Consider the following 72,089-nt stretch of genomic DNA (forward strand, 5'->3'; position numbering starts at 1 on the left):
AGGTAAGGGAAGCTTTTATTTATGTAAATTAGCTGAGAGTTTTGTGGAACTACAGTTAAATTAAGGATGAGCTACAGTTAAATAAAGGATGGATGGGCTATTTGTGAAATCATTTGGAGCTTTCAAAACTCTGGTCAAGCTGGTGCTGTGGCCTTACCATCGAAGACTCTTTGTGAGTGAGATCAGGAATCAGGGGTTATGCAGCTCCCAGGTGACCATGGCATATTGGAAGACAAGATTGAGAACTGGTAGAGGCCTTGACTTTGAGAGGGGAGAAAAATTTGACACTAGCAAATAGACTAGAATACTTCAAATTGTGCGGCACATGGTATGTGCTCAAAAGAAATGGTTTATTTTTCCTTAGAGACAAATTCTGCCAAACTCTAGAGCCTCTAGCACTCCTTTCCCACTGAGGTGAAGACACTGGAATATGTTAATGTCTTACAGAGTCAGAAGCACAAACTCACTGAAGACTGACCTAATTGTAGGGTGACAAAATGCTTCCCATTTGCATATGGCTAAAAAGAATACTGCTTTTAAAGATCCTTTTACACCATTTAATGCCATTAAGGAAAGAGTTTAAAATATGTGAATCATCAAAAACACAGTTTAAGGGAAACTGTGAGAGCACCAGTTTCAGAGTCACAGAGGAGGCATGTTGATTATTGTGATATGGGTTCCAACTCTAGCCTTCTAATTATTGCTGCAAACAAAATACAAGAACAAGTGGTAATGTAAACATAGAGAAGAAGATACTTCAAAGGAACAGCAAACAAATAACACCAAAATGAATTAGACAATACAACACCATCAAAGAACACATCCGATGGAATCCTTAGACCGAGCATGGCTGGGGACAGAATCTTTGAGTTTGGAGATGGATCAACAGAAATATCCAAGCCTGAAAAGCAAACAGTAGAAAATACTGGAGTAAAATTAAGCATAAGCTGTAAAAAATTATGGGACAGCTGCATGGGTAGGGTGAGAAGAACAGAAGGGAGGAAGGAACAAGGAACATACTTGAAACAAAAGCAACTGGAAAAACTTTCCAAATGAATGCTAAGCTTCAAGCCACAGAGCTAAGAGCCCAGAGAACATCAGGCAGGATATATGTCAAAAAAAAAAAAAAAAAAAAAAAAAAAAAAAACAACCTTCAATTCCCCAGGCCCTATGCTTAAGTTCATAGTATTTGAACCGCAGGAAATCAAAGCTAAGGAGAAAATCCCCAAAGAAGATGACAAAACACTTCCACAGAGAAGCAAAAGTAAAGATTAACTTCTCTTCATTATAAAAAGAAAAAGGTGGAGTGAAATGCTTAGTGTTAAGAGATAAGCCTAATGACCCAGAATTCTGATTTCTGTGAAATTCTCCTTCAAACATAGAGGAGAAACAACACCTTTTTATACAAACAAAAATTGAGGAAGTGCTTGGCCAGAAACATGCCTTGCAATAAATTTTGAAAAATAAATCATTAAAAGAGAAGGAAATTTGTATAGGGTAGCAACTTAAAGCTACAAAAAAGGAAGTATACCAAGGAAGAAATATTTGAGTAAATAAAAATAAAGTTTTCTTGTTCTTAATTCAATTATAGGTTCAGAGTTAAAATAAAAAGACAAATTTATTCAAAATGATAACATGGATGAATCTTATTGAGTATGCTTACATTTATCCATGCTTAAGGTAAATGATGACATCAATGACTAAAAAGTGAAAGGAAAAGATAAAAGAAAATGGTTATGAAGATTTGCAATGTCCATTTAATGATATGATGCATTTAAAAATAGACTTGGATTACTTGTGAATGTGTAGAAAATATGCTATTGCAAACCCTGTAAAAGAGTTAAAGACTATAATTGGTGTACTAGCAAAAGAAAAGAAAATTGAATCATATAAATTGCTCAATCAAAATCACAAATCAAGAAAAGTGGGATAAAAGAGAAGTCCATTAACGAGAAACAATGAACACAATAGATATGAATACAAATACTTCAATAATTTAAATAATTTAAGAGCCAGTTATATCAATGTTAAAAGACAAATTTAATAGATTGTCAGGAAAGATTAGCAAACACAATACAAATGTACATTGTATGCAAGGAACCTACTTTACATATAAAGAACCATAAAGTAATTTCACAAACTACTTGTCAAAAGGAAGCTGGAATTGCTGTACTAACATCAGAGCAGACTTAAAAATAATATGAATTATCAATGTCAGTGAGGAACAATGGAGTAGATAGTCTAACAAAACAGCACTTCTTAATGTGATGCATCCTAAAACATGAAGCCAGACTGGTAGGACTTCGAGGAGACATAGATTAATCCATTTTAAGAGGAAGATACCAATATCTCATAGAAATGACCAAGTTTGGCAGACAAAACATAAGAACAGAGATTAATTCAAACCTATCTCCAAGCAATGACTATAATCAACAAATGTAGTTTGGGCTAGCAAACAGCAGGGATGTGCAGGTTTAAAAATTCACATGGAACACTTACCAAGGAGGCCACATTTGAAACCACCAATCAGATCTCTATATAACTCTATATATCCTAGAAAGGATAATAATGAGTGGTCTCAAGATATACCCACATTAGGCTAGAAATTAATAACACTGGTTGAGGTATTTGATGTCTGAGTGTTCTAAGGTCTCACTTTCTGCATAATGTCTGGGTTTGGCTCTGCATTTGTTTCCATCTGCTGCAGGAGGAAGCTTCTCTGATGATGTCTGAGAAAGGTAAACATCTCAGTAGAGCAGAATATCACTTATTGGCATTGCAATTTTTAAAAAATAACAGTATTTGGTTTTTTTACCCTAGGTTCCTGGGCCATCTTCTCTTAGGTTCTTTGTCACGCAAATAGTATCCTGTATAGGTTTCATTTTGTGGAGAGGGCCTTAAGTCAAATAGGATATTGGTTGGTTATTCACACAAGCTTTGTGTCAACATTGCTCTAGCTTATCTTGTAGTCAGGACACCATTGTAAATCAAAGGGACTATGGCTCATTTGGTGTTTACATGTCTTTTCTCTAAGAAAGAATCTAGAATGTAGGATTGAAGGCTATGTACAGGCACCAGATCAACTTTTCCTTGTTCAGTGAGTTATGTAATTGTCTTTAGCAATGGGGTCTTGTCCTCAATTTCTGGGAAGCAATGTTTAGTCTTGGCAACAGCCTGTGCCATTTAGCTGTTACCTTAAGATCCTGTTTTTGAAAAGCCATTATGGATAACCCAATTATAGTACTGGAGGATTAATTTTTTGATAAGAAATGGCTAGTTGGGTGACTTTGTCACTATTTGGTGACATTATTTAGATTGCCTTCATAAATAAATAAATAATATATATATATATATACATATATATATATATATTTACTGTATTAAGTTTCCATACAACCCCTCCAATGGTCTTAATTTTAGCTCTATCTCCCCATATTTCCTCCCTTTCTCCCCCTCACTTGATACTCCCAATTCAGCCCCTTATACATCTATCACTATGTAATATACTGCCCTTTCCTAGGGAGCACTATATGTCCGCCCAGTCTGTTGCCGTAAACCTAATCTCTGTGTTTCAATGGGTCACAGAATAGTAATAATTGACTTAAAAGCTATTATTCATATGTAAGCATATACAAACCATATTTGTCTTTCTAGGTCTGGGTTACCTCACTCAGGATGTCAGGATGATTGTTTTTCTAGTTCCACACATTTACCTAAACATTTCATGATTCTTTCTTTCTTTCTTTTTTACTTTACTTCTTTACTTTTTAAACATCTGAGTAAATATACTACATTTTCTTTATCCATTCTACTGTTGAAGGACATCTAGGTTGTTTCCAGTTTCTGACTATTATGTATAGAGTAACAATGAATGAGTCTTTGCCATCATTATCTGTCACTTGTCTTGGTGATGGTTGGTATTCTGATGAGCGTGAGATGAAATCTCAAAGTAGTTTTAATTTGCTTTAGATCTGTACCTCATTTTTAACTTAGATTATTTGTTTTTTTGAAATCTAGCTTTTAATAATCACTTTCAAAACATGAAATAGGGAGGATTGCCTACTAATAAATTCTATGAGAGCAGAATCACTTGGATATCATAGACAGATAAAGACATTACATCCACACCCGCCCACCCACCCCACACACATACAGGCACTTGCATGCATATGTGTGTGCACAAACATAAAACCAGGGTATCATCACTTATGGACATGAATATGCATGTAAAAACCTTCCTCAAATATTACTAAAATGAATTATCAAGGGATAAGAATTATACATTTGTGACTTGGTGACCTTTGTCTCAGGTGTGCAAGACTTTTCAAGATTTGAAAATCAGTTAATGTGAGACTCAATCAACAAAGTATAAGAGATCCTAACAATGCATGCAGAAAAATATTTGTGAAAATACAATGTTCAAATAACAATAAATATAACACATTCTCTATAAATAAAACTACAAAGTTCTGATGAAAAAAATCAATAAAGGCAAAGATTTTCCATGTTAATGCATAGAAGACACAATCTACAGATTCTATTTATTCAATTCAATCTTGGAATTAGATGAGGCCTCAGAGGAGTCAAGACAAGATTGTGGAAAAACACACTCAAACTTCTAAAAGTCAGTTGAAAGTGATCACTGAACTAGATCTAATGTAGTTCGGCACAATCTCTTAACTGCTACCTGTGAAAGAAATAATGTAGAAGTTGGACTATATCATAAAAATTCAAATTTCTTACTCTGTAAAAGATATTGTTAAGTACAGAAAGAAATAACCATATAATGAAATAAAATATTTGAAAAAGACATATCTCATAAAGGACTTTGGTTTGAAATATACAAAGAACTCCCCAAACTCAACAAAAGGGTCAGTAATTCAATCAGTCAGATGTCTGACTTGAAAGAAGAATCAGAAATGAGCAAAATATCTCAAACCCAGGAAGATACACAAATGGCAGAGAAGACTTTGGGAAGATGCACAGTACCATATGTAACTAGTTCATTAGGGGTTAAAATGAGGATTCACTACTTCATAGTTATCAGAAGGATGAAGCTGGAAATGATGACAACTCCAAATGCTGACATGGATTTGGAACTAAAGGAACCATCATGCATTTCAGATTGGAATACAAAATGCTACATCTGATCGAAAATACATTATGTGTTTTTTGTTGCTGTTATTGTTGCCTAAATAAAAACACTCTCACTATATTCCCAACATAATTATTTCTGAAGATACACCAAGATAATCACCATAAAGGAAGAAACCCTATTTTGATCCAGTGTCAGATGTTTGAATCTATCCTTGGTTGGTCCTGCTGCTTTGGGCATAAGGTAGAACATACAGCAGATAGGTACAAGAGTGGATAGAGAGTAGGAGAGGAAGGATCAAGTTTTCTTGTAACCTTCTATTCTTAAAAACATAACTCCCATCCATTCTTCAGTGGAGGGGCATCTAGGTTGCTTCCAGATTCTGGCTATTACAAACAATTCTGCTATGAACATAGTTGAACAGATGTCCTTGTTGTATGAATGTGCATCATTTGGGTATATGCTTAAGTGTGAAATTACTGGATCTTGAGGTAGATTGATTCCCATTTTCTTGAGGAACCATGATATAGCATGGTATTGGCACAAAAAAAGACAAGTAGGCCAATGGAATTGAATTGAAAATCCTGATATTAACCCACACACCTATGAACACCTGATTTTTGACAAAGAAACTAAAATTATACAATGGAAAAAAGAATGCATCTTTTCAACAAATGGTGCTTCATAACTGGATGCTATCTTGTAGAAGACTGCAGATAGATCCATATCTACCACCATGTACAAAACTTAAGTCCAAATGGATCAAAGACCTTAACATAAATCCAGCCATACTGAATCTCTTAGAAGAGAAAGTGGGTGGTACCCTTGAACACATTGGTACAACAGACTGCTTCTTGAGCATAACTCCATTAGCACAGACACTGAGAGCAACAGTTAATAAGTGGGACCTTCTGAAATTGAAAAGCTTCTGTAAGGCAAAGGACACAGGCAACAAGACAAAATGGCAGCCCATACAATGGGAAAAGGTATTCACCTACCCAACATCTGACAGAGGGCTGATTTCCAAAATATACAAAGAACTCAAGAAGCTAGTTACAAAAACACCAAATAATCCAACTTAAAATGTGGGGTGCAGAACTATACAGAGAATTCTCAATAGAGGAATCTAAAATGGCTGAAAGACACTTAAGAAAGTGCTCAACATCCTTAGCCATCAGGGAAATAGATGAATATCAAAACAACTCTAAGACACCATCTTACTACTGTAAGAATGGCTAAAATCAAAGCCACCAAAGACAGGTTATGCTGGTACATTTACACAATGGAGTACTACTCAGCAGAAAAAAAAAAAACAATGGAATCTTGAAAATTGCAGGCAAATGGATGGAACTAGAAGAAACCACCCACAGTGAGGTATACCACAAAAAGTCACAAAAAGACAAACACAGGAAGTACTCACTCATGTGGTTTTCAGACATTCAGCAAAGGATTACCAGCCTACAATCCACATCACCAGAAAATCTAGAAAACAGGGGGACCCTAAGAGATACATACATGGCCCCTTGGAAAAGGGGAAAGGAACAAGGTCTCCCAAGAAAATTGGGAACATGGGGGGAGGGAAGAGAGAGTTAGGGGGAAGAAGAAGTGAGAGGTGGACATGAGAGAGCAGGAAGACTGAGTCAGGGGAAGAATAGAGGAGAGCAAGAAAAAAGATAACATAATAGTAGAGCAAGCCATTATAGGTTTTAAGAGAAATATGGCAGTAGGGAAATGTCCAGAGATCTACAAGGATGACCCAATTAACAATCTAAGCAATTGTGGAGATGCTATCTGAAATGCCCTTCCCTGATAATGAGATTGATGACTACCTTATATGCCATCCTAGAGCCTTCATCTAGTACCTGATGGAATCAGAAGCAGACACCCACAGCTAAACACTGAGCCAGACTCTTGGAATCCAGTTGCAGACAGGGAGGAGTGATGAACAAAGGGGTCAAGACCAGGCTGGAGAAACCCACAGAAACTGCTGACCTGAATAAGGGGGAACTCATGGACTCCATTTTGATAGCTGGCAAACCATCATAGGACCAACCCAGATTACCTGAATGTGGTGTTAGTTGGGTGGACTGGGCAGTCTATGGGGCCTCTGATGGTGGACAGTATTTATCTCTTGTATACAAATACTTTGGGAGCCCATTCCATATAGGGATACTCTGTCAGCCTAGACACATGGGGAAAGGCCTGTGTCCTGCTCCAAATGATATGAGGGACTTTGAAGATCCCCCATGAAAGGTCTCACCTTCCCTGGGGAGCAGAAAGGGGATGGGATAGGGCGTGGTGCCAGGAACAGGGGAGGATGGGATTATGCAGAAACTGGGATTAACATATAAATCAAGCTTGTTTCAAATTAAAAAAAAAAAAAACCCTAGCAACAGGAGAGAAGTCCTAGTCCCTACTTCAGATGACTTGACAGATCTACATGTGGAATTGGGATGGGGGGATGGGAGGGGAGGGTGGTCAGGGCAGAGAGGGTAAGAGGGAGGAAGGGAGGGGGAGGGAACTGGGATCGATATGTAAAATAAAAAATAAATAAATTAATTAAAAAATGCAGCAAAAAATTATAAAATTTAAAAAATAAACATAACTCCCCTTTACTTGGTCCTACCAAATGTTTTATCACCTCCTCACTGTTGCATCAACTGTGGATAAGAGCTTTACTTAATACAGCAAACTTTGTGGGTCGTTTCCAAATCATATCAAGTAGCATTATTCATAATGACCCCAATGTGCATGCAGATTATGTACCTACAATATCCTCAAGTATATGTCAACAGATAGAGACAATTAGTACATACAGATTGAATATTTCTAAACCTGAATAAGGAAAAGCCAAAACAATGTGCATAATTCAAAGATCATCTGTGACCCTGGGATTAGGGAAAGGCAGGAGTAAAACATGAAGGACCCAGAATATTTAGGAGTGTTGTAGACTTTAATTACTCCTGTCATTCTGAGGAGCAAACTCAAGTCCTTGTGCATGAAAGATATACAGTTTATCATGAGATGCACTCCACCCTTTCTGTGGTGCTTGATGACTTAGATTCTTTTGAACATTTTTAAATAGTCATATGACTTAGACATGACAGAAAGAGCTGATGATTTTCTCATGGCAAAGTTGTGAGGGTCCAGCCTTCCACCGTCCTTCACAGCACTCTGCAGATGCTTCTTTTGTCCTAGCCAGTTTGCACTAGTAGCTGAAGCTAGGAAAGGCGTATCTCTCGCAGTTCCACAGCAGTGTATCTTGCCTCCTTGAAGTAGTTGCCATGGACATGGACAGAAGCACCATGGGGGCAGTGTGCATGTGCGCATCAGTGACACAGCAAGTGTGAATCTACATGGCCTAACTGGGTATCGAGTCACTAGATTGTCTTCCTTTGGCACATCAAGCAGGCTTGCAAGAGGGACCCATTCCTGAAGGAAAGATACTGGCTCAGGGTTTATTTGGACAGGTAGAGAACCACTGCAGTGCCTTGGGGAGTACCACCATTTAAATTACATCATATGCTTTTCACGTTGATTGATATGTTATCAAATAGACTCCTTCCATCAGGACTTTTTCTATCTAGGGATTATTACACAGATTTTAGAAAATTGCCCAAAAGAAATTCCTCATACAATCGGTTGGCCTAAATATTTGAGAACCAGAGACTATTTAGTGGTGCTTGCATAAGCATATTTTATGTATGATTAAGGATATAGGCACAGAGTTGTTACATTAGGAATGATGAACATGGACAAAAACAAAATGTTTCAGTCTACACAAATGCCCTGTGATCTCTTACCTTCTGATGACTGTGGTTGGTGTCCAGAGAACAACGTACCAGGCTGGTGGACTTTGAAGCACTGGTGTTCTATTTTGTGATGTGTGACTGAAAAATAGGGCTTCTTGTGTTTTGATTTTACTTCCACCTAGGTTTTACATTTAACAACTCAAGAGTCATTTCATTTATCTCTAAAAATGGTCTCCTTTTATCTGATAAAATTTCTTCATGGGACTCTATTCTACCTGTCAAGCTTCCCTTTACTCATATTAGGGAAATTTCTTTACTTTTCATGTGTCTGAATTAAAATGGTACAAGAACCATTTGCCACAAAGACTCTAGAAATAATAACAGTGGGTGAGGTTTCATGAGTAGTAACTTAGAATTTGTATGTGTTCAGCTCAGTGAAGCCCATATTTTATAAATAAAAGTAAAACTTATTTTATTGCTCAAAATAACTGAATTATTATACATTAATCACAATTACTCACTAAAAGGCTGTGGTACGTAGTTTTAAGAAATATAAACAATAGATCCTCTGTTCCAAGAAATATTTCATCTAAGGAAAAATGATTTTGTAATTCAAAACAGAAAATGCCCTAAGTTTTCATTGTACGTGGTCACATTTGTGTGCCATTTCATCTGGGCAACTTGCTGACATTTTCCATGTTTGTGACTTCATAGGCTGTGGTCATTTGTTACCCCGACATTACCCATCTGCACATATATTTGTCATTTCTCCTTGAATTTGCTCCAGTTGGGGTATGGGGAATTTGGAACCAAGAATAATAATGTTATGTGAAGGATACTATTAGAGGAAAAATTGTACTTCAAAGTCCAAGCACATATGGTTTTGACTTTTATAAAGACGGCAGGTGGACATCAAGAAAAGGTTGATTTCAAATTTATTTTGGGGATGGGGGGACTTCTTAAAGTCTGAGGAAGATTAATTTTCAATTTGGAATTCTTCATAATTGAAACATGATCAGGTTTTACAACTTCCTGAGGTAACTTTTGTAGATGCCGAAGCTATCCTCCTGGAGACCAGCGAAGTAGCTTAACAGAAGTGTCAGAATGATGGAATACTGACAAATGTTAGGCAAGAGAGAGAACACATTTACAATTCGGTCCATTTGAAAAAGTTTAACTAGAAAACTGATCATATCAAGGAGTAAGTAATTACCCCTGGATATGACTTACAATAGAGAGCAGATTGTTTTAAAAGTTGCCTATTTTAGAAGACCAATTTATTATATATTTGTTCTTTTCTAATGCTGGTCAGGATATATAGATGTCCTAAAATGCTAAAGGCTCTTTAGTGAAACTAGCAGTTTGGTCTTTTGGAAGTACCAGCACCCTTTTCACATTCTGTACTGGGACTGCTTCCAATCAAAGAAGGGACAAAAATTGAACAACTAGAGCTGAGAACTCAAATGTGAGCTGCTATCCTAAACACACTTGCACTCACAGCACTCAAATGTCCATTGGCAATATTTACTAACAAAATACAAGAATGTATGTCCTGTTACAAATGTATTATTTTATGTCACATTATCAGTGATATAGGCATATTCAGTGTTAAATAAAAAGCAAAATTCAGTGTAGTACACTATGAGTAATATAGTAATGCCCATATAATTGCTTATATACATTATTTATGTATACAATTTTAGAAGTAATATTTGAAAATAGATTCCACCTCTCCATTAATATTACACATAAAGTGAGAAAGTGGGAAATTTGATCTTACAAGTATCTTACACCTCCTCATCTCTTAAGAGACTTGCTGGATCTTGAGGGAGACTGATTCCCATTTTCCTGAGTAATAGCCATACTGATTTCCAAAGTGACATTATGAGTTTGTGCTCCCACCATCAGTGGAAGAGTGTTCCCTTTTCCACAATAAGACTGATTATTATCTCATATGCTATCCTAAAGTCTCCATCCAGTAACTGATGGAAGGAGAAGCAGACACCTATAGCTAAACACTGGAATCCAGTGGTAGAGAAGAGTGATGAACAAAGGGGCCAAGACCAGGCTGGGGAAACCCAAGAAACAGCTTACCTAAATAAGGGGAGCTCATGGACCCCAGACTGACAGTTGGGAAACCAGCATATGATTAAACCAGGCACCCTGAACATGGGTGTTAGTTAGGAGGCCTGGGCAGTCTATGGGGCCTCTGGTAGTGGAACAGCATTTATTTCTAATATACTGAAGGGCTTTGGGAACCCATTCCACATAGAGGGATACTCCCTCAGCCTAGACACATGAAGGAGGGCCTAGGCCCTGCTCCAAATGATATGACAGAATTTGAAGAGCCCCATAGAAGACCTCATCCTCCCTGGGGAGCAGAAGGGGGATGGGATGAGGGAGTTGGTAAGGGGTATGAAAGGATGAGATGGAGAGGGAACTGAGATTGATTTGTAAAATAAGATTGTTTCTCATTTAATTTTAAAAAGAAAAAGAAAAAATAAGATACTTGCTACAAATTCTGCTTTGCAGTCTTGTATAGACATTATTGAATAACTTGTGGGGAGTCAGAAGCATTCTATGATGATTTTTTATTTAGAATAATATATTCTCTCTGTGAGATCTGTATTTCTCTTTGTTCATTGTAAGGGTTTTGGTGAAGTACTCGAGAAGAGGTCAGAGGTCCTTGAGGTCAGAGGACCTCTTTGTAGAAAGCTGTTGTGGATGGAGGGAGACTGTATGAAGAGAAAATTTGTGGGGGTTTGGACAAAGTGAGACCCTGTGAAGAGAGGATGTGGGGGCACTTCTCTAAGGATAGAAGGAATTTAGACTTCTAATGTTTCCATTGTGTGTGTGTGCCTTGGTGCCCAGGTGTGTGTACATGCTTCTGGAGGCAAGAGGAATACTTTAAATAATGGTACTCAGGTGCCATCCACCTTTATTGTGAAAATGGGCCTCTTCATACAAGGCTGGTTTGGATGGAGAGAGACTGTGAAGAGAAGGTTATTGGGGGTTTGGACTAGAATTCACTGATTGGTCTTTGTTGGTCATTCAGTAAGCCTCAATAACCCACCTATTTCTGCCCCACTCCCCTGCCCATGCCAGGGATTACAAGTGCACACCACCACATATTGCATTTTTAAAAATGTGAGTTCTGGGTAATTGAACCCATGTCTTATGCTTATGAGATGAGCACTTTGCTAACTGAGCCCAATATTTCTTCTTTGCGACCAGCAAGAGTCATGTAGGTTATCGTTGTTTTGTGTTTGGACTGATTCTCCAGTGTACACAGTTCTGAGGTACAGTGAGTTCAGGAAAAAAATGCTTAGGACAGCTTTGGAGAGTCAGATAAAGATTGTTTCTGGGGATAAAAGAGGATAGACATCTTCTCTAAGTGAGAAGAAGGTTGGGAAAGGGGTAAAAAATATCTTTAGCAGTCATTGTCACTGTAGTGAAGAACCACAGACACAGCTCAGGTTTGTGGCCCTGGATCCAGATCAGATCTAGTATCTGTCAGCAGAAAGTGTACTGAGTAGGTAGGATCTAATATACCCAACCAGCATCTTCATCCTCTGAGATGGAGAGACATGCTGTCACTCTTCTTACACATTGTCATTCTCATTCCCCAAATTAGGGGTAGTGCCTCAATGGATGAGTAACAGTACATAGACTTGGTTTAATAAGGGTTCTCAAGATAGGCAAAAATTAATGTATGTAGGGGAATATGTTAAATTTTACTTACTGTAGTAAATTAACCCATATAATTTTGGAAGTCCATGCTACAATACTGTAACTTGCAAAGTGTGAACATGGTAAATCCCATGGTGTGAATTTGTCTAATCCTAGAGTTCTGTGAACCAGTAGAATGAATACTGTCCAAGAATAATAGAAAATGAAGTGCAATATTCCATGCCCACCAATGGGAATAGAAAAGGAAGGAATTATTCCCTGGCCTACCCAGACTTCAATGACTAAGTGACCATGAGGCACACTGATGAAGGCAGTCAATTCTATATTGAGTCCATAAACACATATGTTAACTTCTAGCATCATCTTTACAGTGATACACAGAAATCATGCTTAATCTAGCAATCTTGTGACCTACTCAATTGGAATATAAATGGAACCACCATGTAGATAAAGCTCAATATCTCTATAAACTAATTTTTTGTTGAAATCAAAGTCTGCGAAATTAGGCCAGGCACTGTGTGGAAAACCTAAACAAGTTGTTCAAATAGAAGAATTAAAAAGATCAACATCTCTTAGCCCATATCTAGATACCAGAATATAAATCAAAGTCCTATACTGAGTATCGTAGTTTGATTGTAATTGGCCTCCATAATCTCATAGGAAATGGCATTATTAGGATGTGCAACTTTGTTGGAGTGGGTATGGAGGAAGTGTGTCACTGTGGAGGCTATGAGAAATCCTATGCTCAGGATACCGCCAAATGTCTTAGTTAACTTTCTATTGGGACTCCCAGCTATTCCTCCAGCATGATGTCCGCCAGTACATTGGCATGTTATCCCCCATGATGATAATGATTGAACCTTTGAAACTGTAAGCTAGCCACCCCAAGTAAAAGTTTTTATTTATATGAGTTGTCCATTGCTCTTCACAGCAATAGAACACAAAGTAACAGTAAATTCACAGTCTGAATTAAAAAAAAAAAAAAAAAAGAGGGACCAGTGGGTACCATCAATAAGACAAATCAGATATGAAACCATTTGTGTGGTGTTTTAAAGCAGACTTTATAAATATGCTTTAATACATATCCTGTAAACAACTGAAAGGAAAACATCAACTCCCTTTTCCTATGAATTTCATTTTTCTTTACAGCTCAGTGATAAACCATTGTGCACATGTACCACATTATCATTGTCCATCAGTTGATGGACAGTTAAGATATTTTTTATTCCTGAGCTATTGTGAGTAGAACAGCGATGCACATAGATGAACAATTGTCTGTGTACTAGAATACAGAGTGCTCTGAGAGTGTGACTAGGAGTACCACAGCTGGATCTATTTCTAGCTTTTTCTTTTTTTTCGGTTTTTTGAGATAAGGTTTCTCTGTATTGCTTTGGAGCCTACCCTGGAACTAGCTCTGTAGACCAGGCGGGCCTTGAACTCACAGAAATCTGCTGGCCTCTGCTTCCCTGGTGCTGTGACTAAAGGCGTGCACCACCAATGCCCTGCCTACTTCCAGCTTTTTAAGGAAACTATTTCCATAGTGGCTGCACCAGTTCCCACTCCATAAACAGTGAATAAGTGTTTCTCTTTAGCCACATTCATGCCAACATTTGTTGCAATTTGGGTTTTTGTTTGTTTGTTTGTTTGTTTTACTTATTTATTTTGACTTAGCATTCTGATTGCAGACAAATGGAATCTCAAAGTAGTTTTAATTCATATTTCATTAATAAGTACAGATGCTGAAATAAAACAAATATTCTCAGGCATTTATTTCTTCTTTTGAGAAATTTCCTGTTAGTTACTTGCCCTAGTTTTTAACTGCATTGTTTTCCTAGTGTTTACATTTTTGAGTTCTTTGTCAGATGCACAGTTGGTAAAGACATTCCCATTCTGTTCTCTCAGTTTTGCTGTACTAAAGCCTTTAAGTTTCCTAAGATACAGTTCACCAACTGTTGGTCATAATGTCTGTGCTACTAGGGTCCTGTTCGGGAAGTCTCTTCCTGTTTCTATCATGTTGATGCCTATTCTTTACTTTCTCCTCCACTGTACTCAGGGTTTCAGATCTTATAGTAAGGTCATTAATACATTGGGAGTTGGGGAATAAAGTTCTAATTTCACTTTTCCTTAGGTTGTTTTCCCATTTAACAAGCTTGATTTGTTGAAGAATCTCTCCTTTTCTGTTTCTCTTTACAGTTCGTAACTTTGCCTTTTTGTTTTAAACAAAAGTTATTTGGCTATAAGTGGGTTTATATTTTTACTCTCAATTCTATTTCATTCTTCATTCATCATAACAGTGCCACTCTGGCTTGAATCAGGTATTGTGTTACCTTCAGTATTGAATTTATTGTTTTGTCTATCCTTTTCCTTTTTTGTGTTTCCATAAGATTGTTTTATAATTCCTGTGGAAAATTGCTTTGGAATTTTGATGAGACTTGAATCTGAGTCTTGCTTTTGGTTAAGATGGCCAGTTCCACAATATTAATTTTATCCATTCACTAGCATAGAAGACTTCCCATTTTTGGGTTTCTTCTTCAATTTCCTCCTTCAGTCTCTGAAAGTTTCCATTGTACAATCTTTCACAACCTTGGTTGAGTTTATTCCAATGTGTTCTATGATGCTTTTGTGAATGTGATTGTTTCCCTAATTTCTTGATATGTTTGTTATTTGCATGTAAGAAGGTTAGTAATTTTCATGTGTTAATTTGGGTTTCTGTTCCTTTGTTGAATGTATTTATAAGATGAATGAGTTTTCTTGAGGAGTCTTTAGTGTCTTTTATGTACAGAATCATGTAATTTTATTAACAGGCTTTTCCCCTCTCTTTGATGTACTTTGGCTAATAATTCTTAAATCTTGTTACTCTTCATTTCATTTCAATGTGTTCAGATAGTCTGCAGAATGTTATTTCAGATTTTCTCTATCTTGAGATATGATTTGTTCCCTAATATGTGACATAATTTTTTAGAAAGTTCTATTGGTTTCTGATAGGAATATGTATTCCTTAATGGTTGTGTGGAATTTTCTGTAGATGTCTGCTAGGTCAGTCTGAGTTATGATGTTATATAAGTTCAGTGTTTATGGTTAGTTTTTGTTTGGATTACCTATTAATAAGAATAGAATAGTATGGTCACCCAAAATCGTTGTGTTCGTGTAAATATATGGCTTTAGTTCTAGTACTATATCTTTTAACAAATTCTTTGAACCTGTTTTTTGGTGTGTTAGATTTGTGATTCCATCTTGGAAGATTTTCCTACTAATAGGTATCGAATATCATTCTCTATCTCTTCTATTTATTAGTTATTTCTTGATTTTTAAATTAATTTTCAATTAAATTAAAACAATCTTATTTTACATACCAATCCCAGTTCCCTCTCCCTCCAGTCCTCCTATTCCTCCCATCATCTCCTTATCCCACCCTAATCCACTCCTCAGGGAGCATGAGGCCTCCCATTGGGGATCCTCAAAGTTTGTCACATCATTTGGGGCAGGGCTTAGGGCCTCCCCATTGTACCCCAGTGAAAGAGTACCACTCCATAGGGAATGGGCTCCTGAATCCCATTTGTACACTCAGGATAAATACTGGTTCCACTGCCAGAGTCCCCACAGACTGCCCAGGCCCTCCAACTGACACCCTCATTCAGGGGGCCTGGTTCGGTCATATATAGGTTTCTCGGCTGTCAGTCTGGGGTTCATGAGCTCCCTCCTGATCAAGTCAGCTGTTTCTGTGGGTTTCTACAGCCTGGTCTTGACCCATTTGCTCATCACTCCACCCTTACTACAACTGGATCCCAGGAGTTTAGATTAGTGCTTAGTTGTTAATTTCTGCTTTTGCTTTCATCAACTACTGGATGAAGGCTCTATGATGACATTTAAAGTAGTCATCACTTTCATTATAGGGGAAGGACATTTAATATAGCCCCTCCCCCATAGTTTAGATTCTTAGTTGGGGTCATCCTTGTGGATTCCTGGACATTTCCCAAGTCCCAGATTTTCAGGTAAGCACCCTAACAGCCCCATCAATTAAGGCATCTCTTTCCTTGCTCTCCTTCTCTGTTCTTCCCCCATCTCTACCTTCCTGATTCTACATATTCTTCTCCCCCTTCCGCTTATCCTCTCCACTTTATCCTCCCTCTATCTGCCTCCCCTTGTGCCCCCAATTTACCCAGGAGATCTTGTTCCTTTTCTCTTCTTGGGGAGTACATGTATGTCTCTCTTAAGGTCCTCCTTGTTTCCTAGCTGCTCCCAGTTAACACCACACTCAGGGAATCTGGGTCTATCCTTTGCTGGTTTCCCAGCTATGAGATGAGTTCATGAGCTCCCCCCTTATTCAGGTCAGCAGTTTCTGTGGGTTTCTCCAGCCTGGTCTTGACCCCTTTGCTCATCACTTCTCCCTCTCTGCAACTGGATTCCAGGAGTTTGGCTCAGTGTTTAGCTGTGGGTGTCTGCTTCAGCTTCCATTAGTAACTAGATGAAGGCTCCAGGATAGGATATAATGTAGTCATAAATCTCATAATCAAGGCAGAGCATTTAAGATAGCCTCTCCACTATTGCTTAGATTGTTAGTTGGGGTCATCCTTGTTAATCTCTGGACATTTCCCTTGGGCCAGATTTCTCTTAAAACCCAAATGGCTCCCTCTATTACTGTATCTCTTTTGTTGCTGTCCTATATTCTTCCCCTGACTCAATCTTCCTTCTCCCTCATGTCCACCTCTCTTCTTGCTCCTAACTCTGTCTCTCCTCCCCTCCATGTTCCCAATTTGCTTAGGAGATCTTGTCCCTTTCCTGTTCTCCAGGGGACCAGGGTTCTCTTTGTTTCCTAACTTTTCTGACAGTGTTGATTGTAGGCTGGTAACTATTTGTTTTATGACTAAAAACCATATATTAGTGAGTACATACCATGTTTGTCTTTTTATGACTTGGTTACTTCACTCAGGATGGTTTCTTCTAGTTCCATCCATTTGTCTGTGATTTTCAAGATTGCATTGTTTTTATCTGCTGAGTAGTATTCCATTGTGTAAATGTACCACATGTTCTTTATCCATTTTTTCAGTAGGAGGCATCTAGGTTACTTCCAGATTCTGGCCTTTATAAATAATGTTACTATGAACATAGTTGAGCAGATGTACCTGTGGCATGAATATGCATCTTCTGGGTATATGCCTAAGAGTGGAATTACTGGATCTTCAGGTAGACTGATTCACAGTTTTCTGAGCAACTAACATACTGATTTGGAAAGTGGCTGAATGAGTTTGCATGCCCACCAGAAGTGGAGGAGTGTTCCCCTTTCCTCATGTACTCTCTAGCAGAAACTGTCTTTGGTGTTCTTGACGTTAGCCATTATGTCAGGACTAAGATGTTATCTCAGAGTTGTTTTGATTTGTATTTATTTTCCTGATGCCTAAGGATGTTGAACACTTTCTTAAGTGTCTTTCTGCCATTTTGAATGCCTCTAATGAAAATTCTTTATTTACTTATTTCTCTATTTAGTTTATTTTTAACTGGAGTTTTTTTGTGTTCTGTTAACTTGCTTTTTGAGTTATGTATATATTTTGGAAATCAGCCTTCTGTCAGATGTGGGGTTGGTGAATATCTTTTCCCATTCTGTGGCTGCCATTTTGTCTTGTTGACTGTGTTCTTTGCCTTATAGAAGCTTTTCAATTTCAGGAGTTCCCATTTATTAATTGTCCATCTCAGTGTCTGTGCTACTGGTGCTATGTTCAGGAAGTGGTCTCCTGTATCAATTTGTTCAAGGGTACCTCCCACTTTCTCTTCTAAGAGTGTGGCTGGATTTATGATAAGGTCTTTGATCCATTTGGACTTAAGTTTTGTGCATGATGAAAGATATGCATCTATCTGCAGTCTTCTACAAGATAGCATCCAAGTATGACAGCACCATTTGTTGAAGATGCTTTCTTTTTTCCATTATATAATTTTTGCTTCTTTGTCAAAAATCATGTATTCATGGGTGTGGGTTAATAGCAGGATTTGCAATTCAATTCCATTGGTCTTCCTGCCTATTTTTATGTCAATACAAAGCTGTTTTCAGGACTATAGCTCTATAGTAGAGCTTGAAGATGGGGATGGTGTTGCCTTCTGAAGTTCCTTTACTTTAAGGGTTGTTTTGGCTGTCCTGAGTCTTTTGTTTTTCCAGATAAAGTTGATTATTATCTTTTCAAGGTTAGTGAATAATAGTGCTGGGATTTTGATCCGGATTTCATTGAATCTGTAGATTGCTTTCGGCGAGATTTCCATTTTTACTATGATTTTACTTCCTATACAAGAGAATGGGAGATCTTTCCATTTTCTGGTACCTTCTTTCATTTCTTTCTTTAAAGACACAAAGTTATTGCTATATAGGTCTTTCACTTGTTTTGTAACTGTTACCCCAAGATGCTTTATGTTGTTTGTGGCTATTGTAAAGGGTGATGTTTCTCTGATTTCTTTCTCAGCCCTTTTGGTATCTGTAACTGGTAGGGCAACTGATTTTTTTTTTTTTGAGTTTATCTTGTATCCTGCTAGTTTGCTGAAGGTGTTTATCAGCTTTAGGAGTTCCATGGTACTGTTTTATTTGTTGTTGTTTTTTTGGGTCGCTTATGTAAACTATCTGCAAATAGTGAGTCTGACTTCTTCCTTTCCATTTTGTATCCCCTTGATCTCCTTTTATTTTCTTATTGGTCTACCTAGAACTTCAAATACAATATTGAATTTATATGGAGAGAGTGGGCAGCCTTACCTTGTTCCTGATTTTAGAGGAGCTCCTTAAGCTTCTCTCCATTCAGTTCAATGTTGGCTGTTGGTTACTGTGTATTGCTTTTATTATGTTTAGGTTGTTCCTATCATCCCTGATCTCTCCAAGACCTTTATCATGAAAGGGTGTTGGATTTTGTCAAAGGCTTTTACAGCATCTACTGAGATGATCATGTGGTTTTTCTTTTTCAGTTTGTTTATATGGTGGATCACATTGATAGATTTTTGTATGTTAAGCCATCCCTGCATCCCTGGAATGAAGCCTATTTGGTCATGGTGGATGATTTCTCTGATGTGTTCTTGGATTTGATTTGCCAGTATTTTATTGAGTATTTTTGCATCAATATTCATGAAGAGTATTGGTCTATAATTCTCTTTCTTAGTTGTGTCTTTGTGTGTCATGGGTACTAAGGTATTTGTACCCTTCTGCTTCTATTGTGTGGAACATTTTGAGGGGTATTGGTATTAGCTCTTCCTTGAATTTCTGGTAGAATTCGGTACTGAAACCATCTGACCATGGGCATTTTGGGGGATCAGAGACTTTTGATGATGGTATCTATTTCATTAGGGGTTATACATCTATTTAAATTGCTTATCTGTTCTTGGTTTAATTTTGGTAAGTGATATCTATCCAGAAAATTGTCCATTTCTGTTAAATTTTGGAATTTTATTGAGCACAGGTTTTGAAAGTATGACCTGAAGTTTCTCTGGATTTCCTCAGTGTCCATTGTTATGTCCCACTTTTCATTTCTGAATTTGTCAATTTGCATGTTCTTTCTCTGCCTTTTGGTTAGTTTGAATAAAGGTGTATCTATCATGTTGATTTTCTTGAAGAACCATTCCTTTGCTACATTGACTCTTTGTATTGTTTTCCTATTTTCTACTTTATTGATTTCAGCCCTAATTTGATTATTTCCTGGTGTCTAATCCTCCATGGTGAGTTTGCTTCTTTTTTGTTCTAGAGCTTTCAGTTGTGCTGTTAATTCTCTTATGTGACTATTCTCCAGTTTCTTCATGTGGGCACTTAGTGCTATAAACTTTCCTCTTAGTACTTCTTTCAAAATGTTCCATAAGTATGGGTAGTTGTGTCTTCATTCTCTTTGAATTCTAGGAAGTCTATAATTTCTTTTCTTTTTTTTTTATTTATTCCTTGACCCTAGAATGATGCAATTGCTCATTGTTCAATTTCCATGAGTTTGTGGGGTTTCTGAAATTTGTGTTGTTGAATTCTAACTTTAAATCATGGTATCTGATAACATACACAGGGTTATTCCAACTCTTTTGTACTTATCAATGTTTTTCTATATTGCCCAGTATTGGTTGATTTTAGAGAAAGTTCTATGTGACACTGAGAAGAAAGTATATTGTTTTTGTGTTTGGATGGAATATTCTGTAAGTATCTGTTAAACCAAATTGTGTCATGACTTCTGTTAGTTCCTTTGTTTCTTTGTTAAGTTTCTGTATGGTGGACCTGTCAGGTATTGAGGGTGGGATTTTGAAATCTCTCACTATATGTATGTGAGGTTTTATGTGTGATTTGAGTTTTAGTAATGTTTCTTTTATGAATGTGGGTGCCAGTGTATTTGAGCACAGATGTTCAGGACTGAGACTTCATCTTGATAAATTTCTCCTGTAATGAATAAGAAATGATCTTTTTTATCTCTTTTTATTGATTTTATTTAAAGTCTAGTTTGTTAGATACTAGGATAGTTACACTAGCTTGTTTCTTGGGTCCATTTGGTTGAAAAATCTTTTCCCAATCCTAACTCTGAGGTACTGTCTGTCTTTGATGTTGAAGTGTGCTTGTGGTATGCAGCAGAAGGATAGATTCTGTCTTCATTCTGTTAGCCTGTGTCATTTATAGGTGAATTAAGACCATTAATGTTGAGGTATATTAATGACCATTGACCATTGATTGTTAATTCTTGTTTGTTTTGGATTTGTTGTTGTTGGTGTTATGTGTGGATTTCACCCCATTTTTCTTTTGGCTATTGGTAAAGTGGGCTTATCTATTTCCTATGTTTATGTGGGTATAGTTGAACCCCTTGGGTTGGAGTTTTCCTTCCAGAACTTTCCATAGGGCTGTGTTAGTTGATTAGTATTGTTTAACTTGTCTTTGTCATGGAATATCTTGATTTCTCCATCTATAGTGATTTTACGCTTTGCTGTATATAGTAGTCTGAACTATTGTCTCTGGTCTCTTAGTGTTGGTAGAATATCTATCCAGGAACTTCTGGCCTTCAGAGTTTCCACAGAGCAGTCAGGTGTAATTCTGATAGGTTTGCCTTTATATGTCACTTGGCATATTTTCCTTTGCTGCTCTTAATATTCTTTCTTTATTATGTATGTTTAGTGTTTTGTTTATTATGTAGAGAGGGGACATTTTTTATGGTACACTCTATTTGGTGTTCTGTAAGCTTCTTGTATTTTCTTGGCAAGTCTTTCTTTAGGTTGGGAAAGTTCTTCTATGATTTTAATGAATATATTTTCTGCACCTTTGAATTGGGTTTCTTCACCTTCTTCTATACCTATTATTCTAGGTTTGGCCTTTTCACAGTGTCCCATTATTTTCTAAATATTTTGTGCTAGGGATTTCTTGAATTTAAGATTTTCTTTGGTCAATTAATCTATTTCTCCTAGTGTATCTTCAACACCTGAGATTCTCTCTTCTATCTCTTGTATTCTGTTGGTTATGCTTGCATTTGTATTTCCTGATCATTTACTCAGCTTTTCTAATTCCAGCATTTCCTCAGATTGTAAGGTTTTTTTTTTGTCTCTATTTCAGTTTTCCTTCATCTGTTTGATTGTTTTTTCTTGACTTTCCTTGCTCTTTTTCTTTTTAAAGAGATTTGTTGATTTCTTGAATTTTTTGTTATTTCTTTTCTTCTATTTCTTAAAATGATCTTTTCATTTCCTCTTTGAGGGTCTCTATCATCTTCATGAAGTTGTTTTTATGGTCATTCTCTTCTGCATCATCTGTGTTGGAATGTTCAAGTCTTGCTGGTGTGGAGTCCCTAGAGTCTGGGGGCACCTTATTGATCTTCCTGTTGTTGGCTGTGTTCTTATACAGTTGTCTACCTATCCATTCTACAGGGCTTATGGTGCGGTATCTCCCTCTCCTGGTGGGTAAGGGACCAAGGTTCTCTGATAGTGGGTAAAAGCAAGTGCAATACTCTGATGGCTTTCCTTTCCAGTAGGTGGAGGTGGGACTAGAGCACTGGTAGACTCCAGATGGGCTGGTTCGATGGAACTGGTTACTCTGTGCACAGTCCCCAGTCCTCAGGAGGCTTCCAGCAAGGCACCAGAAGGCCTTCTCCTTCCATGGGCAGAGGTGGTATCAGGACACCGGCAGACGCTGGGCATGCTGGTATGCCTGGATGGGCTCCCCTTTGTGGGCTTGTAGGGTCCAGGCCTCAGGAAGCTCTGTGCTGGGACTAGAAGGCAGGGCGGAAACTGGCCCCGCTAATCTACTGTGGTTAGAGGTGGGACCAGGATGCTGGCAGTTTCTGGAAAGGGTAGACTAGTCCTAGGGGACAGGCTCCCCTGCATGCAGTCCCTGGTTCTCAGGAGGCTATGAGCAGGGCACTGGGTGATGTTTTTCTTGTAGGCAATACAAAGATAGATGTTCTTTTCTATTACTCTTGAATTATTATTGAAATATATGTATTAATTACTATCGTTCCCTTCATATTTTGTGTTGTTTTCTTAGACCTCTTTTGATAAACTGTTCTGGATTTTTTTTTAATTCCGTGTGACCTTTTGCTGTCTTTATCCTTGTTCACAGATTGAATTATACATTCCAATGTCCTCCTTATGGTTTTAAATCCTTTAACCTGTTTTCAACATGGAGCATTTTTATTTTTATTTCAATTTTAGTAGTGTTTCTGGGTCTAATAATCTGGGAGAAAAGTGTGGTCTTAAAAAACTTAGAATATATCTTTCTAGATATTTCTAGCTTGAAAAATATTATTCAAGAATTGGCTGTTGACTGTATGAACAGACAATAATGAAGAGTCAACACATGCCTAGGTGTTTCCTGCTGGCATGGCTTTCCATGATTATTTGCTTTACCTTGAATGGGTACTTTAAACCAAGTTGTGAACAGAGGATCTTGGAAAATTAGATGTCTAGTCAGTTAGCCTATGGGATTAAGTAATATTAGTGCCTTCTAGGAAGCATTGAAAATGAGAGTTGGTTCAAGTGGACAGCTTACCAGGTAGGAAGGAATCTACTTTGAGAATGGGAGATCCATAAGGAGCCAGGCAGGCTGTCTGTGCTTAGTAGTGAGATTTTGGGGAAGTCTCCAGGAGTACTTTAGGATAAGAATGAGCATATATGCATAGTGTGTGAAAAGGGAATCCCTAGAGAAGCAGAAGCAGGCTTATAGAATGGGAAGGAGAAGGCATACCAGGTGTGAGTGTGTGTCTGTGTGTGTATGAATCCAAGAGCTCCCAAGCAGGCCTATAGGATTGAAGAGTTGTCCTTATTTTTCTACACACAGCAACAATTATTTTCTACATTTCCACATCTAATAATAATTTTCCCTAAATATCAGGCCTTTAACACATACATTTTGTTTCTCTCTCCCTTGTTATCCTTACATGGTTTACATTATTACTTAAGTATAAATAACATTCAATCTATAAAGACTGCAAACTACATTTCCCCTAATTAGTACTCAAGTTCCCCATCTACAAACTTTATGGCAGATGCAAGCAAAATGCACAAGTCTCTTTTGCTGTAAGTTAACATAGACTTCTGTGAAAATGTTGGCTAGAACCAACAATCACTAGTTGCATTTCCAATAAATAGCAATAGCGAGTGCAATTTCAAGTGACTGTAGCTCACCAGGAGGACTCATACAATAAAGAGACAAAGGAGTGGAGAAATGGGAAAGATTCTAAATTGAAGGAAGACATGTAGATCCCAACAGATGCACAAAACATACCAGAAAAAAAAAAAACCACACAAAATATTTGAAAAAAAAACTACTATAACTTCTTATTACAGAAAACCCATAAAAATGAGATAGTGTATATGCTGGGAAAGGATTTCAAAGTCCTACATTAAAAACCAATGACTAATCTGGGCAAGGTGGACACATGTCTTTAATCCCAGCACTCACGAGACAAAGGCAGGCATATCTCTTTGAGTTTGAAGCCAGCCTGGTCTACAGAGTGAGTTCCAGGATATCCAGGGTTATACAGTAATACTGTGCTTTAAAGACCAAACCCAAAAACCAGTCATAAAATCAAAATAATAATCATATAGAAAAAGTGAAATAAACACATTAAAAAATAACAAAATTTACCCATACAATAATAATAAATTTGTCAAGACCTAGGAGAGAAAATTACCCAAATTAATGAGATGGTTGGATAACTTTGAGAAGTATGGAGGTATAGCATAATAAATAAAAGACCCAGAGACTGATATTGGGATTCAAGCTTCAAGCTGGAGATAAGAAAAGGAAACCAGTGAGCCAAAAGCTCTCACCTCTACTGAAAGGCAACCCTGGCTCCCCAGACTGCAATTTCAGACTGTTATGCTCTCCTTAACATGTCTAGGTAATTCTGAAACTCAGCGTCCTTATATCCAGAATGTGGTTGGAGAATAAATGCTTCTAACCTCAATTTGGCTAGAGAATGGATGCCACATCTGAGACCTTTTTCCTGTTATATATACCTTCCTAATGCTGGGATTAAAGGCATGTGATCCCAGGTGCTGAGATCAAAGGCATGTGTTCTGTTACTCTTCACTTTTGTGTAGTCCTTGGTGACCTTGAACTAACAAAGATCCATATACCTCTTAATCCTGAGTTCCGGGATTAAAGGTATGTACCACTACATCCTGATCTCTATAGCTTGACACTAACTTTGCTTTCTGAATCCTCAAGCAAGCCTTAATAAATCATAAATAATATTTCACCACATGCATGAAAAAATAGCCAGGAACTGGGAATGAAAATGAGGCAAACAGAAATTTTGAAAGTGAAAGATCAATTAACCAAGTAAAAAATACAGTGGGAAGCATCACCAAGACATCGCTAAGCAAAAGAACGAAGGTTAAGTAGGAAGGACAATATCAAAACAGGAAGATATATATATATGGCCCAAACTCCAATAACTCTGGGTTACATTGAACAAAACATGCCTAATATCCTATAGGTTTGATAATGACTTGGGATCACATCTAAAGACAGACAATTTATTCAATTAATTCATGCAGAAAATTTCACAAGCCTATTCAAATAAATGATACGTTAAACCAAGACATGAAATCAGAGTAAGAAGAGATCAACACCTTAATCCAACCTAAAACAACTGAGGAAATTAAAAGAGTAGTAAAAAATCATTCATTTAAAACAATGTCAAGTCTCAGAAGGATTTTCAGGGGCATTTTACCATACCTTCAAAAAAGATCTATAGCCTAACCTTCTAAGACTATAAATATCTCCTATGCTCTTAAATAGTTAGGATCAACATAGTAAAAATGGCAATCCTACCAAAAGCAATCTGCAGATTCAAAGCAATCCCCATCAAAATCCCAACACAGTTCTTCACAGATCTTGAAAGAACAATACTTAAATTAATATGGAAAACCAAAAGAAAAAACTAACCACAGAATAGCTAAAACAATCCTGTATAATAAATGAACTTATTGGTATAGGAGACCACTTCCTGAACATAAACTCCAAGGGCACAGACACTGAGAGAAACAATTAATAAATGGGGCCTCTTCAAACTTAGAAGCTTCTGTAAGGCAAAGGACACACTCGACAAGACCAAAAGGCAGCCCACAGACTGGGAAAAGATTTTCATTAATCCCATACCCGACAAAGGGCTGATCTCCAAAATATACAAAGAACTCAAGAAACTAGCCAACAAAACACCAAACAACCCTATTTAAAAATGGGGTACAGAACTGAAGAAATAATTCTCAATAGAGGAAATCAAAAAGGCTGAAAGACACTTAAGAAAGTGCTCCACATCCTTAGCTATCAGGGAAATGCAAATCAAAACAACTTTGAGATACCATCTCACTCCTGCCAGAATGGCTAAAATTAGAAACACCAATAATGATTCATGTTGGAGAGGATGGGGAGAAAGGAGAATACTCCTTCACTGCTGGTGGGAGTGCAAACTCATACAGCCATTTTGGAGATCAGTATGGCAGTTCCTCAGGAAAATGGGAAACAGTTTACCACAGGACCCGGCAATCCCTCTTAGGCATATACCCAAATGATCCACATCCATGCAACAAAGACATCTGTTTAACTATGTTCATAGCAGCACTATTTGTAATAGCAAGAACCTGGAAGCAACCTAGATGCCCCTCAATTGAAGAATGGTTAATGAAGATGTGGCACATCTACACAATGGAATACTACTCTGCAGAAAAAAGTAATGGTATCTTGAAATTCACAGGCAAGTGGATGGCACTTGAAGAAACCATCCTGAATGAGGTAACCCAGTCACAAAAAGAGGAACACAGTATGTACTCACTCATATATGGATTTTAGACATAGAGCAAAGGATCACCAGCCTATAATTCACACCACCAGAGGAATGAGGATACAAGATGTGTTCTAAGAGATTCATATAAAGTCCCTCACAGAACTGGGAAGGGACAAGTCCCCCAGAGTTCAGAGGAAGTAGGGGGGCAGCGAATGGAGAGAGAAGTAGGAGAAAACGAGGAGGAAAGGAAAACACGTGGGACCAGGAAGATTGAACCCGGTTAGGATAGAAGACAGGAGAGAGAGGGGAGAGAGAGAGAGAGAGAGAGAGAGAGAGAGAGAGAGAGAGAGAGAGAGAGAGAGAGAGAGAGAGAGCGAGAACATAAAAGAGGGAGCCAATATTGGTTTGAAGATAAAATTGAACACAAAGAAATGTCTAGAGAACTACAAGACTGCTCCCAACTAACAATCTGAGCTTCTGTGGAAAGGCTACCATAAATGCCCTTCCCGGAGAGTGAGATCAGCAACTAACTTATCCATGGAGCCCTCAACTAGTGCCTGTTGGAAACAGGAGCAAGCACCCATACATAAACACTGAGTCGAAGTAGAACCCAGATGAAGATGGAGAGGACAAGACCAGGCGGCAGAAACACATAGAGACAGCTTACCTGAACAAGGAGGAGCTAATGGGCCACCAGACTGATAGCTGGGAAGCCAGCATGGGACTGACCCCCCCTGAATATGGGTCTCAGCCAGAAGGACTCAGCAGTCTAAGGAACCTCAGACAATGGAGCCAGGATGTATCCCTGGTGCACAAAAGGACTTTGTGAACACATCCCCCATGGAGGAATAACTGCTTTAATCTAGAGACAGGAGAGAAGCCCTAGCCATTACTTCACATGACCTGTCAGATCTACATGACCCCAACTGGATGGCATTCCCCTACATATGGAATTGGGTTGGGGGATGGGAGGGGAGGGTGGTTAGAGTGCATGTGAGAGGGCAGAGAGGGTAAAAGGGAGTGAAGAAGGGAGGGAGAGGGAATTAGGATTGGCATGCAAAATAATAAATTAAATTAAAAAAAATGCTTTGACTCCAAAATTTAAGTTCAAGGACAAGTTACTGGGGAAAAGGATTTCTATTTTTGTTTCCGCAGAAAATGAAAAACTGTGGATTCCTTCCAGAGTAATGTGGTTTGATCAAGCCACACTGCCTGAAGCAGAGTACCAGGTGATTCTACATTCAAAACAGCTGGACAAAGCAGTCTTACTGACTACAGCCAGGATTTCTACATCTTTTTGGAATCCCCCATGACAGCGCCCCTTACCAGCAGGAAGTAGTTTGGATCGAACGACGCCCAAATTCCCAAATATTGTCTATAAATGTTTGTTTTCATTTAAATGGACTTGGATATATGATATATATCATATTGGACAGGATGTGGAATCTGGGGAACAATCCTCCACTGTTGGTATGGACACATTTGAAATCAGTATAGCTATTTCTCAGAAAATTGGGAATCAAACTTCAATTGAGACTCAGCATTATCACTTTTGGGCATACACCCAAGAATGCCCAGTTATATCACAAGCACACTTGCTCAACTATGTTCATAGTGGCATTGTTCATAACAAGCAGAACCTGGAAGCAACCTCAATGCCCCTCAACTGAAGAATTGATAAAGTAAATGTGGTATATTTACATAATTGGATATTACTCAGCTCTAAGAAACAATGACATCATGAAATTTTTAGGCAAATGCATGGAAGTACAAACAAACAAATACATCCTGAGTAAGGCAACCCAGACTGGGGAAGACAAAAAGATACAAACAAGGTACATCCTCATTTATAAGTGGATACTAGATCTAAAACAAAAGACACAATTCACAGCTCCAGAGAAGTTAGGTAACAAGGAGGATCTTAAATTAGATGAGATTTTCTAGGTAAACTGGGGGTGAGGGGGGATCTGAAATGGAGGGGGAATGAGATGAGAACATGACGGGACAGGATAATGGAGTGTGGGGAGGGATAGAGTGGGAAAGCAATCAAAGTGATATCATGATAGAGGGAACTACTATTCTGTTCGGGAGAAACCTGGTGCTAGATAATTTGCAAACATCCACAAAGATGAACCAAACTAAGACTGCTAGCAATAATGGAGAGGGTGCCCAAACTCTCCTTGCCTTATATTCAGACTGGTGAACACCCCAACTACCATCCAGTAATTGATGGAATCAGAGGCACAGATCCACAACTCATCACAGGTCAAGCTCTGGTAATCCAGTTGAAGAGAGGGAGGAGGGAATATATTAGCAAGGGACCTGAAGATCATGATGGGGAAATCTACAGAGACAGTTGAACTAAGCTTGTAGTGAGAGGCCAGGCAGCAACAGGCAAGACTAATGCCATTTTAGGCTGGACACCATCTTGAGAAGCTGCTGACCTGACCCTGAACCCAAGTCCCCCCAAACCACAAATAGCTAGGGCCCACAACATTCTGCTAAATCAGTCTGACACAGAGGAAACAGACATCTTATCATGGTCATCATATATCCCAATAGGTCACCAGAAGCTTTAATGGAAATTTCCAAATGCTTACTTAACCCAAGAGCCAATCCACTCAGGAAGCGTCTCCCCTGAACCAATCAGAAAACGCCAAGGCTTGTACTCCCCTAGCTTGCGATTTTTGCATTTATAAGCCCTTTGCCCTGCTGGTTGGGGCTGCTCCTTTCACCTGCTACATGGGAGTCCTGGTGAACAGCCTGAACTCAAGTTCATTCTTAAACCCCTGTATGTTTACTTTGGTATTTGGCTCAGTGGTGGTCGTGTTCAGGGGCCCCCTCTCCTGGGCATAACAGTGGAAACTCAAGAACTCTAGATCGACAGCTGTGGAGCCTCCATGGGACCAAACTAAGCCCTTCATAAGAGAGAGACAGTTGTGAAGCTTAGACTATCTGAGGGGTCCCTGAGCAGTAGGACCAGGGTCTGTCCCTGGTGCATGAACTAGCTTGTTGGAACCAATTCCCTATGGTGGGATGCCATGTTCAGCCTTAATGCAGCTGGGAGGGGCTTTGTTCTGCAGCAACTTAATATGCCAGTCTTTGTTGATTCTTCATGGGAGCCCTTATCTGTTGGGAGAAGTGGACCGGGGGATGGGCTGGAGGGGCATGGGGGCAGGAGGAGAGTTTGGAGGGAGAACTGTGGTTAGAATGTAAAATTAAATTAAAATAAATAAATTAAAAATAACAGAAAAACTGGGACTGGAGAGATGGCTCAGTTATAAAGAGCACTTGCTTTATTGAAAGCAGACCCACTTTCAGTTCTTAGCATAATCATGGTAGCATAAAATATCCATAACTTCAGTTCCAGAGGATTCAATGCCCTCTTCTTACTTATAGGAGCACAACACAAACATGTTGTACATAAATACATGCAGGAAAAAATACTCATACACATAAAATAAAAACATTTAAATTTTAAAAAAATCAAACAGAAATCAATGAAATAAGAATGAAAAATCAGTACAAATAATTAATGATAATAAAAATCAGCTCTTTGAGAATACAAACAAGAATGACCAACCATCAGCCAAACCAACAAAAGGAAGGTCATAAAATTAATGAGACTGGAGATGAACAGAGAAAGTGAACACTTAGTTTTCGCTAAGTTGAAACTTGGGAAGAAGAAATCTTTACTGAGGAATTTTCTTCAATAGACTGGCCTGTAGGCATATGTGTAAGGCACTTTCTTGTTTACTGATTGCTTTTGAAGGAACCTGGCCAGGCGATTATTGGTTTACAACCAATAAGCAGCTTTTGTCCATGGCTCCTGCCTCTGCCCATTGAGTTTCTTGACTTTTCTCAGTGATGTACTATTGTCTGGACATGTAAGAGAAATAAGCCCTTCTCTCCTAAATTTGCTTTTGGTCAGTATTTTATAATGGCAATGAAGGACAAACTAGGACAGAAATTGATGCAAGAGTATCATCATGCTGTGATGGACCTAACCATGTGATTGAGAAGGTGGAATTAATAAAATTAATATGGCTAATTTATAAACTAGTTGACATGTTTAACACAATCACCACCAAAATTCCAATGATGTTCTGTACAGAACAGAAAAAAAAAATAAACAAACCTAAATTTCATAGAGACATAGTAAAGACTAGAAAGAAACTGTTAGAGGTATCACACTACTTGACCTCAAATTACTCTACAGAGCCATAATGGCAAAAAATAGAATGGCAATAGCAAGACAACAAATCGGATCTGTCAATCAATCAAACAGAATGGAGACCAATAAATAAAATACAACAAACAAACAAACAAACAAACAAACAAAAAACCCCACAGCTATAGTCACGTATGTTTTGTCAAAAATGTGACTGTCATGGTAAAGACAGTCAGTTCAAAGGCTGGTATTGACAAACTGATGTCCACATGCAAGAGAATGGAATTAGAGCCATGTGTGGTACTGTAGAAAAGCAATTTCAAAATGTAGAAAATACCTTTGCTTAAGAACCTCAAATGCTGAAAGTGTTATGGGAAAACATCATGACTTTCCGAAAAAGGACTCCAACATTGCAGGAAAGAACTCCAACTATTGCTAGTTGTTATTACATGAGATAATAATGCTGCTTCACAGCAAAGGAAACTTTATTTGAGTAAGTAGACTGCCTAAAGCACAAGAGAACATCTATACCACAGACAGAGGATAATACCTGTAATATGCACAGAACTGCAGTAATCAAACACCAGAAGAAGAAATTTTCCAGTAGGCAAACACATTAATAACAGTCAGTTAATATAAGAAGAAACACAACTGTCTATAAATACTTTAAAACTATTCAGTACCCTTAGACATCAGACATGTAAATTTAAATTGCTTTGAGACCCCCATCTAAGCCCAGTAGGAATGGCTTTCATCAAGAAAACAAATGACAATAATGCTTATGAAAATGTAGAGAAAGAGGAACCCTTAGACACTGCTGGTGGTAGTGTAAACTGGTATAGCCACTGTGGAAATCACTTTCGAGATTTCTCACAACAGTAAAAATAGAGCTACTATATGTTCCAGCTATACTGCTTCTGGGCATATATCCAAAGGACTCTTAAGTTACCATGCCAAAGAGACACTTACACATCTATGTTTATGGCTGCAATATTTACAGTAACTAGGAAATGGAGCCAAACCATATGTCCATCAAAAAATGAATGGATACAGAAAATATGGTACATATTCACTTTGGAATTTTATTCAACCATAAAGAAAAAAATAAAATTTGTAGGAAGGATGGATCTGGAAAATATTATAACAAGTGACCAAGGTTCAAAAAAAATACTTCATGATCTCTCTTATATATAGACCTAATGTTTTAATTTTTGTATGTGTCATATGTGTGATCATGGGGTATATAAGTAATGAAATTGGAAAGGAAGTTAGGAGGAGAGAATGAGGAGGGGGGTAATACTATACATGTTAAGCGAAGGTAAAAAGGGGACGACTAGGAGAAAAAAGAGGGGGTCATAAGAAGTAGAGAGAAGGGGAAGGGGAAGAGAATAGGAATAGGAGAGGAACATCAATAAAAACAAAAATTTATGTAAATGTGAAATATCTAAATACTTTGTATTAAAGTTAAAAATAATAAAATAAATTAATAACAAAATGTGAGATATTAACCTAATCATATAAAGTAATTTAAAAATTAGTAGTACAGATACAGCAATTAGAAGACAGATTATTGAAATTAATGAAAACAAAACCGGAATCTGATATTTTGAGGCACATCAGTAATCCAAGCACTCTGGATACTGACGCAGTAATATCATTAATTTGAACTCAGCCAAGCTACAGAGCAAGATTTTGCATAAACAAACAAACAAACAAAATCAAAATCCCCAATCAAAACAACACAAATTTATAGAAATCCAATTTTAATATAAAATTAAAAAAATATCATAAGAAACATTACATATAGTTAAATTAGCCCAATCTGAATTTTCAGATACAGAGATCATTACAAAAAGCCACAAATGGCTAAAATGTGGAGGACAAATGACTGTGGGTTAGCCAATCACAACTGGTACATCTACAATACATTTTCTATCCTTAAGGCTCAGGAAACACCACAAAAGAGGGAGCAGAAAGATTTTTAAGAGCTGAAGGACCAAAACAGGACACCTGCTGCATAAAGTCTTTTATATACGACAAATAAGCCACACCCAAGAAATATCAACAATATGGTAGCTTAAAAATGACAACATCAACTTCTCTTTGCAACAGAGACCCCACCAGAAAATCATAACCAACCGATATGCTGAGTTATGGAGCCCACTCCCAATGGATACGTCTATAAAACATTCAGACACTTAAGGACCAGGGAACATCACAGAAAAGAGGGTGGAAAGATTGTAAGACTCAGAGAATACAGTAGTCATATCAGAAGCTATACCTGTAAAGTCTCACCAACATGACAACCCAAACATGAACTGGACAAGGAGGATATAACACACAGAACTGGACAGTGTAACTCCTACAAGGCCACAATCCTTCACAAATAACTACAGCCAATTGAGTAAATCTGGGAGTGGGAAAGATGACCCTCCACAGGGAAGAGCACACTAATTAGTTATCAGGGTGGAACAGTCAGCCCTGAATAGATATGCACATGTAACATTATATGAACTCACAGTTATATTTTGAAATATATATATATATATATATATACACATACATACATATATATACATACATACATATATGCATGCAATAACAATTGGTGAAAAAGAGGCCATGAACTGAATAGTAGAGAGGGGAGAGGGGTGCATCATAGGACTTGGAGGGAAGAAAGGAAATGAGATAAGGTATAATTAAAGCACAATTTCAAAAATAAATAATAAAATGTTTTTTAATGATTTATTTACTTTTATTTTATGTGCATTGGTGTTTTGGCTCCAGGTATGTCTGTGTGAACATATAGATCACTAGGAGCTAGAGTTATAGACAGTTGTGAGCAGCCATATGGGTGCTGGGAACTGAACCCAGGTTCTCTGGAAAAGCAGTCAATGTTCTAAACCATAGAGCCATCTAAAAAGCCAACTGGAAATCCAACATGGATGGAGAATTCTCAAAAGTTTTTATCACTAGAAGAAGTGTGGTATGTAATTGACAGTTCCTGAGAATCAGTCTTCCCCAAGAATGAAAACCCTAAAGCAATGTTTCTTGATCTGTGGGTGGTGACCCCTTTGTGTGTCACAGATCAGATATAATATGACTCATTACAGTAGTAAGATTACAGATATGAAGTAGCAATGGAAAAATGCTATGGTTGGGGTCATCACAACATGAATAATTGTATTAAAGAATTACATCACTAGGAAGTTTGAGAACCACTGCCTTAAAGGTTAGCTTATTCCAAGAGGACAGCCATAAACACATATGAACAATCCAAAGTGATCTCAGCAGTTTGAGTTTATAATTACACACACACACACACACACACACAACCCTACAAACAATTACAATGAAAGGATAAGAAACCGCATTCAATGAGTATGAGGGACATCAGAGTTGGAGAAAGAAGAGGAAGAAGTGAGTGATGCAAATAAATTACTATATGAAATTATCAAAATTAAATAAAAAACCTTAAAAAAAGAAAAAAGCTGAAATTTTAAGACACAACAAATGTAAAAAAGAAAACTAGATTAAAGAGGGACATTGTACACTAAAATGTTTTATATCCAAAAATATACATATTTCCACACCTCTACACATAACAAAGCATGCTACACACAAAACCAAAGTTTGCAGCAAACTTCCAGAAGAAAAAAAGCCTGCCACTGATATAGTTGGAGAATTAAATACTCTTGTCATAGTCAAGGTTAGATCCTCTTCACAAAAAGCAGCAAGAATACACTATGAATATGCTATACATATCAGTGCAATTCACTTCATTGATATTGGCCAAATACCCCATAGAAAGAAAACAAATAATATATTTTGATTTTGAGTATACATGACCATTAATAAAGAAAGATCAGATTTTTAAATATGGAGATTACCTTTACAAAGAAAAGAATAAAAATATCTCAGCAAATTTTCAAACAATAGAATTGAACTAGAAGACAATAACAGGTAATCAGAAAATGAATGTCTATTTGGAAATTATGGAACACAACCCTAAACTTCTTACATGGCTTGACTTCTAAGAGTCATGAAGCCATATACATACATACATACATACATACATACATACATACATACATACATATCTATCAGTGACTTGATTACTGTGGTAAGGTTGTATGCCATTGCTGGAGCATGTGGCTAAGCAAGAGTGGTTAGTTTATGAACTATAAAAGCAAACACATTGAAAAATTGGAAGACAATGGTATACACTGTCACATTAGAGGTTTTGCAATAATGACCTATTGAGCTCCCATACGCCTAACTTTCTTAAATTTTTCCCCCCTTCCCTAGTCCAAGCCTTTAATGTCTACTGGACATTTAAAAGATGATATCACAATGTATTTTACAATGGATCAGAATAGTTGAAACTCTATCAAGTCTTAGTACATAGAAATCTTATTCTTCCAACTTTGGTCTTCACTGAGATAGTTTTGACTAAAGAGTATAGCAAAAGAGATTAGTAGAATTCCAAACAGAGCTCATTGCGGGGTTATAAGTATTCCTTTCACTTCCCTGATGCTTTAGTTTCACAGTTCTTTGTGTATGATAACATAAAAGAGTGCATACACAGGGTGTTCAGTGATACCATTTTAAAAGAGCATGGGTAATAAAAGCACATCTAACCCAGGGAACTTCCACTAGTCCCTTCTCCCTCTAGAGAAACACGAAGGGTGTTGACATCCATGATTAAACTCCCACACTTCAGTTTAGGAGCTTTGACTGAAGGTGGGTGTTTTCTATGTCTCAGTACCCTTGGCTTCCAGCAGATCCTCATGACATTGATTGTTGCTCAGGACAAAGTCCCTTCCAAGAATCATGAGCCTTTGTCTCTAAATCCAGCACAGCAGCCACAGAAAAGCCAGTCAAAAGAGATCATGTGACGTAAAACAAAATGAAACTTCACTGTAGGGAGTAATACAGGGCTGAATTTCCCAATCCCAATATCAATTGATAGCATTTCTGTTTCCACAGCTCTGACTCTTAAAATTCTTAAAATCCATTAAAAACTTTTTCCCTTAGAAGGATCTTCTGTGTTTTTAGAAATAGCTTATGGAGACCCTTCAGAGAGTACATTGAGGGTTACTTCAAAAATGAACCTGTATAATGATGAAGCATCTTGGTAGAGTCTTCTAGAGATTGACTAAGCATGAATATGAACAGCCTTTCCAGGGGAGCAACAGAGCAAAATTCTGGAGGGACATTTTTTTCTGCTAAGCACGTAAACCCAAGCTCTTATGGGATTTCCTTTTTTTGGGGGGGGGGGGGACAAAACATAACAAAGGTGGAATGGATGGATTAGGTAAAAGTTGAAACTGAACATTTAGGGCATCTCAACAAACAGCAAATCAATTATGGAACTTTTTCTGCTCTTTACTTAAAGACCATCTGGGGCTGTCATGTAGCCTTGCCCTTTCTGTAAGGACTGTTGAGAAGGAATTGTCGAGGTTGTCAGAAACACATGCTTTACACCACTTGCACAACATCTGTATGAGGAATGAAGCTTACACAAGTCTGGGTAAAGTTACGCAGTGTGCAGGAAGTCCATAAGTATGACTTGCCTCAGGATAATGTAAACGTTTACAAAGCACAGTCAACTGTGCAGATTTCACACCTTCATCCACCAAACACCTCATTTTTTTCCTTGAAAACTTTTCTTTTATATTACATTTTCAATGTCAGAATGTTTTCAGACATGGTAATATATTTGGGATTTTTCATATTTTAAAAAATTTATGTGTTTATACTCCCCCATGTTACTCTTTCCTTTTCATAGATATTTAGAAATGCAAAATTATTAAAAATTTCCATTCTTTCACCATTATATGTGGTGCATAGAGTGCTACTGGAGAATCTGTAATAACTGTAAACTATAGAAAAGATGGTTTGGGTCTTAGTATTTATAGTAAAGTATAGCTTACTTTAATTCATGTTATAGTTTTGTACCTTTAGACTTCCATTTGGCTAATTCTTCAAATGGTTAGCTAAAGCATGAACAATGTATCTCCCAATTTAATAGAACAAAGAGCTACTCCAGTGTCATGGATGAATAAATACTCATGTGAATTTAAGGGAAAAATGATGTGTGTGGGGGAGTTGATCTGGGAGAGAGGGGAGGCAGGGACTGGAAGGAATAGAAGAAGGAGAAACTATGGTCAGGATTAGTTATGAAAGAAGAAATATGTAAGGAGCAGATGAAATCCTGAGTGTGTGCTGTTGTCATGGGCACAACCATGGGAAAGACTCCAATACCTCAGCCCCATGGGAATAGCAAAGTCTCCCCAGGGTGAGACTCATTGGGATGGCAAAGCCTTTCTTTGGTCTGAGTGCAAATGTTGACAGTGTGTACAGACTCATTAACCTCTTATCCTTCTTCACCTCCTTCTTCTTCTCCTCCTCCTGCTCCTCCTCCTCCTTCTTGTATGAATATACCCTGAGCCTCCTTACCTACACAGACTTAACAAGTTTAGCTAAACCTGCCCCCTTGCTCAGTTGTTTAGCATAAGCACACCTCCTGATTCAGCTGCATTAAAAAAAAAAAAAAAAAAAAAACCTCATCTCCTTCATTCATATGTATAAAATAAATGTACTGACGTTCTGGGCTGCAGTTGGTGCTTTGAACTATAGTGAGCATCTCCCAGCTTTTCTGTGACCATGTCTGTGCCTGTGTCTGTGTACCTGTCCTCTTTACATTCCCTCTTTGCTCCACTTAGGTCAATCTCTGAAGCCATACTAAGCATGGGGGATGTCTTATTCCATACTAAAACAATCAAAGATAAATAGTCATGAATTTGAAAGAAAGTAAGGTGAGGGTAGCTGGCAGAGTTTGGAGGAAGGGAAGGAAAGGGAAGGAAGAAATAATTAATTATATAATCTTAAATAGAATAAAACCAATAACCAAACCCAGCAAAATAAGTCAGAGCATCAGATTCTTGGTTCCAAAAAATTATAAATTGTTCCAATAGTAACTCAATGGGTTGTTGTTGTGAGTAGTTTTTCCCACTGGTTTTGTCCCACTATCACGCCAGCCCCAAATAATACACAGAGACACTGTATTAGATATAAAGCTGTAAGCCAGTTACTAGTTTTTTATCAGCTAGCTCTGTCATCTCTATTAGTCTAAGAATTTCCACATGGTCTTATCTTACTGAAGAGAGGGGCTGGTGTTCTTCTCTCTCCATCCTCCATCTTGACTCTCCTCTCTACTACTTCCTCTTTTCTCCTAGTCTCCTAGTCCCACCTATCTTGCTTTTTTATTGGCCAACAGTATTTTATTCATTAACCAATACAAGAAATATATTTACAGAATGACATCTCCCAGCATCTCCTTTTTTCTGTTTAAAATAAAAAGAAGGGTTTTAACCTTAGCATAGCAAAATATATAACACAACAGTTAGTTATCAAATAAGAATCACAGTTAATAATATTTAGTCCATTAACATTTAGAAAGATTTAAAGAAAATATTCTATCACCTATTATATCTTTGTAAGTCTAAAGTCCTATATGTAACTTATCTTTAATCCTAACTAAGGAAAATTATAACCATAACTATGTGTCTTCAACTCCTTCAAAGACCACAGAAGGATAATACACAAACTCTAGAAATGACAGAGATGTCTTGCCTGGTCTGTCACCCAAAGTTTTTCTGTAATGTTCCATCATCAGCCTAAAGGAAATAGTGTGTCTGGCAGACTCCTCAGCAAAGATTCAATTTATATATTTTAAAAATGCTTTGATTCCAAAATTTAAGTCTAAGGACAGGTTACTAGGGAAAGGATTTCTAATTTTGTTTCCACAGAAAATTAAAAGCTGTGGATTCTTTTAGACTAACATGGTTTGATCAAACAAGGCCCCTGAAGCATTGTCCCTGGCACAAGGCAGCATTAAAGACCACTACAGCCAGGATTTCTGCATCTTCTTAGGATCTTCATGACAGCACCCCCTACCAGCAGAAAGCAGTTTGAAAGAACAATGCCCAAATTCCCAAATATTGTTTATAAATGTTTGTTTTCATTTAAATGGAGTTTGTTATAAATGGTTAATGACTACAACCAATCTATTTAAAGGTAAAGGAGAACACTATGGTATAGATATGAATATTTTGAATTGTAATGGATTTTCATTTGTTGTTACCATTTAAGTTCAATTTTGTGATATGTATATTTCTCCTCTTGTTTAGGTACTGTGTTTATATAGCTCATTTAGAAGTATAATGTATACTTTAGTACAGATTATAATTACCTATGGTAGTCAAAACTTAGAGTTAAATTAGTTAGGTTTTCAAGATATACAGAGAAATATTTGAGATGGATAGGCATTCTTCTAACCTTTCAAAGACCTACATAATATGGCATTTTAAATGGTTTAGGGTTTTTATTGACAGTGTGACATAATTGCTCCTGGCAATACCACCTACATCAAAAGGGAAGATGAACCTTGAAGAATCATGTTATAGAATTTGCTTCAATATTGCAAGACTAGCTATTTGGGCAAGATATGGCTCTTGACTGGACTGTTTGAATTTATGCTGTTTAAACTAGACATGCAGGACCCACAGGAAAATTACTGCTGATACAAGATGGACAGTGCTACAGGGTTCCTGCTTCATGGAAGAGTCTGCCAGACATTCTTTAGGACACAGAGAAAAGTGACTGACAAACTTCCAATACAGGTAGACAGTTTAAAGTTTCCTGCTTTGCTGAGGAGTCTGCCAGACACACTATGGTCTTTGGACTGAAGATGGAACTTTACAGGAGAACTTCAGTGACTGACCAGGTAGTGAGTATTCTTTGTCATTTCTAGAGTTTATATATTATCCTTCTGTGGTCTTTGAGGGAGTTGAAGACAAATAGTTATAGTTACAGTTTTCCTTAGTTAGTATTAAAGATAAATTACATATAAGACTTTAAACTCACAAAGAGATGACAGATGGTAGAATATTTCTTTATATCTTGCTAAATGTTAATGGACTAAATATTGTTAACTATGGTTTTTACTTGATAACTGTTTTGTTATATATTTTACTAAGTTAAGGTTAAAACCCTTCTTTTTATTTTAAACAGAAAAAAAGGAGATGATGGGAGATGTCATTCTGTAAGTATGTTTCTCTTATTGGTTAATTAATAAAGCACTGTTGGCCAATAGGAAAGCAAGCTATGTGGGACTAGGAGATTAGAAGGAGAGAGGAAGTAGTAGGGAGGAGATTCAAGATGGAGAATGGAGAGATAATGCCAGCCCCTCTCTCTAGTAAGATAAGACCACGTAGAAGTACTTAGATTAATAGAAATGGGTTAATATTTAAGACAGAGTCAGCCAATAAGCAATGATAATAACAGGCCAACAACTTTCTATTTAATGCTGCGTCTGTGTGTGCTATTTGGGGCTGGTGACGCAGTGGGACTAGACTGGCAGGGGAAAAACTACTCATTACAGGTTGTTCTTGCTCATAAGAATAACTACCACAAAAACTCACCAAAATCATTAAATATTTGTTATATTTGTACTTTATTTCCACTTGTACACTGTCATATTGTTTCTTCATGGAAATATTCTTTTTAATCTCAGTACTTTGTTCTTGCTGGCATAGCATCTCGGAGATACTTTGCCTAACTCATTCTAGACCCTTTGAGGTTGTAAACAGAGGATGTCTGTGTTTGTTCATGCCTTTGGGAATATAACCCATTGCTGAAGATGTGTGTGCTTAGGTACTAAAAATAACTTATCTTATTCACATATCCCTGCAAATCTTGACACTTCATTTGAGAGAACAATTGTGAAATCATTCATTTAAAAATCTCTTTCTTTTTTATTGAAAATAGATTCTCTCATAAATACATTAGGATCACAGTTTCATCTCTGTCTACTCCTCTCCATCTCCTATCTTCCTTCTCCCTCAGATATGATCTGTCCCCTCTTCTGTTTCCTCTTCATGAAAGTGCAGGCCTCCAAAAGACAGCAGACTAACAGGACAAAACAAGATACAGTAAGACAAGGCAGAATCCCTTATATATAGGCTGGACAAGGCAATTCAATAGGAGGAAAAGAGTCTCAACAACAGGCAAACGGATCAGAGATACATTGACTCCCATTGTTAGGAGTCTCACAACAGCTCCAAGTTCACAGTCATAACAATCACAGGATATGGTGCAGACCCATGCAGTTCCATGCTGCTTTAGTGTCTGAGCTCATGTGAAAACTTCTTAGTTAATTTGGTGGGCCATGTTCTCCCCATCCCTTCCACCTCCTACAGTCTTCCCCCTCTTCTGTGAGGTTCCCCAATCTTGGTAGGAAGGAACCTGAAGGAGACCTCCAATGTATACTCTATAATATCTGGATGTGGGCTTTTGTATCCCTTCCCATTTGCTGCAGTAGGTGGTCTCTCTGATGATGACTGGACAAAGAACTGATCCTATGTCTCTGGGCTATCCAGTCTCCCGTTCCTGGCCATCCCAGCAGTGTAGGTCATAGGCTACCTCTCCTGGGTGGGGGCCCCAACTTAAACCAAACATTGGTTGTCCATTCACACAAGTTCTGTGCCACCATTGTCCCATAGCATCTTGCAGGCAGGATAGATTGTAGATAAGGGTTTTGTGGCTGGGTTGGTGCTCAGGTTTCCCTTTCCATAGCCTGCAGAGTATCTTCTTGTGCCAAAGAAAGTAGAACATAGAAGTGGAGACTCCATGCAGGCACCAGCTCGACCTCTCAACATTCAAAGAGCTGTCTGGCTGTTTCCCTTGGTAGTTCTCAGAGAGCTACCTTCTGTCCTAGCATATACCTGGGTTGTTAAGGAATCTCTATGGGACTGCCTTGGCCAGCAACACAACCCAATGCAACCTAGTCCCACCAATGGAAGCCCTGCTTGGCTACACAGAGTCATTCTTTTCATTGTGCTTGTCCCTAGACACGGCTTATTGCTTTTGCACAGCCCTTATAATGGACATTTGATGGTAACTGACATACCCCATAGACAGAAGGCTTGGAAGGTTAAAGCAAATGACCTCCAAATGCCACTGTGGTTCTGACAAGGGCTGTGAACTCACTGCTACTGATAGTTGAGGACACTCAAGGGCATAGACCGCTTAGCTGATAAACAGAGCTATGGTGACCCAGGTCAGAGGAAAAGCAAACATAATGGGTTAATTTTTTTTGTTTTTTTACATTAGAATTCACATTCATCCCTGTCAAAATGCTATCATTCAACTAACTACTGCTTGTCTTTGCTAGAAGTATGAAGGAGATGGACGGAGATTAGGAGCCTTCTGTATCCTAAAGAGACTCACTTGTGCAAGGATTAATTTCATGCACATTAACAGACATGTAATCATGGACTTGTAAGAGTTACTGCTCTAATGGTCGGTCACTTTAATTTTTAAGCACATTGTAAATGTTTATTTGGGATTTGATTGAAATCTTTTCCTTTTTTAGCATTATTTTTTTATTTGATTAAAATGATTAGGTGCTAATATTTTTAAACATAGCCAGTTTTCTCAAATCCAGCCATTCACATAAGAGCAAAAAAAAAAAATCTGAACATTTCTCTATTGAAGTATTTAAATGTAAGTTTCACAGCTGCACATAATATATATTCAAGGGCCAAGAATAAAATATTAGCAATATCAAGCTTAATTTCAAATACCAGGCATCATTCAAAAGTCCTGCATGTTCCCTTGACTTCAAAGTCTGGGCTCTTTACGTGTTGAGAGACAAGCGGCCCTGCTGCTACAGATTGGAAAAAGAGCCTGGGGTCAGAGGTCGACACAGTGAGGGAGTTTGCTCTTTAAGAGGTTATCTGTGGATCTGCAAAGCCAAAGTGTAATTGGGTTTTGTGATGTGATTTTAGTGAGTAACTGTGTATGATCGGGGGTGGTTTCAAAGACAAGCTTGGGAGGTTTCTCTAGCTTGCTTGTGATAGCAATTTTGGGATTGTGTGCAATCCTGGATAGACAGTGCAGAGTGATCAAAATGGTGATCAGAAGTGACATAGCAAGTGTTTTATTCTCTACCATTATACTTTCAGTACATCATTTCTAATATAATGTGTTCTTTCTTTTTAAGCTGTCATACCATTCAAGAAGATCAAAATATTCGGTGTTCATAGGTAGTATCAGTACTGGCAATTAATGTCATCAGTACAGTCATTCCATGCTATTCTCCATGCTCCAGTGACTGAACTTTGTTTGAGGATTAATGAATGATTATAAAGAAAGAAAAAAAATCCAACCTCTGCAATTGGCTGTGGAGGGTTGTGGGGCTCAGTGCCATAAAACCTGTTAACTTTCAGACCTCGACTTTCCTAAACAATGAGAAATAAACATTTCCTTATTGTTTTAATTGTTTAGGGTTGCCTTGATTAAGCTGTCACTGCTGTCAGTTATGTTCTTCTAAGCCTGGTTGGATCTATTTCATGTTAGGAAAAAGCTCAGATAAATCCGGGAAAGCTTAATGTTTATCCAATGTGAAAATAATTACTCAAAAGTGTTATTCTTAATCCAGATAATTAGAGTGAGGAAGGAAAGATCAGTGTCATTGTGAATTATGCCCCGGCAATTGACTCTTGGTCCTTGTAAGTTTCAGGTGAAGATGTGAATGGATAAAGGTTAGATTAAACATAATCCAAAGTAGCTGAAGCCTTAATCTGTTATGATACAAGGATGATCACTTAAAAAGAGCTGGATTGTGGGATTGTTTCTGGTTGGATAAGATGCTGCTCGATTGGGACTAGTCTTAAAACATGCTTAGCACCATGTCACCGTGGCTGTAAGTACTTGTGCACGACTGTGAGCTGCCATACCAGCCAGGCTTCCTGGGCTCACGCTGTGCAGCCAAGCATCAGGCATGCACAGTGTCTGGGCTGTATGTTAACATGTCTTCCAGGGGCTGAATGGAAAAGAGATTTCCTGTGACACCCATGGCATCTCTTCTTGGTTGAAGTAAGCATGGATTTGGAATCTGTCAAGACAAACCAGGCATAAAGTGAGCAGTCATTTGTTTACTACTGGTACAATTAGAAAGTTTTTTTTTTCTTCTTCTTTTTTTGCAATTGAAGTTAGTTTATGTTCTGATTCAACACAGAAGATATTTTTAAGTGTGAAAACTTAGGTAATAGACAAGGGTTAAATTAACTGTCTGCCAAGTACTCTGAAATTAAAATTAGCACTTTCTAAATAATTCTGTGGAATTAGAAATAATTTGGAGGGGTATGAATAATGAGATCCAAGAATGACACAAAATCCAGCCCAGTCATTTTTTAATTAAAATGAGGAAATATTGGTATTTCTTGCATTTCTCTCAACAAACTCCAGAAATTTAATATAATTTCTGTGTGACAGAACTGGCTTGCTTTGATTATAGAAAATGAGAGCAAAAACATTTTACCAATTATTATGTGAAATTTTATTGCCTAAATTAAAATTTATTGCTATTTTATAACAAACGGATTTTAATTAGAGTTTGAATATTTAGCACTTTCCTATAGTTGTATTTTTCTTTTCTCCATTAAAATTGTATTGCTCCATGTTTACTGTTCCTAGTTTAAAAAGTAACTATTGTAATATCAAAAGCTAGTAATGCAATACTCTTTAGCACACACTCACACTGACTCAGAATAATTGGCATTCTAAAAACATAACTCACATATATCAATTTATTTTTAACCTTTATCAAAATCCAAGTTTACATTAGACAATATGTACTGTCCTTAGACAAGTACATGACATGATATACTGTAAACAAAACAGACATGCTTCTTCCACTTGTACTAACAGATTCCATATGTATTTGTTCAAAATTTGTTTTACAAAGGCCATATAGATTTGTTAAGAATTTGCCACCCTAATTCAGTCATTTGCTCTGTATTTCCCCAATTTTTTTTTAATGCATACAGCCAATGTGTTTCTAGGGGTCTATTAGAATGTACCAGACAATGGCCACAGGCCAGAACTATGGTAGTTAACAAAACAAAGTCCATAACCTCATGCATCTTGCATTCTTATGATATAAAGTATAAATCACCAAGGCAAGATGGCTCAGCAAGTAAAGGTGCTTGCTGCTTAGACTTCCCCGCTAAGACAGCCATCAGAATTCTATCCATGGAGGGAAATGACACTGCAGAAGGAAAGAACCATCTCCTTTACGTTGTTCTCTGACATCCATATGTGCACTATGGCGTATTCATTCCCCATTCCTATTTCCCCTCCACTCCCCCAACTCTCTCTGTCTCTCTCTCTCTCTCTCTCTCTCTCTCTCTCTCTCTCTCTCTCTCTCTCACACACACACACACACACGATAATTAAAATGTAAATATGCAAAATGAATGGCAATGGCAACTACAATACAGTGCAGAAAAATGTCCACCACTGGGTACCAATCAACCAAATGTACATAGAGCATAGATGGCACCTTCCAGATGTGTTGATGCCTCAATCTCTTACACTGTCCCTTGTGACAAGGTAAAAGGTTTCTTAATCTGTTAGATAGTATGAAAATCCAATAATGTAAATTTTAGTTTAAATATGATTGTATGCTCACATGAAATAATATTATATTCCCTCTCCTTCAGAAAAAGAAGAGGTGGCATTAAACATTATAATGACAGAGACATATGTCCAGAGAAGACAGGCTCAACCACAATACAGGATAATTGTCATGTTAGACATCTCAGTGCACTTCACAAAGACAAAGCTGAGGTACATAGGGGTATTTCATCACAATCAATATGGAAAACAATTGGGAAAAAAACCAAAGTGGATAAAAACTATTATTAGCTACATATAAAAATATTGTCTTACAATTCTTTATCATAAAGATTATGTGCTTAATTTCACTTAAAGAACCCTTTAAATTAAGACATGAAAGCTGATTAATAAAGGCAATGATAGGCATGCTGCTGTGGAATGTAGAAAAGCCCAGGAGCCTCAACCCTACACAAAGAACTAGAGGCAACTAAGAAATGCTGAGAACAGGAAGGATAGTCTTCCCCAGGGAAGTCCATACCAAATCATTATCCAATACCAAATAGTCCTGATAACATGTACATACAAGTGACATTATATAGACTGTACAGGTTGTTGACATAATTTTAATTTCAAAAAGACATAAATTTTAAAATGAAATGAAATCTGAAAATTCTTGACTAAAATATAAGGCAAAAGCAAAAGTAAAACTTGTAACTCTCAAGGACACAAATCCATCCTGATCATCAAATTATATTATTGTTTACCAGAACACTGAAGCTGTTATATGATTGTCAGCATATAACACGAAAAAATAATGTTAATTACTAACTGGAGCATTGTTACATGCTAAATACTGAAGGAGACTGTTCTGTATATATGTTTCTCTTATTGGTTGATGAATAAAACATTGTTGGCCAATAGGGCAGCAAGATATGTGAGTCTAGGAGATGAGAAGAATTCTGGGAAATGTAGTCAGGATCAGACACCATGTGTAACAAGTACGGTTTTTCTGCCCGCTGCCTGGTCTTGTCCTGCTGCTGCGCCAGCCCCAAATAATACACAGAGACTCTGTATTTGATACAATGCTGTTGGTCCTGTTACTTGTTTCTTCTCGGCTAGCTCTGCCATAATTATTAACCCATTTCTGCTGATCTATGTATTTCTCTTACCGGGGAGCCGGCGGCATACTGCTTTCTTCAGACTCTCCATCTTGACTCCTCCTTACTACTTCCTATTTCCTCCTTGTCTCCTAGTCCCTCCTATCTTCCTTTCCTATTGGCCAACAACCATGTGAGACCACAAAGGGGTAAGAGGTCCGGACCCTTTTCAAGTAAGATAAGACCACATGGAAATACTTAGATTAGCAGAAACAGGTTAATAATTAAGAAGAGCTAGCTGTGTGTTCATTTGGGGCTGGTGCAGCTGTGGGACCAGGCTGGTGGGAAAGAGTTCTCATTATAAAATTCTGGGTGCCAATATGTAAAAGGAGTTCTTAATTGGTCTAGATAATAAAAGGCCAGAGTCAAACATAGAGGGGAATGATGAGAGATCAGAGAGAAGGAGCAAACCACAACACACCTTACCTCCTAAGCTTCTCCACAGAGAAGAGAGCCATTTCCTGTTTGTCCTGGCTTATATCTTGATCCTGCCTAGCTATATCACTTTCTGTCTGGTCAATCGCCAATCAGTGTTTTATTCATTAACCAATGAGAGAAACATATATACAGAATATTGCCCATCGAAATACAGAAATGAAACTTCTACTGAAAAATAAAAAGATAGTTTCAACTATAGTTTTAAAAGCTTGATAAAAGGAGACACAAAATGTGGGGGAATATTAGCCATATGTGAATGAGAAGGGAGGAAGGAGATGTTTAAGTATAAGCAATATTTGAAATTTAGGAGAAATGATATCTATAAAATAATTGCAAAAATACCAGGAGATAAATCAAAGAAACAAAATGCTAACATGTGAAAAAGAGATACTCTAATTAATTAGTATTGAAAGTTAAGTAGCTGCAAGGTCTTACTGGCTACTCACTTTCTACTGTAGCCATTTATGAAAATGTAATAAATTACTCAAAACATAGTCACTAAATAGCAAACATTTATGTCCTCATAATTTCTGTGCCTGAAGCATCTAGGTGTGTCTTAGTGCTCATCTGTACTCATGGAGAAATCAACATATTTGGAGCCATTACAGAGCTGACTCGGCCGGCAAATGACATGATGTCCTTCCTCTGGATCTTACTATTGTCCAGAGATAGCAATGATTTGTTATATGGATATTTTTCATCGGGCTTCTCACAGTGACATCTTGAAGGGGGTGGGAATCTATCTACGATGCAAACCGCTGCCTTTTGGTAACCTAACTTGGAAAGTGACATCCTACCATAAGATTCTAGTCAACAGAAGCAAATCAGAAGTTGTCATGGTTTTCATCCTTTTACCCAATAACATTTGTTCTTTGACAGGATTGTGCATTCATATAATGCATTCTGAATACTCTTGATTATCCCTCTGCACCTGTCATCTTCCCCTTTCCTTAAAATTCCCTTTCTCACACGATCTTACAGCTGCTGTGATTGCCCACACTGGATCTGCAGAACACTGGGCTTTTAACAATTTGTAATGGGCAGAACAGGTCTCACGGAGATCTGCCTGTATCTGCTAAACGACTAGAAATTAATTGACTCTAGTGGTATGGAAAAATTGAAGCTACTTTCAGTCATATTTCCAATGGTGAACCCACCAGGCTCCAAGGAATCATTCAAACTCTTGCTCACACAGATGGCCGTAGTTAGACTCAGTGGTTCACAAAGCAAAAAGACAGTCATGTGGGTTTGAACAGTTGTTATTTCTAAAATTCATGCAGTAACTTAATTTCCAATATAAGCACCTTGGGATGCAATTTCTGGGGGCAGGGGTAAGCAATAATACCACAGAAAAACACTATGGAAGTGGGAGTGTTTTTCCATGGGTGAGATGCCACACAAATACCCAGGCATACAAGATGAATTTAAATGTTTTAAAATAAAACAAAACACAACATATTTAAACAAAAGAAACAAGAAGCAAATGACCTAAAATGCAAAGTTAGTTATATAAATAGAAAAAATGCAGTGCTGAAGTTATAATTAGAGATGTGTAGATTGGTGTAATTATAAGTAAAACTTGTAAAAATTGTCTTGATTTGTAGTGATGTTCTGTGTAAGAAAAGGATTCCAGAAGTTTCTTCTGCTCTTTCACTTTCTTATCCAATGCAAACTAGAGGGCAATGATTTAATGTAAGGATGTATTTAGCTGCATTGGTATCAGTGTGTTCAGCCATTCAAAATGGCTGAGAGCAACTTATATACTCTATGGCCCAGTGTTAGTCTTGGCTAAAGTAATACTTGATGATAACAAATACTGTACTTATAAGTGATTTCATCTGGCATACATTTAATAACACTGTGCCTTTTGGCCAAACGTACTGAATTTTAGCTGTATTTTAAATAAGAACCTGCTATAAATTTGTTTTATGTCAGATCTATCCATCATCATCTATTAACATTTTGCAAATCTGCACAATGTGTTTTTATTAGGAGTAATCAAGAGATATAGTGACCAATCAGGAAAATGTTCAACCTCTCACAGTCTTAACTATGTGTATGGAGGCTGACTCACTGAGCTAGCTCAGGTTGGTCCTGAATTTCTCCTGTAGCCCAAAATGACCTTGATCCTCCTGCCTTCACATCCCAAATGCTGGGCTCATGGGTATCACTACTGTATCCATTTGTGTCTATTTCTTGGGTTGGATCTCAGGACTTCATATATGCCAGGCAGAAACTCTAAAATCTCCCCTAAAAAACTACAAAAATTGTGAAGGTAAGGAAAATGTGTTGTCTATCAATCTCTTTCTCATACTTTATCCTGGTGTCTAGAGAATCCCCGAGACACACAATTTCTTTCCTAACTCAAAGGGTTAGTGAAACCCGACATCTGAGTCTGTTTATGCCAACATGCCTGTGAACTTGCATTTTTTTTCTTCCTGTTTCTGTGCTCCCTAAGACTAAATAATTGAGAATCCGTAATGACAAACTTTTAGTCTGGCAAGACTCCTATTCTCAACCACTTTCTCTCAAACACGATAAAGAGAAAGTTAGGTAACTGAAGAACTACTGTAAGAATAACTTCTTCTGATGCCATGCACTTCTTTTATTGGCCCAAGTAACATAAAATAATGTTTGTAGCTTCCCATTAAAGTGTAGATTAAGATAGTTGCTTTCAACTCATTATGCTTTTAATCACACTAATGCCCTGTGGAGTTCAATTGTGTGTGTGTGTGTGTGTGTGTGTGTGTGTGTGTGTGTGAGAGAGAGAGAGAGAGAGAGAGAGAGAGAGAGAGAGAGAGAGAGAGAGAGAGAGAGGATAATGGCTCTCTTTAATTGCAGGGATTATGAGTATGTTTCTTTACATGTCTAAAGAGACTTTGCCAATGTAATTGTGAATTTGGAGTTTAAGATTAAGAGATTCCTTTATTCCTAAGTGGATAGCTTGTCGTAGCTCTGCTTAGAGGAAGATGTGACAATGAAAGGTGGGTTGGAACCCTGTGACATTGCTAACTTGAGAAGATAGAACAAAAAACAGGAGCTGCAAGCTGGGAGGATCAAGAGAAAAGATATGCCCTGTAGCCTTCATAAAGCAGTGCGGCTCCCCTATAATTTAATTTATCACATGCATGCTGCACCTCTGAGTCACCCATTTGAAAGAGAATATGTTGTGTTTTCCTTAAGTAGTTAAGTATGCCCATTTTGCAGAAAACAAATGGACCGATGCTGTTAGTAAATTTGTGCTATCTAAATGCTAGTTATAGGAAGCTATTTTAATAAAAATATTATTCAAAAGTAATAGCACTGTGACGGCTGTTTGACAAGTAAATTTAAATACATGTTTAACCTATTGATTAAAAGAAACATGATCAGGTATGGCAGATGGAATTTTAATAGGTAGCGATCTGTTCCTTCATATTTTTGTGGGAATTTATGGGAATCATTATGTGTAGCTAAATTAGGAGGGCGTGTGGCTACAGTCATGTTTCCCTTGACTGTGGATTTGGGGATTGGCAGGTAGGCTATGGGAATGGAAGGTAAGTTTGTATTTGTGGTCAGCTTGGTAAAACATATGGTGGCATGTTGATTTTATATATAGCTCCTTAAGTGGTAACATCTTGGCAATATGGCAATACCCGTCATCTGGAATTTTCCAATATTAAACTTAATATCAGAATGAAAGTAGATATAAAACCAAAAAACTTAAAAAAGTAAATTAATATACAAGATCATGGTTAAAATATTTTTTTCATTTCTGCTTCATGTAAGTAGAAAAGTTAGTAAGAGCTTAAAACATTAAAATATACTAATTTTAGTAAAATTATTTATTTTTACAAGATTGATATATATATATATATGAGAAATTTTTGTAAAGATTTTGAGTCTTTGAAGTAATATGTTGTTTTCAAAGTGACCAACAATTTGATCTGAATTGCTATGACAAATTACCACAGATTAAGCCACTTAGTCTAATACAAGTTTATTCTCTTAATAGTTTTGGAAGTCATAAATAAATGCTAGGACTTAAAATCAATCAAGATGTCAGCAGTGTTGATTCTTTCTAGATGCACCAGACAAGAATCCGTTTACCACTTTTATAAAGTCTATTACTCAACTGAAATACAAATACAGACAACTCAGCTCTCTCTTCTCTTTCATGGCACTGCCATCCACATGGACTTGCCAGCTCCTTGGCATTTGTACAGTTGTACAAATCTGTACAGCTAGTGAGAGTGTGGTATTTCAAAGCATTAATTTTCAAATTCTATTACTCCACAAGCTGAAGGTCAGTAATGAGGACAGTCCTTCTGTGGACAACATGAGTGTACATTACAAGACATAATTTCAGTAGAGGAACCTGATCTTGTAAAAGCATCATCCATAAATCATGTTTCCTGTGAAAGTCCTTTGGTCCCTGATTTTAAAAAAATGCTTTTGTTTTAAGCATGTTATTTGTTAGATGTTGCCTATTGTTCATAATGTGTAGCTGATTCTCTGCTTTCCATGTCTTTTGGGTACAGTCTAAAAGGGACTGTTATGGTTTATACATGATGTCTCTCAAAGGGCCTATGTTGACTTGGACCATAGGAACTTCAGCCAACCAAACCTGAATCTATTCTCAGCCTAGGAATTAAAATAATTTTAAGCCAAAACATTTGAAATATGATCTCCTTAGAATATATGTATGCTAATCTATGGAGAAATGAAAGACAATTTTAGGCATGCCTAGGGCTAAGGATAACATGAGCAGAGACACACAGATCCACAATCATAGTCTCAATTTTACATGTTTTATATGCTTACAGAGACTTTGTCTTTTATGTTGATTAAGTGTGTAGCATAATAATAGAGTAATAATATATTTACATTTTGTTATTTTTTGTATAAAGGTACATTATATTGTTAACAGAGGTGGGGTAACAGTACACTCCTGTTTCTTTCTATCTCCTCTTTCAGGAAAATATTGTTATTGATTGCATTAGTGTATGTACATGGACACATATACCTACACACAAATACTGACATACACACACTTTTTAACATATCTTTCATTTACTAAGCAATACAAATATATAAGTATAAAATAATGTGTCAACAGAATATAGTTTATTTATTATATAACATATAATAACATATTAATATATAAAACATGAGGTAAACAATACTTTATATCCTAATTGTAAAAATATTACATGTAATTACATCCTTGCAATATATATTACAATATATACCCAGTCCATATTTATTTTTTTCAGCATACCCTACCACATAAAGTGTCATTGCCTGAAAGTCTTAGGAAGACATACAAGCAAAAAATTAGACTATACCCAAACAAACTTCTAGGAGCAGAAAAAGGCTTAACTTGATTTACAGAAAGTTCATCAAAAGTAATTAGGACAAAGAATTAGGAAACAGTGGTGGAAGTATAAAATTAGAAAGATGATTCAGAAACCACATATTTAGCTAATGCTGCTGTAACAAAAACAGGAGTTTGCTATGAGATTGTGTCTCCGAGTAATATTAGAAGCTACATCCATAAAGTCTCACCAACATGACTGCTCGACATAATAAGAACAAGAATGGCATTAATAGACATGGCAAATTGGAAAGGGAAAAAGTTCACAACACCACAAACCTACATACAAAGATCTACAGACAAGTGAGGAAATCTGGGAATGGGAATGGTAGCCTTCCTCAAGGATGGGCACATCAATTGGTTTTCCAGTATCATATGGTCATCCCCGAAAATACACACAAAAGTAACATGATACCGACTAAACAGGTTATGTTTTTCTTTGCATAGTATCTATGGTTATGACTTCCCATTTAGTGTACACTCGAACTTCTGCCACTGAAATAAACACTGGAGATATGGAGGCAGGAGAATTCAGTCTTACATTCTTTATCCAAAGGAATTGTAAACATACATAGAAAAGTAACATTGGAAGACTTAACATGTTCCAAATAACTTACTTCTTATACTTCCATTGAAAGCCTAAGGGGTGGTGCACGTTATCAGATGAGGATATGTGGAAAGTGTGGAACTCACAGGAACTGGGGTGGTGTTACTGAGTCAACACTTTTTCTGAGCTCATGGCATAGAAGGTACAGAGCTAAAAAGACACAAGGATGGCCTCTGATGTGTTTAACTGTAAGAGAACTTTCATGGTGCTGTGAGATAAAGGACTTCATTGTTGGGAGATGCCCAGAAAATGTAATCAAAACTAACCAAATATTTACTAATAAAGGTCAAGCTAAAAGTAAGCTATCTAATAAGAGGAAAAATAAGTCCTGTTATTATTATAAACTGATATAAATGTAGGCATATAGACTATTCTTTAGTCGATGTGTGTGTGTGTGTGTGTGTGCATGCGTGTAAAACTATAAGAGTGGTACTAGAATAAAGTAAAAGTGTACCTTAATCTATCACAATAAAAAAGTCCAATGTATGTTTTAAAAGTGGTACACACAGTTTTCTGTATACAGTTGGAATTAGGTATGCAGAGGGTTAAAATAGTTCTGCTGACTTTATGCACAAGCAACATGATTTAAATTCTTTGACTTCTTAAACTATGAATATAACATATATTTCTTTGATAAAAATTTTTAAAAGCAGGGCAATATGCAAATTGTCTGTCTAATCCACTTAGTCATAGTTTAGTGTTGACTTCTTCAAGGAGGCAGAACAAATTCTCTCTGCTCTGTGAAGTGCTTGGCATGTGAATCATCCATACATTGACAAAGAAGGTATGTTTATGCATGAATGTTCACACATATGTGTGTACAAATGCCTTGACACCACTTAGACAGACTGAGTAAATATGAATCACATTTCCAAAAAATCACTACTAGTTTAGGTTACTAGCCATATATCTAACAATGTAAGAGGAGACATTTAAAAACCCTTATTTGTATCCATGTCTTAGTTTCTAAATGTGCCTAAGTTCATGCTGTATTGCCAAGAATCAGAACTGCAAATGGTAATACAGTGAAACAAGTGTGTGGTTGACATTGAGAAAACAACACACAGTCCAAAGGACAAGGCAGAAAACACATGGAACAATGCCAGGGGAAAGTGATTAACTGCAATGGTTCACATTAACGAACAGCTAGATACTTTGTGTATTTATTTTTGTCCTTACTATTTTCCTTTGTCACAACCTTTTCTTGTGTGATTACCTGAACAACATCTGGCCTTTGCTTAGTTGGACAAGTAGGAACCTGCTGGAGTCAGAGTAGGAAGCATCCTTGAGAGAGAAGCAACATGGGCACAATCCTTCTCTCAGAAGTTCTTGTCATTCTCTGTGCAGATTGGAAAACAAAAGAAAACCCCTATTTCCTTCTGCAAGCACTTTTCATTACAAGTCTGATAGGAGCATAACTCTGCCTTCTCCACTCCCAGGGAATCTGACAGTGAACAAATCACTGTCAGAGCATCTAGCAGTTTCTCACTTGGCTTCCCTTGGCATAAGAAGGCTGAATACCTATCCCAAAGGCAGCTCAGCTTCTGGAAAAGAGCTTTCCTACTGTGCACAACATTTGTTATCCAGTGTTAACCTCAGATTCTCAAAGAAAGGGCAAGTATGAAGCAGCTATGCTTCCAGAATCATCAAGAACATTGTAAGAACCAAGACACCTAAGCTTGTTTCCTTTCACATCAGTGGAATGCTTTTGTTCAGATCTGGATGTTCTGTTTGCAGCCATGCCTATGGGATGGACCTTCAGTAGAGTATTCCAAGATTCTCATTCCTGCTCTAAATGGAATTGGTTCATCTGTATTGCTCTGTGTTGATGGCCAGACATGATGTATAGTGAAAAATAACTTAGGTAACATGAAGTTGTCTGTGAGGATATGGATTAGTCTGGTTAAGAACTGGGCTCTGTTTATGCTTTCTGTGTTTAATGCTTTTGTTCTATGGGTTTCAAATTTTTTAGTACCCTTGTGTTGTTTTTCTTTGTTTGTTTTGCTTTGGGTGGTATTTGCATGTTGTGAATATTAAAATCTCATCAGTTTCATTATTTGTAAATATTTTTTTCCTTTTTGAGTGCCTATCCTTTCAAGTTCTTTCTTTTTCTTTTTCAAGACAAGGTTTCTCTGTGTAGCCCTAGCTGTCTTGGAACTCACTCTGTAGACCAGACGTCTGACCTCTGAATCTGAGATCCACTCGCCTTTACGTCCTGAGTGCTATGATTAAAGATGTACACTACCAACACCCCTTGATCAAAGTTATTACTTTTATTTTATTTTTTATTTAAATTAGAAACAAAGTTTTCTTATATATCAATCTTAGTTCCCTCTCCCTCCCTTCCTCCCTTGCTCCCCACCTGCCCCCATCCCATCGTTTTTCTGGTCCCCAGGGAGGGTGAGGCCTTCCATGGGGGATCTTCAAAGTCTGTCATATCATTTGGAGCAGGGCCTAGGCCCTCTCCCATGTGTCTAGGCTAGAGTGTATCGCTCTATGTGGAATGAGCTCCCAAAGTCCATTCATATACTAGGGATAAATACTGATCCACTACCAGAGGCCCCATAGATTTCCCAGGACTCCTAACTGACACCCATATTCAGGGGTCTGGGTTAGTCCTATACTTGTTTCCCAGCTGTTAGTCTGGGGTCCATGAACTCCCCCTTGTTCAGGCCAGATGTTTCTGTGGGTTTCTTTAACCTGGTCTTGACTCTGTTACTCATTACTCTTCCCTCTCTGCAACTGGATTCCAAGAGTTTGGCTCAGTATTTAACTGTGGCTAACTTCTTCTGCTTCTATTAGCTACTGGATGAAGGCTCAAGGTTGTCTTTTTGTGACTGGGTTACTTCACTCAGGATAGTTTCTTCTAGTTTCATCCATTTGCCTGTGAATTGCAAGATTTCATTGTTTTTCCCCCTCTGAGTAGTACTCCATTGTGCTAATGTACCACATTTTCTTTATTCATTCTTCAGTTTAGGAGCATTTAAGTTGCATCTAGGTTCTGTCTATTACAAGTAGTGCTTCTATGAACATAGTTGAACAGATGTCCTTGTTGATGAATGTGCATCTTTTAAAGTGATTAGTTTTAAGGAAAGAAGCAGGCATGTTTCTCTTGCTTAAATCTAATAATAATCCATTTCCAAATACATAGACTTAAAGATACTTTTCTTATTGTTTCCATATTCTGTTTATATAGCCAACATATTTTAATGTGTTTCCAGCTTCTATTGGCATCCTTAGAATATTATCATAGTTACTATAAATTCCATGTCTAAAAATCTACATCAGTGTTACACCGAGTCTTACTCTTATGCTCCCCTAATTCTTTCCAAGTGCTTTGTAGTGCTCTGTGTTGAAAGACAGACATAATGTATAGTGAATAAGAACTTAGGTAACATGAGTTGTTTGTGAGGATCTGGGTTATTCTGGTTAAGAGCTGGGCTCTGTTTATGCTTGCTGTGTTAAGCTTTTATTCTATAGGTTTCAAATCTTTCTAGTACCCTTGTTCTGGTCTCTTCACTGCCTATGCTCTTACCTAAGATCTCTTCATTAGCCAGATTGTGGATCTTGAGGCCTCTGCAGATGAGATTCTGTATTATTCTGCTCTAGTCCTGGCATACTGCAAGGTTTGATGTGAGGCGGTATTCCATAGTTCTATAATTTTTGTCTTAGTCATAGAGTGGAGCTATACCTACCACTGGATGCTGACATGCACAAGTGTCCCTTTTCTCCTAACTCCTACGAAGCAGATCAGGAAGGTTAAAGGGACCAGGGTAAGAAGAAATGCCCTGCTACAGAAGCCTCTGTAGAGTTGAGTTCCTCTGGACAGCAAGCTTCTGGTACAGAGAACAATATGCTGCATTTCCCATTGCTTACACTTCTCGCCTAAAGTAAAGTCCAGAAGGGCACTTCTTAAGCTTATCAACTTTGTGGAGTTCCCAAAGTGAAGCAAAAACTTTACAAGTCAGGGTCCTGTAGGAAAGGTCTCTTGTGGACTGACCCAATTTTCCATTCCTTGCATACATTTCTTAGGAGAAACATTCTGTGGAATATCCTAGAATTAAAACACCCCACTGACACACACCACTCTGATATTCTAGAACTTACTCTTGTTTCTCCCAGGAAATTGAACACCTTATAGTAGGCATGACACAGCTGGTTTTGTCCTCTTCCTGGAAAGAAGACTGTTCTTCTTATGGCCCCTGAGGTATATAACCCAGGGTTCCATTTCAAAGTCTATAATGAAGTCTTCATCCACTCAGGTTAACTGTTTTGAGACTCAGACTTGCTTCACACATAAGCATCTGATCTATTTTGTCCTTCACTGACAAAATAAATAAGCATAGTCCATACATCTTACTGAGAAACTTTAATACAGTTACTCATGCTGTGGTGACTAACTAGTATATATGTATGTATGCATGTGTGTGTGTGTGTGTATACACATATATGCATATATATGTGTGTGTATGTGTATACGTGTGTGTGTGTGTATCCATTTTTAAAGATGAAAACAAACTTGCATTGTGATGTGATATGTTTATTTTCACATAAAGAATTAAGCCCATACTGAATACTTGATATTTTAAAACATAGAGGACCTCCACTGATTTTCAGAGTTTATTAAAATTTTGCTTTTATGACTATCTGATACTGAGACTAGCATTCTCATATACATTCAATGCAAAATGCAGATGTATGTGTTGAGCTATTTCAGAAATTGTTGAAAATTCTGTTTTAAACACAAGCCAAAATGCTTTGAATGATTTAAGACATTGAAGTGAATAATTCAATCAGTCTTTTCTTTTTTTTTTTTTAATCCAGCATTCTAATTCAGTGCAAGCCAAAGATGTGCTAATATAAAACTTACATATTGGACTATGCTGGTGGGAAAATAATATGTCTTTGTTTTCTATAATTAAGCCATTCTGTTTTCTGTAATACAAAATTTTACATAGTAAAAAACAATGAATTTGTGATATATAGTAGTTTTGAGTCTATTACACTTTGGTATCCAAAATATTACATTTGTACTCTTTTTCTTCTTTTCTGCAGCTACCATGGCCAGAGGGTTATTAGTTATATTTGTCTTGTCAAAGAACCAACTTTGGATTTTGTTGAATTTTCTCTATTCATTTTCTGCTTCACTGATTTCCTTTTAAATGTTTATTTTTCTTCCACATACTTTGGATTCTATTTGTCTTCTTTTTCTAGTTTCATGCAGTTTTTTAAAGTACTAATTTAAATCTTTCTTCATTTCATGGGTGCCATAGTTTTTCCTCAAAATACTGATGTTATTGCATCCAGCATATTTCGTTTTGACATTTTATTTTAACTTAACATATTTTTTATTTCTCTCCCGATTTTTACATATATTCCTTAAAGGAATACATATATTCCTTAAAAGTATGTTGCTTAGAAATCCACAGCTAACAAGTGGGTCAAGCTCCTGGAGTACAATCAAAGTAAGGGAGGAGTAAAAGTATGAATGAAGGAATCAAGACTATGATGGGGAAACCCACAGAATCAACTGTTCCGAGCTAGTGAGAGATCTGACTCAGTTCTGGCAAATGGGGAACCTGTGTAAGACCAAATTGGACTTCCTTAATATAGGTGACCATGGTGTAATTGGGACATATATGAGGGCACTGGCAGGGGGTCCAAGATCTAACTCTAATGCACAAACTGTCTTAGTGGAGTCCATTCTATCCAGAGAGATACAATGCCCAGCCTGGACACAAGGGTGTGGGGGTAGAGAGGTGCCTTGGTCTTGCCTCAACGAGATGATGGGACAGAATTAGTAGACTTCCTAGGGGAGGCTTTGCTCTCTCTGTAGAGCATATGGGAGGAGAGGAAGAATGGAAGGAGTGGAAGCAGAGGAGGGAGGGGGAACTGGAATTGGAATGTAAAAAATAAATTAATGAAAAATTATATTGGAAAGTGTGTTGCTTAATCGTCACAATTTCTGTATCTTAAGAAAAACTTTCTTTATGTTATTTATTTCCACTAGAATTCCACTACAGTTTGGCAAAAGATATGACATGTTTCTATAGTTTAATATTAGTCAATAAAAGTTTCATGGCTATCTGGTTATAAAAGCTAATACAGATTGTCAACTTGCTCAGATTAACATTAACTAGGAGGCAGACCTCTATGTGTACCCATGAGAGGGTTTTCAAAGACTCTTAATGTCTTTTTTTTTCCCTTTAGACATGATCTTACTCCATATCCCTGAATAACATGAAACATATTATGTACACCAGAATTTCGTTGAATTCACAGAAGTTCATCCGCCTCTTCTTCTGCAGGTACAATGTGAATAACTGCCTCATAGCCTCAATGTGACACATAGTATACATTTCAATAAGCTACCTTCTGGGCCATGGCATGCTTTACTCATAAACAGTAAGCCTACTAAGCCTTCCTTCCTTATTCCTTATATTATCTTTATCAGGTTTTTATGACAGCCATGCCAAAAACATATAAGAAAACAAAAACAAAAACAACAACAACAACAAACCAGAATAAATGTATCAAGAATGGGGTCATCTCACCCTAAGAATGGGCTCCAACAAGCTAGCTCATGTACCAAGTGTGTATTATTGTCCTACTGTCAGGGGTTCTCTGAGTCAGAGTGGACCACAACATAATCCTGAGCTAGCTTGTTGGAGTCCATTCCCTATGGTGGGATGCCATGCTCAGACAATGCATGTGAGAAGGGCCAGGCCCTGCCCCACCTATTGTACCAGACTTTGTTGAGTCCTCATGGGATACCTTACCTGTGAAGAAAGTGGGCTAAGGGGAATGTGAAGGAGGGTGGGAGTAGGGGAGGGAGCAGTGGGAGGGAGAAATGTGTTTGGAAAGTAAAATGAAATAAAAAATAGGAAACATTAAAAAATGAATGGAGTCACTGCTGTAACAAACCTGACCTTCTGCCTCTTTAGCTTTTGGAAGGATTTTATGGAGGAATATGGAAGAGTCTAGAGCTGTAGGTTAAAGAAACCCTATAAACAGACATTAATAGACTATTTTAGTGGGATTTTGGAAGACCAGATTCCTGGGGAAAATGTGGGCAGTAGACAAGGTATTGGGGGGTGGTGTAAGAACTGTTTCTGGAACTGGGCTAGAGGTCATTTGTGCTGTATTTTGGTGAAGAACCTGGCTGGGTTCTGCCTGTGCCCTTAGAACTGGAGAGAGGGTGGATTATAACTGGGCTTTCTTCCCAGACCCTGGATTTTTTGTCTGACTTTCTTAAGCTTTATTTATATGTTTCACTTGCTTGTTTGTCTGTTGTGCATATACTAAATTGAGTTACCTAGTTCCAGGCTTCCTGGTACTATAGTTGAACATACAATGAAGTACGTCATTAATAGTTTATGTATGGTTGCTTTGTTGGTTTAATTATTTTATTAACCCACAATGTTTCTACATATTTATGGGGTAAAATGTGATGTTTCATTAATGCTTATAATGTATTATATTATGTACAAAGTATTTAGCATATCTTTGGTTCTTCAGGCATTTGGGGCTGGATTCCGTGCACATTTTTACTCCAGTAAGTTGTGGTCTTCCATATCTGCCTGTCTGTTTCTCCAGTTCTGAGAAGTGGCTTTCATGCCTCCTCAGCTCCCCAACAGGTCTAAGAAGAGTTGAGTAAGTTTTCAGTGGCTTCAACTTTTTTTCTAAAAGACAAACAGATACCTTCTATGTTCCTCATATGTGAGATCCAAACTAAGTTTGTAAAGAAAAATCATTTTCTTTTACAAGATATAATGGCAGTTAGCCCATTAAATCAAGGATTGTTCAAAACATTCCATAAACCCTGGCTATTTTCAATAACTGGCTTCTCAATAATCACAAGCATATAAATAATTTGTGTTCTTCTTATTGTTTTTTAAAAAGCAAATGTAGAAGTAGTTGTACTCAGAGACCTTAACAAATTTGTTAGCATCAGATCCACAGTATTCCCTTAAGATTATATGTTTAAATAATTTGAAATCCATATGTCTTTAACAACATCTAATTTATTTTATAATTTTATTTTATTAGTAATTACTTTTCTGTAATAAAATTATGTAATGTTGTCATAACTGAGACATAAATAAAATGTGGGAAGGAATTTTGTAGTAAGATAAGTATCATCAGTTGGTTCTGTTCTAAGGTAAAACAAAACAATAGAACATCAAATCGAACAGTATTGTGTGTGGACTTTTTTACCCCTGAAACTTCTGCAGTTAACAAAATATATATAAATGCTTGTTAAAGTCAAATTATCAATAGTCTCAATTAAGTATGGTTAAAGGCATTTCAAATTATGGAAAATCTGAAAATGGAGAAGGTTAAAAAGCTGCTGATTCACAAACTCAATGCAGCACTTGCCTGAATATCCCTAGAAATTGATCCACACTCTTTGAACATTAGTTAGCAATCTAAAGCTATGAGTTATATCCATAGTCAAGTTCTATAGTGAATGTCTATAATGTCTATAATGTCTATAAATGTGAATGTCTATAAATACAAACAAAACACTTTGATATGTGAGGTTTTGATCTCATAAGTATCAAGATGTAGTTCTAAAGAACTTCCATCCCTATATTTACATATTAGGCTTTCAAAACTACTGCTAAGACTTGAAAAATACTAAACACAAATTTTATAATGGAAAATATTGAAATATAAGTGTGACTTTATTGTTAGGACAAACATGGATTGGACACAATTAAAGAAAGAAAATGTCAAGTTGAAAAATTTTCAGAGGGACTGCTCATCCCTATATGTTATAGTGAAGAGATGAGCATTCCATTCCCAAGCAAGGAACGGAGTCTCACTACACACCAGATCTGTTTCCACTCAATCTTATACTTCTCAGACTTCAGAAAGGCCAGGAATACATTTCATTTGCTAAAGGCATCCACACTCTGCTGTGCTTTGTTCTATTCTGTTGTGAATGCTAGGAGTGGTGAAAACAGTTTTGCCAACAGGAAAGGAGGTCTCAATCAGTGGACTGACAGCATTTCTGGAGGATGCTCTTGGGATAGTTGGAGATTCGGCAGACAGTGCCAGAAAAATGCTAGTTTTAGCTGTGAAGAAATAAAGGAAGATTTCTAAGGTAGAAAAGAAGGCAAGAAGCTGCAAGCATTGTGGCGGGCTCTGTCGGGAAGCGCCCTGCCCTCTGTGCTCTAGCTTTTGTCAAGTTAACATAAAAACTAGCCAGCACAGAGACAAATAGCACAAAGATTGCAAGAAGCAAAACACTACAAACATTGTGTTTTTGTTAAACAGCGAAGTCAGAAAAGTTAGAGGTAGGCAGACCCTGTCCCTGTGCACATGAGAGTGAATCAGAAACAGATTCTGCACCCTTATCAGGAGTTACTACATAAAGACAGACACTAGGCCCACACCCAGTTCTCCTTCCTACATTTCACACTTTAATATCCAAGTTTAAATCTGTGGGCAGCATTGTTCAGTCCTGACTTTTTTAGATAAATTTAATGAAGATCACAAGCTGTCCTGGGGCTGGGGGAGTGTTGTGTCTCCCTTTCTCAGCCTACAGAGGTCTGAGATTGTTTTAGGCTACCTGGCTGCATCTTGTTGCTTCTCTTTATCATTGTATTTTACCTTTCAATGGTGCTGATTTATGTCTTCTTTTCATTTTTGTTGTTCCCTCATCTTATAATTAAAATATAATTTCCCCCTTCTCTTTCTTCTCTCTAGTCCCTCTCATGTACCTTCAATCTTGTTTCCTCTAAAATGATAGGCTATTTTTATTTACTTTTTATGTTGAACACATGCTCAAACACACACACACACACACACACACACACACACACATACACACACACTTGACTCTGTTTAATGTTAGTCAGGACCATCCATTTGGTATTCAGATAACCAATTAGCATGTTCATCCCTGAGAGAACTAGTTTTCAAGCTGTTAGCGTTCCTCAGTTGCCTGGAGTTCTTTTTCTAAGGCTGGGGATCCAGGAGGTTATCCCCTTTCCATGTTAGCACATCTATGTCAGTCCACTATGTGCTATGTGAACAAGAACAGTGTCCTTGTTCAGGTAGGTATATTGTTGAGGCACTGTAAGTGAAGCTTCCCTGTCATTTCTGGAAGTCACAATCTCTCATCCTCTTTTCTTGACCTTGGAATCTCCCCATCTCAACTGTTCCCAAGCCTGAGATATGCAAGTTGTGTGAAATTTCAGGTAAATGGATCTATCTAGAAATTGTTGTACTGAGTGAGATAAATAAGACCCAGAAAGAAACACTCTACATGTGATCTCTCATATACTAGTATATAACCTGGTGCAATCATCAAAGCCAGGAAAGTATAAAGGGAACCACTGTTGGAGGACCAGGAGAGAGAATAGAAAGGTATGCGTGATTTCCTCTCACATTATTTGTATTTTCCTCTTTTCTATCTTTTTACTTTCTCTAATAGTCACTAATATTATGAAACGTGGTTTCTGTCTATTCTTAACTAATGATTAATACCTTAGTACACATTATGCCACCATTGTTCCTTTATTTCCACTATGGTTTGTAGAATTGGTGACAATTTGTAAAAAACTGACTATTATAGTGTGTAAGGAGTATGGTTTTTTTAGTAGCCACGTTGGGCGCCATCTGTAAGGAGTACGGTTTTTCCGCCTGCCGCCCGGTCTTGTCCCGCCACAGTGCCAGCCCCAATTAACACACTGAGACTCTGTATTAGATATAATTTTGTTGGCCAGGTACTTGTTTCTTATCGGCTAGCTCTGTCTTAAATATTAACCCATTTCTGCTGATCTATGTATTTCTCTTACTGGGGAGCCGGACGGCATACTGCTTTCTCCCACTCTCCATCTTGGCTCCTCCTTTCTACTTCCTCTTTCCTCCTTGTCTCCTAGTCCCTCCTATCTTCCTTTCCTATTGGCCAACAGTGCTTTATTCATTAACCAGTATGAGAAACATATACAGAATGACATCTCCATCAATAGCGTTGTTTTTGGTAGTGAGCATATTTCTCAGATGTTGTTGCTTATTTGATAAGCATTTTGTTCTTGAGGTGGTATTAATCTCAATGGCCTGAGAATGTGAGCTGAAGGTTTAGCTGTTAAACTATACCCCTGGTCATTGGGGTGGAACTACACATCAACATAACTAGTTCCATTTTAACATAGCAAATACTTCACTGAACTAATATGGATGATTAAAAAACAAACAAACAAACAAAAAACCCTCAGCACTTCAATTACAGCTGTGCAAGTCCCAATGTAGAAACAAGAGAAATATAAAAAGTCAAAAACAAAACAAAACAAAGCAAAAACCCACGTCTTTCAAAAATTGTTAATTCTACAATACAGAATCCCTGTAGAGTGAATTATATGAAATCTCAAGCAATTCAAAAGAATGATTAGGAGAATGTTCAACAAAATAGGACCTGAATAAAGTCTAGTGACTTGAAAGTGAGTATACCAAAAATCTAAACTAAACATAAAAATCAACATATAACACCAAAAATGAATTCCATAGAGAAAATAAAGTAATATGTTGTGTGATCAAAACAGAATAAAACTAGGTATCAGCAGCAAAGGAAAATGCAGTAAATACAAAAGCTCAAGGCTACCGAGTGACACTACTGGATGATGAACTAGTGTTTGAAAAAATTAGGAGGGAAATGAAGCAAATGAAAATGTAACCTATTAGAGCCTATGATATACTAAAAAGTATTTTCAAGCTGGAACTTTATTATTATAAAGGTTTATGTTAAAATGTCAGAGAAATCTCAAATGAAAAACTGAATGCTGGATCTCAAGATTATTGAAAAACACAAGAAAAGTCAAGTGCAAAACCAGTAGATAAAAGGGAATAAACTCATACATATAAAATAATTGAAAAGGATAGTTTTGATGTCATTTAATTGTGTTTGGTTTTGTTTGAGCCAGAATACTCATCTGGCCATCTTCAAAAATTATATGGAATCAGTATTCTTACTGCTTTTTGAGCATTGTATGTACATGGTCACCCTGTTCATGCCGCCATAATCATAGGCACAAATGCATCTCCTGACTCTGTTCTTCTGAGCAGGAGTGAACCATAGCACAACTCTAGTTAACTGAGATAGCAGTCACATAGTAACAACTCAGAAAATATTTACCCCAAAGAATAAAGAAATGCAACTTGATGGAAATAATTAACCTCCTATAAAGAAGAACAGAATATTTATGGTAACAAAAGAAATCAAATCCTATAGACAATATTTTGAGGTAAAATATGTCTTTCTCTCTCTCTTTTTAAAACTTACTTTATCCTTTGTGTCTTTAACATCATGTATCTTGAACCCATTCATTTTCTCATTCCTTCATATCCATTGGATGCCCTCACAAACTCCATCCAAAATAAAATAAAACACATTTTAAAAGAAAAAAAAAAAAGAAAGGAAAACCTACTTATGGAAGTTGTAGTGATACGATGCTGTTGGCCAGGTACTAGTTTTTATTGGCTATCTCTGCCTTAATTATTAACCCATTTCTGTTGATCTATGTATTTCCACGTGGCCTCATCTTACCGGGGAATAAAGCAGGCATCTCGTCTCCCCAGTCTCTCCATCTTGACTCCTACTTCCTACTTCCTCTTTCCTCCTTGTCTCCTAGTCCCTCCTATCTTCCTTTCCTGTTGGCCAACAGTGCTTTATTCATTAACCAGTATGAGAAACATATACAGAATGACATCTCCCTTCAGGTCTTATTTGAGACCTGTGGTTTCTGCTACACTACACTGATGCTGGGCCCTCAATGGGACTCCTCTTGGAAATCCTCTTGTTGTCCTGTGTTGTGGAGATCCTACAGCTTTGGGTCTGCAAAACTGGCCTATTCACGTGCTCCACCAGATCATAGATAGGGGTGGATATTGGGATGGGCCGACCTTCATAGCCCTGGTCTTAAGCCTGGGTAGTTGCAATGTTGCTCAGCCCACAAGGTCTCTCCTTTCTTAGCAGGGTTAGCTTTCTAACATTGCACTTGCAGCTATGAGCAAGGGAAGGGGTCACTCCTGCTTCCCATCCTAAGGGTCAGCTCTCCCACACCTACACCTTCAAGGGTAGCTCTACACAGTTGCCCAGGTGAAGTGCAGGGGACACTCTTCCAAGTGCTTCAGCTGGTGAGGGGCACAAACAGGTCTCCTCCTAGGACCTCAGGGATAGTTCTCCCACTTGCTACAGGCAGTGAGGGGCTGGCAGGGCTATCTCTCCCCTGCCCACACCACCACATGGCAAATGAGGAGTAATGCCAGATCTCCCATTCTCTCGTTCTGGGGCAATTCATCTGCACCTTTGTCTGTAGTGTCAGCTCTACTGTGCTGCCGAGATGAGGTGTAGGGTCACTTTTCTGAGTACTGCAGCTGGTAAGAGTAAGGATCCATTCCCCCTTCTGTCACAGGCAGTAAGGGACAATGGATAAAGGGATGACCACAACCCTGCTTGACAAACAGCTTTGGGATTGGATCGCCCATTCCTCTGTCAACAGGGTTGGCTCTATCAAGCCGCCCTGGTGAGGTGCAGGGCCTGCTCACCTGGGTGTTGCAGCTAGTCTTGGGCAGGACAGCTCTCCAGCTCTTAAGACTTCGGGGCTAGCTCTCCCATCTACCACAGGCATTGAGGCACAGAGGGTGGGAGTAGAGGAGGGAATCTTTCCCTGCCCTTGACATCATTTGACAGATGAGAGGTAGGGCCAGATCTCCCACAATTGAGTTCTTTGGCAGCTTACCTGTGCTCACATCAACAGGGCCAGCTCTTCTGTTCAGCCCAGATGAGGTTCAAGGTCTGCTTCCCCAATTGTTGGAGCTGGTGAAGGCCTTGAAGTTTGAGGGGAGGAATGCATCTTTCCCTCACCCATGCCACCACATGGCAGATGAGAGGACTGTGACCTGCTTTGTCTTTCTACCCCCTCAGGGCCAGCTTACCCATTCCCATGCAAGCAGGAGCCACTCTATTGTGCTGATCAGGTGAGGTGTAGGACCCTCTCTCCTGAGTGCTTCAGCTGGTGAGGGGCAAGTTTTCCCTGGTGTTACAAACAATAGTGTGTGGGGCCAACTCTGTATAGCCCTATCCTCTCTGTCTTGGTGGAATCAGGAACCACTGACATCAACAGAGATCATGGCTGCATGAGGGCCATTAATCTAGAAATGGGCAGTGGCTGCAGCCCCAGCCCAGCCATCACCATGGCTCCTAGTGGCAACCAAACCACCCACCTCAGCCTGCCCCTAACCTCTTTCACCTCTTCATATAGGCCTCTGTCAGCATGAAATGAACCATTCTGTCTCTCTTTTTCTCTCCCATAACAGGCCACACATTTGTTCAAAATAGTGCTGGCAAGCCTGTGTTTTCTCCTCAAGGTTCAGAGCTGGACTGGGTTTGGGTCCCTTGGCCCCAGTCAGGCTCTCATGGCACTGAAAAGAAAATGTTTGGTAAAACGTATCTTTATTTTTTTTTTAAGTTTTTGCTTGTTTTTATTTAAATTCAAAACAAGATTGTTTTATATATCAATACCAGTTCCTGTAACCTCTCTTCCTCCCCTGTTCCCCACAACAACCCCATCCCTTCCCCTTTCACAATTTTACAATATCAAGATACTTTCTGTAGCAAAGCTACTATAAGGCCATTTCAGAAATTGGATGTCAAGAATCTTAATGACATGCCTTCCAGTGCTCAATTCATTTCTAGTGCTTTCCTTATTAGAGAAGTAAACATTGATGCCCTGAATATAATGAAAACTTATCAAAATAAGTTTTAATTAATACAAAATAAATTTAGTAGAATTCTATTCTGAATAAAATTTTAGAATCACTTTTTATTATTATGTACCTTCCCTTGTTTGATAACCTTAAACTATTTCTTCTAACTCAGAGAGGATGAAAACACCAGTAAGTAAAAATTAGGGACTGTTTTTTGTTTATTTCTTATGAAAGAAGGGTGTACTGTTTTAAATCTAACAAGATAAGTGTGCTTTACTGACTATACCTCACAAGAGGGAAACTGGGGCAGTTGTAATGCAGGGGGTAAAAATCATGTCACAATATTGTTGAATTCTTCTCACTATTGGGCATAATCAAATGACTCAGCTCTTGTCAATTATGGGGTTTTACAGGTATCACCATATACCTAGCTTTTATGTCAATGATAAAATTTTCTGACTGTACTTGTATACTATGGTACATTCAATTTATATGTTCTAGATCTATCAAGAAGGTGGGTCAATAAGGCAGTATGGGTTTTATAGTAGCTTTGAAAATGAAACTAGACTTTAGGGATATTAACACATTATGTAGTGCTTTACTTCTATTCCCAAGATGAAAGGCAGATGCGTGCCAATTGGTAGAAAAAAGAAAGACTGTATGATCCTGGTCATACAGTAAATGTGGTAAACTCTGTATGCTTACACATATAACCTAGTTAACACCACATACATACAGAGCATGTATAAAGCATATACAAAGAGAAGTGACTTCATAAAAAAATAGACTATATTAACCAAGAATCAGAAATGAAGTGAAGAAAAGTAAGCAAAACACCTATACCACAGAACACACATATAAACTTTAAGGACTTGGACAGAGGCACTGTTATTATTGATACAGTTTGAGAAATAATAAGTTTCTAAATGGAAGAGCTGTTACTAAAGTCAATGATTATCATAGAGGTTCATTTGGCGGTTGATAATGGTCTCAGTTACTAATACTTTAAAATATCATACCTTTTTATCAATTTGGAAACATTTGCTAATGTATGGCTAAAAATCCAGTTTGGACTTCCATGAAGGCATTGCCATTCTCGGAGAGATGGTATGCAGTCATGTTGACTCTGGGAGAGCCTTCTGTTTGCTTGTTGCATTTCCATTCTAGGTATCTGAGTCTCTAATCCATCTGCTGCTTTTATGTTTGATCAAATATTTTCAAGTTATGGAAGGATGATGGGAGCAAAGGAACTAGTTTGTGTAAGAAGCATCTTAGAAGTTGATCCTCAGATCTGAAAGATGAGGAATGGCCTCAGCTGTGGGAAAACTGGAATGTGGCAAAACAATGAAGCTAGGATCTGGTTACAAGAGGAGTCCATCTCCTATAGCTTATTTTTAAGGGGACACTTTTTCAGTTCAAATGAGTTCCCCTGCTTTCCAGTTTCCAATTCTGCAATCTTCTCCATCTGTATTAAATGACTATGTGCCCCAAAGAGCAATGAAGTTTATTATATTAGCCTTTGGGAGACAAATGACTTGCTACAATCTTTCCAGTTTAGCTAACATGAAATTCCCACCATACTTCCAATCCTCAGACTAGGTTGAAGTGTTGACAGAATGGCCACTAAAATCAATGCACAGAGACTGACAGAAACACCCAATAAAGGGCTTCCCTTTCCTTTTGGTTTTGCTATCTTTTTTAAATGTGTACTTTTTTTTCTCTTTGACGTTGCTGAGTGAATTTTCAATTCCCCAGTTGTTTGGGAAATGTAATAGAAATATTTTTTCTAGTATGGTTCAGGCTATGAGATTTGGTTTTTTTCACTGTTCATTCTACAAGCAGAAGGAAGCAAGGTTGGGATAAGATAAAAATTACCTGATACAATATCTTCATGCTTTAAAATTGTATGTTTCTTATACAAAATTTGGACTTGTAGCATTGAAAAAAATAAGGCATAAAAATAAGACATGAACACAATTTCATGTTCTGAATATAATCACAGCTAATGCTTATGGTATTTCCTTCTGTAGTTTTACATTGACAGTCAGGTATGTAGACAAAAACATAAACATCTAGATATAGAGACATCTATGTACGTCTTTTCTAGCAAAGAATTTGTTCACCCTCCTTCCTCTGCTTGCTCTCTATCTTAAATCTGCATAAAATACTTGAATTATAATTGTAAGCCTCAGTTTCTATACACTCAAAATATTTTCAACTCTTGTCCAAGACATCTACTGAAGCAATGTAGGATTTTCCTGTGGCCCATTCTAGATATGCAGATAGAAGCTGTTTCAAGATTGAAAGTACAGCAGAATTTAAAATTTATCTCTATTATTAAAAATACATTTTGCATATTATAAATTTTACTTAGAGCCTATAGAGTTAAAATTTTAAAGGGATCATAGCAGTCTGTGGTATATCAAAGCTATATATAAAATTGAAAGAATTTTATGTGTCAACTTTGAAATAAGATGTTTCAATGGTAACAAACAGATCAATAAATATTGATGTATATTGATGCCTGTTTGTTCTGATAGACTATATGCCTCTTAAACTGTGAGCCAATAGGAACTCTTCCTTAGTGAAGGTGCATTTGTTAGGAATTGCTCACAGCAATGATGAAAGTAACTAGTGTAATACTGCATTATAGAAACATCCAAATGTCTCCAGGATTCAACGAAGGATGATGAAAACTGACTAGAATAATTTGGAAATGTTAAAATACATAAAAATATTGAAGTGATATAATTTAGAAATATCCCTTTACAAATACACTAAAGGCAAGAAAAGTGATGCTAGAAACTCGTTTCCCTGGGTAATGCTACTTTGTGGACTCCTAAATTGAATTTGAATTCATTTTAGGGGTTATAATCAATAGTCAAGGAAAGCTTAATAAGATTTGGGAAAATTTACATTCAAGTTTCTAACACATCTTTTCTTGAGTAAATGAGATACTGAACAAAGAAGCCTAGGGAGACAGGCATATAGTGTGAATTCTCATTGACATAATACTAAAGTTATTATATTTTATTTCTACACTATTCCCTCAAAAATTCAAAGTAATAAAATAGTTTTCATTTGAATTTTCTGTTTTTGACATTTACAGATTGAAAACACGTTTTCAAGTGTGCCTCATAAAAACTATGTTAATGCATGCTTTTTCAGGTCTATGAAGCTAGATATTAAAAAAATCTTACAACTTTTGAAGGTGATAAAGATAAGAGTTATTAGTGACCAGGCCATTTCTATTTCTATTTTTATTTTAATAATTTCTCTTACATCATGAGATTACAATATAATGACATCATTCTTCACTTCTGTCCCTGCTCTTCAATCCCTCACATCTATCCCTTCCGCTTCTTTTGCAAATTCGCAATAGTATTTTTCATTAATTGTTTTATGTTCATTTATACATATATACATACATACATAACATACACACATTTGTACAGACCATTTGGTGTTAGATAACAAACTGGTGTTTACTTCCCTGAGAAAGACTTTTTCTGCTTCTCTCGGCCTTCCTTGGTTCTCTGTCTAGAGTCCCTGAGCTTCCCTCCTCTCACATTAGCATGTCTACTGGTGTTATCCTTGTTTAGGTGATGCTTAGGATCTGTGTTGTTGAGGCTTCATGGGTGTAGCTTCTGCCTTTTCTAGGAAACACAATCAATCACAGCCAACTTGTCATTACCCTGGCTCTTATAATCCAAGATAGATTACTTCATTAACCACTGGGTAGATGGCTAGGTTTCCAATACCAACAATCATTTTATTCTTGTTGAACACACTTTTAGTCCCACTAGAGAGATGTTAGTAATCATCAAATTGTGTGTACTGCTATTGTACCCTTAGAGTTATTATGACATGCTTGTCACTTTTGGAGTTCATGCAAGTCATAGCTGCATCAGACTACTGGCTGCTTCCCTCTCTTGGAATCTTGCATGGCACTTTCTGTTTCTATGAAAGGGAAAGGCAGTCCTTACGGAGGATTCTTTCAGGTCAGGGTTAGTTCAGGCCTTTGGGCCTTGTGCCTGAAGTGTATAATATCTTAAACAATAGGGACTTACCTTGAACACAGAGGGGAGATATTCAAGGACAATACAAATAGCTTGTAGTGTTTGGGGCATCCTTTGGACAACTCTGACCAACAACTCAAAACAGGGCTTGTCTTGCTTGGTGTTGGGGAATTGTAAGATAATCTATGGCTCTTGAGGCATGCGGAGCCATTGTCAAACCAAATAAGAAAATTTCATCTAAACTATGTATTTATATTCTGACATACATATTACAGCTATTCCTAGATAGATATTATACTTCTTGTGACATTTTGGACATCCCTAGTATGATTTTACCTAGTATATACCTAGAGAGTATACCTAGTATACCTAGTATATACCTAGTATATCTCTCTCCCTAGCTAGAGGTCCTACCTCAT

This window comes from Phodopus roborovskii, unplaced genomic scaffold (genome assembly GCF_943737965.1).
Source record: "Phodopus roborovskii unplaced genomic scaffold, PHOROB, whole genome shotgun sequence".
NCBI classification, from domain to species: Eukaryota; Metazoa; Chordata; class Mammalia; order Rodentia; family Cricetidae; genus Phodopus; species Phodopus roborovskii.